The 52,481-nt window shown below is 44.9% G+C and overlaps 2 protein-coding genes across 2 annotated transcripts; one reads left to right on the forward strand and one right to left on the reverse strand.

Moving 5' to 3' along the window:
• Nucleotides 1–2,372: 2,372 nt before the first annotated feature.
• Nucleotides 2,373–40,393, forward strand: LOC121569501 (rho GTPase-activating protein 23; the record flags this gene model as incomplete). Its single annotated transcript, XM_045221253.1, is given in 24 exon segments — nucleotides 2,373–2,612; nucleotides 6,024–6,048; nucleotides 6,577–6,663; nucleotides 7,564–7,642; nucleotides 9,298–9,352; nucleotides 11,023–11,325; nucleotides 11,328–12,636; nucleotides 28,657–28,812; nucleotides 29,675–29,789; nucleotides 29,907–29,946; nucleotides 30,134–30,271; nucleotides 30,422–30,730; nucleotides 30,976–31,037; nucleotides 31,154–31,272; nucleotides 31,387–31,505; nucleotides 31,736–31,888; nucleotides 32,167–32,245; nucleotides 32,379–32,452; nucleotides 32,609–32,698; nucleotides 32,894–33,019; nucleotides 33,300–33,341; nucleotides 33,689–33,782; nucleotides 35,532–35,563; nucleotides 35,821–40,393. Coding segments are annotated over 24 exon segments (5,238 nt in total), but the record flags the coding sequence as incomplete, so codon positions are not given.
• A 3,118-nt stretch (nucleotides 40,394–43,511) lies between these two features.
• On the reverse strand, nucleotides 43,512–45,487 carry hexim1 (HEXIM P-TEFb complex subunit 1). The gene is given in 3 exon segments (XM_041881991.2): nucleotides 43,512–44,200; nucleotides 44,202–44,951; nucleotides 44,953–45,487. Coding segments are annotated over 3 exon segments (1,131 nt in total). The 5' UTR covers nucleotides 45,121–45,487; the 3' UTR covers nucleotides 43,512–43,987.
• Between the last annotated feature and the right edge of the window lie 6,994 nt (nucleotides 45,488–52,481).

Consider the following 52,481-nt stretch of genomic DNA (forward strand, 5'->3'; position numbering starts at 1 on the left):
TTGGCCCTGCGAGGTCAGAGTGTGTGGAGGGGGGAGGGGGCACAGGAAGTGAAATATAGGATTTGTGTTGGGGGTTAACCCTTTACACTCGTGGGAACTGACCTATATGAATAGGGCTAAATATATTTTTTTTACAGAAGAAATATGGAAATTGGTAGCAATTAAAAGGGAACAGTTTATGGGAAAATTATTAGACTAAAGGTGAGGACAGTTCATCTGACACAAGACTGAATCCAAACATTACACTGTTGATTTTATGTACATTTTACATTTACTGTACTTTTTCGTCACATTTGTTGATAACGAAATCTGATAATACTCTGGATACTTTCAGTAAAATGATAAGAACATTCTTGGAAAATGCGGGGTAGGTGCAACATAAGACAAAAACATTACAAGGGTTTGAGTGAGAGGACCAACTGGTGTCTCCAAGTGGCCGCACAACTCTCCAGTGTGCACAGTTCTTAAGTATTTTTTATGCACTTTATGACTCAAAGAGTCTTCAACTATAAGGTGCTTTTTTTTTTTTTAGCTCTCCTAGCTGTGCTGGTGAGAAACTAGAGCAAGTACACTTGTAGTTGTTTTGTTTGGAACACATCCCTGCATCCCCGCAATCACACAATTACCGTTGTTGTTTACGCAATCCAAAACGGTCCATAAATCGCAATATGGGTCAGGTGGGCATCATTTGAAAGCTTGTTCCATTGCCAACATGACTAGCTACATTTATAAAATACGATCTTACAGTCTTAGGCTTTCCCAAGGCAATTCAGAGAAGCAGATGGTAATTCTGGTGCGCATAGAAAGGAGTCACGAATGCATTCAAATGCGTGGTCCTTCTTCACAACAGACAAACATAGGCTCATTCTGTTCAGAACAACCCAGGGTATGACGCCATGTCGTCTTGTAACTGTATATCAAACATAGTGATCATAAACGTTGACACTGTAAATGACATGAGTTTTATGATTATGGAAATGTGAAGTGCACATTTGGACTCACAGGTGTTTGACTTGCTTGTATGACATCAAAGTGGTATTTATTATAATCCTCAATGCCTCATCTTTCAAAATACATCGAGTCCTCTTAATTTACAGCATTTCCCTCACACAGACAACAACACATTTGCAAAAGTTGCCCAATTAGCGGGAGAGATGGGGGCAACTTCTTCATGTGGTACTCAAGTTCAGAACGGCTGTAAGTCAAAACCCATAAAGCGCTGTGAAGCGGAGACCCTGACTTCATGTATAGCATGTGACGGTACTGCCACTGCGTTCCAAATTAGGCGCTTATCAGTGCCCAAATCTGACATTTTCAACCCGTATACGGGTACGAGTGTGAAGGGCTACTGCCAGCTGTGGGTCAGCCGTGCTCACCACTCACCTATTAGCATTCAAACATATGGATACACACACACACACACACACACACACACACACACACACACACACACACACACACCCTGGGAGTGGAGAGACACCGGTACAATTATGTAACTGGGCTTCCATAGAAAAGAGTCAATAGGTATTTTGACCAAACAGGCTCATCTACGTTTACGAAGGTTTGTGTCTCCCTCCTCCCTCCCTCCCATCCCTGTTTGGTCAGGTGGTTGTGTTTGAGTGACAGATGTGGGTTGTAGCAGCAGCACCAGGGTGTTAGTTTTCACGTGTATCTGTCATGTTTGGTATTTGCCCAGGCCCAGAACTATGATGCCTTCTTTGAGGAAAATTAGTGGAAATCTACTCCGAATCACCCTGACCCTTTCACACAACTCTGGTGCACTATGACATGACCAAGGTCAATCCTGATTGGTTACAGGCGTTCCTTAATTGTCTAGAGTTCCGTCCTGAGCATTCCTGAGTGTTTCTCCCAGGTGCCCCTCCCACTCCACTCCGTCTAGACCTGGGCTCTTCCTGACACGGACCCCCCAGGACCCACTAGTGTTTTATGGGACATTGTTGTGATGCTGGGTGCCATGTGGGGACTGCCTGCGTGCTCACCTCTCACCCACTACCATTAAAACATATGGATACACACACACACTCATTGTCCGCCAGTCTCCCAGGACAGAAACAGACACATTCCTATTCCTGCCTGCAGGGGAAGTCACTAATGAAGTAACCAGCAGCCCATTAGGTGGTGATGTCTCTCTGGGGTCTGTCTCTTGTTGTTATGGCTCCAAGTATAGCATGGATGTCGTTTGACCTTTGTTCCAGTTCCATAAAGTTATGAAACTTTTTCCTGAGAATACTTGGTGGAAGGAGGAACTGGTTGGGTACTGATGGAGTGTTGACCGTTGGAGTGACATAAGTGATTGTTTTAGGGATATGACCCTGAGTCTCACGTGTATTCATTCTCTCTCTGTTCAACAGGCAAAGGGGTGGAGAGATGGGCTCTCCTCGTCCGGTGACAACCCTCGGCCTGCGATGGCAGCGGGAGCGGGAGGCGAGGGGGTTGGCGTTGGCTGGCAGGGCCCCCGGACTCTACTACTCCAGAAGAACTCCCAGGGCTTCGGCTTCACACTGCGCCACTTCATCGTCTACCCACCAGAGTCTGCCCTGCACACCAGCCTCAAGGTACCACCACTGGACACAACAACTGGGGCTTTAAAGGAATAATCCACTCAAAACCACACATTCTGCAAATATGTGAGCACAACATATGTTGTGAAGAACAAATCGCATTTCAACGTTTATAATAAATTACAAGACAATAAAAATCATACTTGTAGAAATCTGCAGAGCTCAAGTCGACTACAAAACCCACAATGCAATGCTCTCTAGAAAGGCTGGCTGGCTGGCTAGCTAGGTAGCTAGCTAGAAGAAAATTGCTACACACCATAATACCAAAGTCAATATCATCATGTGAAGTAGTTACAGTAGCTAGTTGTAAAATCCCTGAAACGAACTGCACTATCAATTTTGGTATTTTATTAGGATCCCCATTAGCTGTTGCGAAAGCATCAGCTACTCTTCCTGGGCTTCACACAAAACATGAAACTTCACAGAATACAGAACATTAATAGACAAGAACAGCTCAAGGACAGAACTACATCAATTTAAAAAATCGCATACGTAGCCTACATATCAATACATACATACAAACTATCTAGGTCAAATAGGGGAGAGGCGTTGTGCCGTGAGGTGTTACAACATCACCATGTTCGACCTGGTAGAGATAACGTTTCTAGCTCAAAGCTGTGTGAGTCAAGTTGCTATGGCAACTCACAGGGAGACTAGAGGAGAAAGACAGGTTTGTGCCATGGTAGTTGAAGGAAGAAAGGATATTCATCTTTGAGGACGTTTGAACAAAATATATACTTTGTCGTGACGATATAGACTGATGGATGTGTTCTACACAAGTATGCCCATATCATCTATTGGCTTATTTGGCGATCTGGAGTGTTCAGGGAATTGTTTTAAAAGCGTTATGAAACTGATAGTTTGTTATCCCCATCTCCATTGACGAGAACCAGTATCACGTCACATTTCATTTCTAGGGTGGATTATATAACCCTTTAAGACTGACCCAATCATATCACATGGACCTTAAGGGGCAGTAAGACGGGACCAATCAGATCACAGGGCAAGAAGGTCGGAGGTCGATCAGAACACAGGAGCAGTAAGGTCAAGAGAATCAGGACACAATGGGGGACAAGCCAAGCATAGACAATTAAATGCAGGGATTGAACAAGCGTAGCCAATTAAAGTGTTGGGGTAGACTGGTATGAGTTAATCAGATTAGGGACATAGACAGATGGATGCCATAAGAAGAGCCCTGTCATTAGAGTAGAGATGGATAAACAAGCAAAGGACAGAAGGGGATGCAACTTAGGTGATACACAACCTCCATACTCCTGTATGACCAATTAAGGAGAGAGAGTCCCATTAAGTTATGTCTGTTTTACTGTCTATGGACAGACAATGCTACCACTGCCAGTGTACCTTTTGGAAGGAGGGCACTGCTGTAAGAAACCGTACAGGGACAACAACAGTGTTTTACTGAAAGATATGATATGTCTTAACCCTACAGCCATTCAGCATCATAGATAGCAATCTCCTCAGAAAAAGCATCATCCTTTGGGTGTTTTGTTTTGTTCTGTTCTCTGAGGTGTCGGGGCAGATGTGAAATAGAGGGGCGGAGGGGGGACGGGGGCGTTCAGCCAGCCGAAACAAGGTCCCTATTATGATGAGCCCCCTTCAGCCCCCAGCCCAGCAGCTGCAGTAAGGACAGGACACAGTGGCTGCGTCCAAAAATGTCACCCTATTCCCTATATAGTGTATTAATTTTGACCACAGCCCTATGGGCCCTGGTCAAAAGTAGTGCACTATAAAGGGAATAGGGTGCCATTTGGGACACAACCAGTGTCAATAGGCTCTGTTGTCCTGGCCTGCCTGGTACCACTCTCATATCACCCCCAGCCTGGACCGGCAGTACAATGCCCTCTACCAGGATCACTACGGACAATGGGCCCACTGCTGCCTGCACTGTCCTGTCCCCAGGGTCACATGCTGCTGTGAGGGGCAGCTAGTGGCACAGAGAACGCAGCCCTCTGTCCCTGCCCATCTGAAAGGGGCCTCAGGGGTGACTGCCCCTCATTAGGGCCCCATCAATTACCTGTATGATGTGTGACTCCCTTCATCATGGACAGATGCCTGATGATCTTCCTAATGGACTGATCTATATCCACAGAGAGAGAGAGAATCAGAGAGGGATGTGGAGATGAGGATAGTGCATCTCCATCTCTCGGTCCTCAGCCCCACCCCAGGCCCGCATGTGTCCAGACAGGGGTGGTCAGCTCAGCTGGGGAGCGTCCCTGGCTCCTGGCTCTATTCTGGGGCGGCAGCCCTCCTTTCTCTAGCCATAAACCCCCACTATTGTCTGTGGAGGCAGGAATGAGCCCACTCAGCTCTGCCTAAAGCCAGGCACCAGCCAGCCAGTCCACCCTGCCCCTCACTCACCCCAAACTGTCCACTCAGCTCAGTGTGTGTGTGTGTGCGCCTGCATCAGTCTATCACCCTATCAAACAGCACCCATGATAGACGACTGTTTGCTCAGTGCTGCCCTCGTCTGTCTGATCCAGACAACTACATGTGTTTGGCTCTGTGTATGACATCACCACCTGCAGACAGTCAAACCTGTTTGAGTGTCTCTGCTGTGTGTGTGCTGAACGTTAGGAGCTCATAAACCAGAACAGGTCTGTTTGTCTGAGAGTCCTGGCTGGGATACCAGTGAAGTCACTCCTCACATGCTAATCAGCTTGTAAAAAAAGATCTACATGATTCAAATGCCAGACACTGTGCATAAACACGAGCTTAGGGGACACTTTGAGTGTTTGGAAGCTTCCATTCACACGAACAACCACACATGTGCACACAACAAGTAGATACACTAGTGTACACTAGTCTTTTTTTATTATTTTTTTAACCCCTTTTTCGTGGTATCCAATTGGTAGTTACAGTCTTGTCCCATCGCTGCAACTCCCGTACCGACACAGGAGAGGCAAAGTTCGAGAGCCGTGCGTCCTCCTAAACACAACCCAACTGAGCCGCACTGCTTCTTGACACAGTGCCCGCTTAACCCGGAATCCAGCCGCACCAATGTGTTGGAGGAAACAACGTACACCTGGTGACTGTCAGCGTGCCCGGCCCGCCACAGGAGTCGCTAGTGCGTGATGGGACAAGAACATCCCTGCCGGCCAAACCCTACCCTAACCCGGACGATGCTGGGCCAATTGTGCGCCGCCCTATGGGACTCCAGAGCCTGGACTCGAACCAGGATCTCTAGTGGCACAGCCTTAGACCACTGCGCCACTCGGGTGTGTGTACACTAGTCTAAGGCGTCGTGGCTGTTTCCTCACCCAACTCCACCCTTCCTAATACCTGTGTCATTCTGGTTTCACGGAAAGAGGTGGACGTTGTGTGAACAGGTGTTTAGGTTGTCGTGGAGCTTTGTTCCCTGGGTAACATTGTCTGTATGGGCCTGGATATCAGTGTTGATGTTGTTTTTCATTGTCTTCACAGGACGAGGAGAACGGGAATGGAAAGGGTAAGTTGCCCCCCCTCTCCCTCAGTCAACACCATCACCACTAGACTCTGGTCTCTCGATGATGTCACCACCCCTCTAGCCAGGGTCCCCCTCTAGTCTGTAGCTACACTGCTCCCCCTGCAGGATCGAGCCTCCCTACTGCTGCCGATGGGCTGGTGGCCCCAAAACACTGGTCCTAGGACAGTTTGATTCTTTATCTTGTAATGCTCACAGTTAAGAAAAGGGGAGGAAACTGAACCTGGACCTGTGCATAGAGTTGTCCTTTTATTGAGTCTCAATTGGATTATTGGCAGTATTTATGTTCATGTCATGATATTGATGCATATAGTATATTCCCACTAGGCACACACTGGTTGAATCAATGTTGTTTCCACGTCATTTCAATGAAATTACGTTGAACCAACGTGGAATAGACGATGAATTGACAGTCTGTGCCCAGTAGGCAATGATTATTTAATAGTTATTATCAGGTTCTATTTAATCAATTGAAGAATGAACTGACAGTAACATACTGTATGTTCCATGTAGGGAGAAGTAGGTTGGAGCCAATGGACACCATATTTGTCAAGAATGTGAGAGAGAGAGGTCCTGCTCACCAGGCTGGCTTGTGTACAGGTAAGGACAATATGTGTGTGAATGAGAAAGAGCGGGACGGGAGATTGAGTGTGGGCAGAACAGTCAGATTTTTATGGAAATAACCTGAAGAGCATCAGACATGATCACACATAGATGATGAGATCAGAGCGAGAGGGAATCGGTGCTTCCAATGATTCAACAAGGGTACTAACCAGACCATGTTCAGCAAACACACACACATTAAAGTTGCATTACTGTCTTAGGAAATTAGTAATGATACTGATGAGAACAGAATTACACAGACTGACAAATACCCAGCAGTGTGAGTTAGAGCTAATTAGAGATATTTTCCTGTTGTGTCTTGCAGGCTAAGCTGGGTAGCATTCCTCTCCCTGCAGCCCAGCCAAGCTAAATCAGTACTCCTAACAAATATATAACACACACACACAAACGTGCACCACCAAAACACATCCACACACTAACACACAACGAATGACTCATCCCTTCTCCTGCCACACACAAACCTCAGGCTTATGATCCGGTATGTCAACACACAATATACCCCGAGGCGACACCTTGTCCTTCCTGACTTCACAGCACCTATTGCAAACACATAGTTCTATATTTCCATACACAAATCCTCAGTCCCTATCAAGCCCCCCTCTCAGCCATAAACCACCCATCCCCCAGCAGGATGTGTGTGTCTGGGTCTGGGGTCTCCCTGACCTTCCCTCCCCTGACCTGACCCACCAGGATATCCCTCTGCTGGAGGCCTGTGTCTGGGGGGGAGGTGGGTGTGACTGGGGTCAGTGATGGGGGTGGTGGAGGGGTTGCTCTATTTTTCTTTTGTAATTGAGAGAGAGTGCGTGTGTGTATCACTGAATATCTGTGCTGTGTTTGGTCCTACTGTGATTTAAGTATGTATGGTGTGTGTTGCAGGGGATCGGCTGGTGAAGGTGAATGGAGAGAGTGTCCTGGGGAAAACCTACTCCCAGGTGATCGCCCTCATACAGAACAGGTAAGAGCCACTGTACTGTGTGTGCCCACAGGATGTACAGTACCAGTCAAAAGTTTGGACACACCTACTCATTCCATGGTTTTTCTTTCTCTATACTATTTTCAACATTGTAGTAACCAAAAAAGTGTTCAACAAATCAAAATATATTTTAAATTTGAGATTCTTCAAAGTAGCCACCCTTTGCCTTGATGATAGCGTTGTACACTCTTGGCATTCTCTCAACCAGCTTCGTGAGGAATGCTTTTCCAACAGTCTTGAAGGAGTTCCCACATATGCTGAGCACTTATTGGCTGTTTTTCCTTCACTCTGCGGTCCAACTAATCCCAAACCATTTCAATTGAGTTGAGGTCGGGTGATTGTGGAGGCCAGGTCATCTGATGCAGCACCCTTACACAGCCTGGAGGTGTGTCCATTGCTCGTGTTTCTTGGCTCAAGCAGGTCTCTTCTTCTTATTGGTGTCCTTTAGTACTGGTTTCTTTGTAGCAATTCGACCACGAAGGCCTGATTCACGCAGTCTCCTCTGAACAGTTGATGTTGAGATGTGTCTGTTACTTGAACTCTGTGAAGTAGAGGTGCAGTTAACTCTAATGAACTTATCCTATGCAGCAGAGGTAACTCGGGTGTTGAGAGCCAGTTTCATCATAGAGCTTGATGGTTTTGCGACTGCACTTGAAGAAACTTTAGTCGACATTTTCCGGATTGATTGACCTTCATGTCTTAAAGTAATGATGGACTGTTGTTTCTCTTTGCTTATTTGAGCTGTTCTTGCCATAATATGGACTTGGTCTTTTACCAAATAGGGCTATCTTCTGTATACCACCCCTACCTTGTCACAACACGACTCATTGGCTCAAACGCATTAAGAAGAAAAGAAATTCCACAAATTAACTTTTAACAAGGCACACCTGTTAATTGAAATGCATTCCAGGTGACTAACTCATGAAGCTGGTTGAGAGAATGCCAAGAGTGTGCAAAGCTGTCATCATGGCAAAGGGTGGCTACTTTGAAGAATCGAAAATTGAAAGTATATTTTGATTTGTTGAACATGTTTTTGGTTACTACATGATTCCATATGTGTTATTTCATAGTTTTGATGTCTTCACTATTATTCTACAATGTAGAAAATAGTAAAAAATAAAGAAAAACCCTGGAATGAGTAGGTGTCCTAAAATTTTAACTGGTGCTGTATGTATGGGTGTTGTTTATGTATGAGATGTGTCTGTTTTACAATGCATGTTTTATGTATGTATAGCATCATTCTGGAATGTGGAACATAACATGTTCAGTTGTGTAAGTCTTCCTTGACTGTGTGAGTAATTCCTCCTAAAGAGAATAGCCTGGAGCAGTGAGTGTACAGAACACATCCACTGAGAGCAGTAGTGTCACCAGGGTCAGCAGCAACAGTGTCTCCTGTGACATGGTTGCTGATTAACTATTCCCAAACCAAAACAAACCCTTCGTCACAACTGGGGGAAAGTGTTATCTTACTGTAACATGATGAGTTTGGAAAAAATGTGGAATTATATTGTTTTTCTATCCTTCCATCTGTGTTCCCTTTTCCCTTCCTCTGTCCTTTTCTCCCCTCTCTTCGGTTCCCCCTCTCTTTGCCCTCTCTTCCTTGTCCCCCCTCTCTTTTCTTCTCGTTCCCTCCACAGTGAGAGTGTGTTGGAGCTCTGTATAATGCCAAAAGATGAAGACGTGCTGCAGCTGGTAAGTGTGAGTATGACAATTCTGCAACACTACACCCTAATAGAAATACATACTCTCTCCTGAATCATTGATTTACGAATACTAATACTACAGAGAGATAACATCTTGGATATAGTCATTCTTGTCATTCCTCCATTGCTTTGAGTTGAAATTCTCAAACTCTCATAAACTAGCTTGACTGTGACTAAGATGCTTTCTAGTCTGTAGTTAGATTACAACACACATTCATTCAAGCTATTATCCAAAGTTCTGTAGACGCGTCACATGAAAAGCAGCTACCTACATACTCACACACCCACACACATTTTGACTCTGTCCATAAATTGCTCCAGCACTTACTCACATGACCAGACATGCAGAGCAGAGCATGTCACCGCCTCTCCTCTGGACCAGGAGGAGCAACCCAGGGGCACAACACTGACACAACCTCCCAGACCTGGGCGCCCAACCTGGGCTTCTCTCTCACACACAACCCCCTACCCACCAAGCACCCTGTCTGATTCCCCTTCCCGAATACTGCCATCCTTCAACTCCACTACCACTACCCCACCCCTCCACCCTTCTCTCCTCTCACTCCGCCCCTCACTGCAGCACGTGCATCAGTTGCATTCCAATGGTGACATCACCAGCACTAGCTACGCCCCCTTCCACCCTCCCACAGGGTAGAGTGAGGGAGAGAGAGAGGGAAGAGGAGAGGGAGTTTGGAAGGGCTTGTCTGAGGACAGCATACTGAACGAAGCAAGTAGAAAACAAGAAGAAAGTTCGACAGATAGCTTAAAAAGAACAGCGAGAGAGACAAAAAAGGAGTGAAAAGAACACGGCGAGACATAACGAGAGAGAGAGAGAGAGGAGAGAGTGGTAAATCGTAGCAACGGGAGTGGTAGTGTCTGTGGGAAGCAAACAGACTAGAGCATTGAGGAGTCTTCCCCCTCTCCTCTTCCTCTGTGAGTGACTTCAAGCCAGTATTGAGTCTGAGAGACACTGCCAGACTGCCCTGCTCTCGGAGGTAAAGCCTGAACACCACTGAACACTTTATCTTTAAGTGTTGCCTTTTGATAGACAATATTTGGGGGCAAAGATGTTTGAAGTCTGTAGCTTTGTTGTTTCTTGTTCAGTGTTGTGGCTGTAGCTTCAGGGGCTGAACGCTGAACGATGCTTTAGATGTGTGTTGTTGTTGTGGGTGTATATTGGATCAAGCGAGCTATAGCAGTGGGATTCTGTGCTTGTTTTGATAGATACAGATTCTGCTCTAAGTCAGTGCTTTGTTGTTGTGGTGTATTTGGAACATTGCTGTGGGTCTGTGCGGCTGCAGATGGTTGCTGTGTTGTGGCTCTTGCTCAAGGCGTGTGCTGGAGCCTGTAACTAACTAGGTAGCTAGCTGTGTTTGTGTTGGAGGCTGAGTTGGGGCCTAAAGAGTCACTGTGGCTGAGCAGACTGAGGTGGTAGGAGGATGAACGTTGCTTGCTGTATAACATAATAGTTAACAAGGAGCTTTAGTGGAATACTGTGCCGGTCAAACCTGTGACTGTCAAAGCAATGCTATTGAATCATTGACAGAGTCCATCTACTGATCCTGCTCCTTCCTCCCCTCTGACCTCTGACCTCTGTTCGTCACCTGAACTCCTCCTGTTTGTGTCTCACCTCTCTCCCTCTATGTCTTCCCCCTACAGGCATACTCCCAGGATGCCTACCTGAGGGGCAACGAGCCTTACACAGGGGGAGCCCGGAACCTTCCGGTACCCCCGCCCCTCTGCTACGCTCCCCGCGCCAAGTCCCAGCCTCCCGCCGGTGCCCCGGCCCCCATGGGCCAGAACCAGCTGGACAACTGGAGCCGCTGGGCAGGCTCCTCCAGCCCTTCGTCCCCCTGGACAACCGCTCCGCCGTTGGCAGCCCGGCCAGCTGGCAGGAGGGGCGGGGCGGAGAGCCGGGGGGCATGGGCCACAGTAGCCCCCCCCACAGGACAGAGGAGATCCAGTACGGTGTGACCGGGCAGCAGCCTACGGGACAGACCAGGGGTCGCTCTTACTCCTCATCTTCCTCCTCAGGAGGGCCCCTCAGCAGCCCTCTGCATGTCCACTACGTCAACCACAATGCTGCCACCGCCACCACCGCCTCCTCTCAGCCACGGAAGGTCAGCCAGGCCTGGGCCAGCCCTCCCCAGCCCAGCCCCAGCCGCAGCCAGCACTGCCAACAGGCCCTGTCTGAGTGGTACTACAGCCAAGCTGCTGAGCAGCGCCAGGGCCGTAGTGGCAGCATGCACCAACGCCACCGCAGCTACTCTCAGGACAGGCTGTGTGAGACAGGCCCCGGGCGCCACCGCCGGGGTCCGAGTGGCTGGCCCCACAGCGCCTCCCAGGACACCCTGATGCTACTGCAGCAGTCGGGCCCCGGCCCCCACGGGGACCCCTCTTGGACCTACGGAGACTGGGAGGGGGCCCGGGACCGGAGTCACCCCTCCTCCTATGGCAGCAGAGCCCGGTCAGAGAACCTGCTGGTACAGTACGACCGCTATGGCCACTCACTGGAGATGCTGGAGTCGCCCGTTTTGAGAGGCCCGCCTGGCTGCAGCAGGCCCCACAGCAAGCTCCCAGGACTGAGGCCTACCAGAGGAAGGGGAACCAGTATGGTGTCGCACCGACCCCCTCTATGGGCCGACAAGCACAGCCGCACCACAAAAAGCCACTCCCAACCCCAACCCCACTCACAGTCCCACACACAGCCCCAGCCCCAACAGCCAGCCCCCCAGAGCAGACGTCTGCCTACCGGACAGAGCCTGGACGACCAGCCAGTAGGTTACCGCAGCTACAGCCCCTCCTTCTACCGCAAGACAGGCCGCATCATGCAGCAACCCTCCTTCAGGGACCCCTCCTACCTTGGCCCCCACCTCAGCTGGGCCCCCACCCCCAAAACCACCCCCCCAGAGGGTGTTATCCCCCCAGTTCCATCCCCCCTGGCCTCCACCACCCCCGAGCCCCTTGACAGGGCCTACCGCCCCACCAACCATGAGAGGGGGGCAGTGGAAGGGCAGGTGGAGGTGGAGGCTCAGACCCAGGAGGTCAAACTGAGACAGAAACCCCCCACGGGGCGAAGGAGCGCCCACGCCATGCGCCACCCCCACTACACCCTGCCTGTAGATGGAACGGAACCCCCTGTGTTCCCCCCTGACCCCCACGACGCTGTCCCTGCCCCTCGCCCCTCAGGAGAGGGTGCCCCGCGCCGTACCAATGGCAACCTGGCCCCTCTGTCTGTAGAGGATGACGCAATGGCCTCCATTCCCTTTATAGGTAAGCACCTCCACCACCACACACTCCTCCTCCTCTTCCTCTCCCTACCCCTCCATGTGACCTGCAGACCCAATCGCTCCCACTTCCGTTTAAGACACAAACATACTCCTCCTGATTGATCCTACTGGAATTTACTGGAAACTAACTGTTCGTAAAAACAAACAAGAAGCTTACCAGAAAGATTGACCAGAAAGAGCGGGGGACATAGACTATGACTTGGCCTGTATTTAGAGAATAGAACCCTTTCATTTCCTCTGTCCGTCTGCCTGTGTAATCAGGATACGGGCTTTTCTTCACTCTCTGTCTCCAGTCTGTGTCTATGTTCATGTTGGGTAATACTGGCACTTCCCACAGACATGATGACGGTATTAGTAGTGCTTGAGTTAATCATAATTTACGGGACTTCACTAATCCCCCCCCTCCTCACCCAGTCTCTCAGATTGCCTTTCCATTCACAGGAGATGAGGTGAAAGCTGACTTTATGTCTGGCGCTAGCGTGTGTCTGTGATCACAGAGTACGTCTGTCTGTCCACCTATCTGTCAGTCTGTCTGCTTTCACAACAGGGAGAATATCTTTCTCTCTCTACGTCATTGGCATGAATTCCATTTTTGGGCGGCAGGTAGCCTAGCGGTTAAGTGCGTTGGGCCAGTAACCAAAAGGTTGCTGGTTGGAATCCTCGAGCCGACTAGGTGAAAAATCTGCCGATGTGCCCTTGAGCAAGGCACTTAAACCTAATTGCTCCTGTAAGTCGCTCCGGATAAGAGCGTCTGCTAAATGACAAAAAACCTTTTGGCATTGTGCCTGGATTTTTTGAGATTGACCCTCTGGGCTTCGTAACTGTTTGAACGTTTGTGTGTTTGCGTACTACATGTGTGTTCTACTGTAATCACACATGTTTGTATGTGTGTGTATGTACAATGTGTGTGTTTGTGAGAACAGAACAGGAGGTATCTGGTCGTGTCTCAGCTTGTTGCCTCTGCTCTGCTGCTGAAAGAACACATGATGAACATAACAGGGCCTCACTACATACTGTACAGTACTCATCAACAGGCCAAGCCCCTAGCCCTACAGTCAAACCAACCAACCACAGCTAGGGCCAGGCCAGGGCAGGGCCATATACAGTGCCCCTTGAACCTTTTTCACATTTTGTTGCGTTACAAAGTGGGATTGAAATAGATGTAATTGTTTTTTGTCATTGACCCACACAAAATACTCCATAATGTCAAAGTAATAAGAAAATGTTAACAAATTAATAAAACATTTACTAAAATATAGTCGTTGCATAAGTATTCAACCCCCTTTGTTTAGGCCTAAATGTACATTTTGGATTAACAAATCACATACGTTAATAGAGGTTGACATGGTTTTTGAATGACTAACCCTTGCTCTGTCCGCCATACATACAACATCTGTAAGGTCCCTCTGTCAAGTATTGAATTTCAAGCACAGATTCAACTACAAAGACCAGGGAGCTTTTCTAAAGCCTCATAAAGAAGGGCAGTGATTGGTAGATGGGTATAAATAACAAATCAGACATTGAATATATCTTTAACCATGGTCAAGTTAATAATTATGCTGTGGATTATGTATTAAACCACCCAGACACATCAAAGATACAGTCATCCTTCTGAACTGAGCTGCAGGACAGGAAGGAAACTGCTTAGAGATGTCACCATGATGCTTTTGGTGATTTTAAAACAGCTACAGAGTTCAATGGCTGTTATGGGAGAAAACTGAGGATGGATCAACAACATTGTTACAGACCTATATCCATCCTGCCCTGCCTTTCGAAAGTATTTGAAAGCCAAGTTAACAAACAGATCACCGACCATTTTGAATCCCACCGTACCTTCTCCGCTATGCAATCTGGTTTCCGAGCTGGTCATGGGTGTACCTCAGCCACGCTCAAGGTCCTAAACGATATAATAACCGCGATCTATAAAAGACAGTACTGTGCAGCCGTCTTCATTGACCTGGCCAAGGCTTTTGACTAAAACCTACTGGCTTGACTAAATAGCCTTGGTTTCTCAAATGACTGCCTCGCCTGGTTCACCAACTACTTCTCAGATAGAGTTCAATGTGTCAAATCGGAGGGCCTGTTGTCTGGACCTCTGGCAGTCTCTATGGGGGTGCCACAGGGTTCAATTCTCGGGCCGACTCTATTCTCTGTGTATATCAATGATGTCGCTCTTGCTGCTGGTGACTCTCAGATCCACCTCTACGCAGACGACACCATTTTGTATACATCTGGCCCTTCATTGGACACTGTGTTAACAAACCTCCAAACGAGCTTCAATGCCATACCACACTCCTTCCTTGGCCTCCAACTGCTCTTAAACGCTAGTAAAACTAAATGCATGCTCTTCAATAGAACGCTGCTTACACCCGCCCGACTAGAATCACTAATCTCGGCGGGTCTGACTTAGAATACAGTGGGGGAAAAAAGTATTTAGTCAGCCACCAATTGTGCAAGTTCTCCCACTTAAAAAGATGAGAGAGGCCTGTAATTTTCATCATAGGTACGCGTCAACTATGACAGACAAAATGAGGAAAAAAAATCCAGAAAATCACATTGTAGGATTTTTTATGAATTTTTTTGCAAATTATGGTGGAAAATAAGTATTTGGTCAATAACAAAAGTTTCTCAATACTTTTACTTTTATATACCCTTTGTTGGCAATGACACAGGTCAAACGTTTTCTGTAAGTCTTCACAAGGTTTTCACACACTGTTGCTGGTATTTTGGCCCATTCCTCCATGCAGATCTCCTCTAGAGCAGTGATGTTTATGGGCTGTCGCTGGGCAACACAGACTTTCAACTCCCTCCAAAGATTTTCTATGGGGTTGAGATCTGGAGACTGGCTAGGCCACTCCAGGACCTTGAAATGCTTCTTACGAAGCCACTCCTTCATTGCCCGGGCGGTGTGTTTGGGATCATTGTCATGCTGAAAGACCCAGCCACGTTTCATCTTCAATGCCCTTGCTGATGGAAGGAGGTTTTCACTCAAAATCTCACGATACATGGCCCCATTCATTCTTTCCTTTACACGGATCAGTCGTCCTGGTCCCTTTGCAGAAAAACAGCCCCAAAGCATGATGTTTCCACCCCCATGCTTCACAGTAGGTATGGTGTTCTTTGGATGCAACTCAGCATTCTTTGTCCTCCAAACACGACGAGTTGAGTTTTTACCAAAAAGTTCTATTTTGGTTTCATCTGATCATATGACATTCTCCCAATCCTCTTCTGGATCATCCAAATGCACTCTAGCAAACTTAAGACGGGCCTGGACATGTACTGGCTTAAGCAGGGGGACACGTCTGGCACTGCAGGATTTGAGTCCCTGGCGGCGTAGTGTGTTACTGAGGGTAGGCTTTGTTACTTTGGTCCCAGCTCTCTGCAGGTCATTCACTAGGTCCCCCCGTGTGGTTCTGGGATTTATGCTCACCGTTCTTGTGATCATTTTGACCCCACGGGGTGAGATCTTGCGTGGAGCCCCAGATCGAGGGAGATTATCAGTGGTCTTACAGTGGGGGGAAAAAGTATTTAGTCAGCCACCAATTGTGCAAGTTCTCCCACTTAAAAAGATGAGAGAGGCCTGTAATTTTCATCATAGGTACACGTCAACTATGACAGACAAATTGAGGAAAAAAATCCAGAAAATCACATTGTAGGATTTTTTATGAATTTATTTGCAAATGATGGTGGAAAATAAGTATTTGGTCACCTACAAACAAGCAAGATTTCTGGCTCTCACAGACCTGTAACTTCTTCTTTAAGAGGCTCCTCTGTCCTCCACATGTTACCTGTATTAATGGCACCTGTTTGAACTTGTTATCAGTATAAAAGACACCTGTCCACAACCTCAAACAGTCACACTCCAAACTCCACTATGGCCAAGACCAAAGAGCTGTCAAAGGACACCAGAAACAAAATTGTAGACCTGCACCAGGCTGGGAAGACTGAATCTGCAATAGGTAAGCAGCTTGGTTTGAAGAAATCAACTGTGGGAGCAATTATTAGGAAATGGAAGACATACAAGACCACTGATAATCTCCCTCGATCTGGGGCTCCACGCAAGATCTCACCCCGTGGAGTCAAAATGATCACAAGAACGGTGAGAAAAAATCCCAGAACCACACGGGGGACCTAGTGAATGACCTGCAGAGAGCTGGGACCAAAGTAACAAAGCCTACCATCAGTAACACACTACGCCACCAGGGACTCAAATCCTGCAGTGCCAGACGTGTCCCCCTGCTTAAGCCAGTACATGTCCAGGCCCGTCTGAAGTTTGCTAGAGTGCATTTAGATGATCCAGAAGAGGATTGGGAGAATGTCATATGGTCAGATGAAACCAAAATATAACTTTTTGGTAAAAACTCAACTCGTCGTGTTTGGAGGACAAAGAATGCTGAGTTGCATCCAAAGAACACCATACCTACTGTGAAGCATGGGGGTGGAAACATCATGCTTTGGGGCTGTTTTTCTGCAAAGGGACCAGGACGATTGATCCGTGTAAAGGAAAGAATGAATGGGGCCATGTATCGTGAGATTTTGAGTGAAAACCTCCTTCCATCAGCAAGGGCATTGAAGATGAAACGTGGCTGGGTCTTTCAGCATGACAATGATCCCAAACACACCGCCCGGGCAACGAAGGAGTGGCTTCGTAAGAAGCATTTCAAGGTCCTGGAGTGGCCTAGCCAGTCTCCAGATCTCAAACCCATAGAAAATCTTTGGTGGGAGTTGAAAGTCTGTGTTGCCCAGCGACAGCCCCAAAACATCACTGCTCTAGAGGAGATCTGCATGGAGGAATGGGCCAAAATACCAGCAACAGTGTGTGAAAACCTTGTGAAGACTTACAGAAAACGTTTGACCTGTGTCATTGCCAACAAAGGGTATATAACAAACTATTGAGAAACTTTTGTTATTGACCAAATACTTATTTTCCACCATCATTTGCAAATAAATTCATTAAACATCCTACAATGTGATTTTCTGGATTTTATTTCTCATTTTGTCTGTCATAGTTGACGTGTACCTATGATGAAGATTACAGGCCTCTCTCATCTTTTTAAGTGGGAGAACTTGCACAATTGGTGGCTGACTAAATACTTTTTTTCCCCACTGTATATGTCTTCCATTTCCTAATAATTGCTCCCACAGTTGATTTCTTCAAACCAAGCTGCTTACCTATTGCAGATTCAGTCTTCCCAGCCTGGTGCAGGTCTACAATTTTGTTTCTGGTGTCCTTTGACAGCTCTTTGGTCTTGGCCATAGTGGAGTTAGGAGTGTGACTGTTTGAGGTTGTGGACAGGTGTCTTTTATACTGATAACAAGTTCAAACAGGTGCCATTAATACAGGTAACGAGTGGAGGACAGAGGAGCCTCTTAAAGAAGAAGTTACAGGTCTGTGAGAGCCAGAAATCTTGCTTGTTTGTAGGTGACCAAATACTTATTTTCCACCATAATTTGCAAATAAATTCATTAAAAATCCTACAATGTGATTTTCTGGAGAAAGACATTCTCAATTTGTCTGTCATAGTTGACGTGTACCTATGATGAAAATTACAGGCCTCTCTCATCTTTTTAAGTGGGAGAACTTGCACAATTGGTGGCTGACTAAATACTTTTTTTCCCCACTGTATGTGGACAACTACAAATACCTAAGTGTCTGGTTAGACCGTAAACTCTCCTTCCAGACTCACATTCAGCATATCCAATCCAAAGTTAAATCTAGAATCGGCTTCCTATTTCGCAACAAAGCCTCCTTCACTCATGCTGCTAAACATGCCCTCGTAAAACTGACCATCCTACCGATCCTTGATTTTGCCGATGTCATTTACAAAATAGCTTCCAACACTCTACTCAGCAAATTGGATGTAGTCTATCACAGTGCCATCCTTTTTGTCACCAAAGCCCCATATACTACCCACCATTGTGACCTGTACGCTCTCGTTGGCTGGCCCTCACTACATATTTGTCGCCAAACCCACTGGCTCCAGGTCATCTATAAATCACTTCTAGGCAAATCCCCGCCTTATCTTAGCTCATTGGTCACCATAGCAACACCCACCCGTAGTATGTGTTCCAGCGGGTATATCTCACTGGTCATCCCCAAAGCCAACACCTCCTTTGGTCGCCATTCCTTCCAGTTCTCTGCTGCAAATGACTGGAACGAACTGCAAAAATCTCTGAAGCTGGAGACACTTATCTCCCTCACTATCTTTAAGCATCAGTTGTCAGAGCAGCTTACCGATCACTGTACCTGTACACAGCCCATCTATAATTAGCCCACCCAACTATCTCATCCCCATATTGTTATTTACATTGTTATTTATTTTGCTCATTTGCACCCCAGGATCTCTATTTGCACATCATCTTCTGCACATCTATCACTCCAGTGTTAATACTAAATTATAATTGTATTATTATTATTATTATTATTTTGCACTATGGCCTATTTATTACCTTACCTCGATAACTTACTACATTTCCTATTGTGTTATTGACTGTACGTTTTGTTTATTCCATATGTAACTCTGTGTTTTTGTTGTTTTTACCGCACTGCTTTGCTTTATCTTGGCCAGGTCGCAGTTGTAAATGAGAACTTGTTCTCAACTGGCTTACCTGGTTAAATAAAGGTGAAATAAAATACAAAAATAAAAATTGTAGTGACTCCATAATAATGACTTAAATGACAGAGTGAAAAGAAGAATACAAATATACTGAATAAAAATATTACAAAACATGCATATGTATGCAATAAGGCACTAAAGTAATACTGCAAAGAAAACACGGCAAAGGAATACACTTTTTGGCCTAAATGCAAAGGCTTATGTTTGGAGCAAATCCAAGACATCACTAAGTAACAGCCTCCTTATTTTCAAGCATGGTGGTGGCTGCATCATGGTATGGGTATGCTTGACATCGGCAAAGAGTGGCCAAGTTACAGTTTTGACTTAAATCTGCTTTAAGATATATGGCAAGACTTGAACATTGCTGTCTAGCCATGATCCCCAACACCTTGACAGAGCTTGACAGACTTCACATTTGACAAATGTGCTTCTAACATGTATTGACTCAGGGGGGTGAGTACTTAACTAATCAATGTATATTAGTGTTTTATTAAATTGACATTTTCTTCCACTTTGACTTCAGAGTATTTTGTGTAGATCGTTTACATATATGACAATTCAATCCATTTTATTCCCACTTTGTAACACAATCAAATGTGAAGAAATCCAAGTGGGGTGTAGACCTTCTATAGGCACTCTAGGCTACTCCACTCCCTCAAATGGTCAGGACAACAACCGAGGTCAGTAAAGTGCAAAGCAGATTCAAATGAGCTGCGTCGGAAACTTGTACCTACGTTGAAATGGAGAGATACAGTTGAAGTCGGAAGTTTACATACACCTTAGCCAAATACATTTAAACTCAGTTTTTCACAATTCCTGACATTTAAACCTAGTAAAAATTCCCTGTCTTAGGTCAGTTAGGATCACCACTTTATTTTAAGAATGTGAAATGTCAGAATAATAGTAGAGATAATGATTTATTTCAGCTTTTATTTATTTCATCACATTCCCAGTGGGTCAGAAGTTTACATACAAATCAAATCAAATCAAAATCAAATCAAATTTTATTTGCCACATGCGCCGAATACAACAGGTGTAGGCATTACCGTGAAATATACAGGGGGGTACCGGTGCAGAGTCAATGTGCGGGGGCACCGGCTAGTTGAGGTAGTTGAAGTAATATGTACATGTGGGTAGTGTTAAAGTGACTATACATAAATAATTAACAGAGTAGCAGCAGCGTAAAAAGATGGGGTGGGGGTGCAAATAGTCCGGTTAGCCATGATTAGCTGTTCAGGAGTCTTATGGCTTGGGGGTAGAAGCTGTTGAGAAGCCTTTTGGACGTAGACTTGGCGCTCCGGTACCGCTTGCCGTGCGGTAGCAGAGAGAACAGTCTATGACTAGGGTGGCTGGAGTCTTTGACAATTTTGAGGGCCTTCCTCTGACACCGCCTGGTATAGAGGTCCTGGATGGCAGGAAGCTTGGCCCCAGTGATGTACTGGGCCGTACGCACTACCCTCTGTAGTGCCTTGCGGTTGGAGGCCGAGCAGTTGTCATACCAGGCGGTGATGCAACCAGTCAGGATGCTCTCAATGGTGCAGCTGTATAACTTTTTGAGGATCTGAGGACCCATGCCAAATCTTTTCAGTCTCCTGAGGGGGAATAGGCTTTGTCGTGCCCTCTTCACGACTGTCTTGGTGTGTTTGGACCATGATAGTTCGTTGGTGATGTGGACACCAAGGAACTTGAAGCTCTCAACCTGTTCCACTACAGCCCCGTCGATGAGAATGGGGGCGTGCTCAGTCCTCTTTTTTTTTCCTGTAGTCCACAATCATCTCCTTTGTCTTGATCACGTTGAGGAGAGGTTGTTATCCTGGCACCACACAGCCAGGTCTCTGACCTCCTCCCTATAGGCTGTCTCATCGTTGTCGGTGATCAGGCCTACCACTGTTGTGTCATCGGCAAACTTAATGATGGTGTTGGAGTCAATTAGTATTTGGTACCATTGCCTTTAAATTGTTTAACTTGGGTCAAATGTTTCGGGTAGCCTTCCACAAGCTTCCCACAATAAGTTGGGTGAATTTTGTCCCATTCCTCCTGACAGAGCTGGTGTAACTGAGTCAGGTTTGTAGGCCTCCTTGCTCACAAATGCTTTTTCAGTTCTGCCCACACATTTTCTATAGGATTGAGGTCAGGGCTTTGTAATGGTCACTCCAAATCCTTGACTTTGTTGTCCTTAAGCCAGTTTGCCACAACTTTGGAAGTATGCTTGGGGTCATTGTCCATTTGGAAGACCCATTTGCGACCAAGCTTTAACTTCCTGACTGATGTCTTGAGATGTTGCTTCAATATATCCACATAATTTTCCTTCCTCATGATGCCATCTATTTTGTGAAGTGCACCAGTCCCTCCTGCAGCAAAGCACCCCCACAGCATGATGCTGCCACCCCCTTGCTTCACGGTTGGGATGGTGTTCTTCGGCTTGCAAGCCTACGCCTTTTTCCTCCAAACATAACGGTGGTCATTATGGCCAAAGTTCAATTTTTGTTTCATCAGACCAGAGGACATTTCTCCAAAAAGTACGATCTTTGTCCCCATGTGCAGTTGCAAACCGTAGTCTGGCTTTTTTATGGCGGTTTTGGAGCAGTGGCTTCTTCCTTGCTGAGCAGCCTATCAGGTTATGTCGATATAGGACTCGTTTTACTGTGGATATAGATACTTTTGTACCTGTTTCCTCCAGCATCTTCACAAGGTCCTTTGCTGTTGTTCTGGGATTGATTTGCACTTTTCGCACCAAAGTACGTTAATCTCTAGGAGACAGAACACGTCTCCTTCCTGAGCGGTATGACATCTGCATGGTCCCATGGTGTTTATACTTGCGTACTATTGTTTGTACAGATGAACGTGGTACCTTCAGGCGTTTGGAAATTGCTCCCAAAGATGAACCAGACTTGTGGAGGTCTACAATTTCTTTTCTGAGGTCTTGGCTGATTTCTTTTGATTTTCACATGATTTCAAGCAAAGAGGCACTGAGTTTGAAGGTAGGCTGTGAAAAACATCCACAGGTACACCTCCAATTGACTCAAATGATGTCAATTAGCCTATCAGAAGCTTCTAAAGCCATGACATCATTTTCTGGAATTTTCCATTACATTTACATTTACATTTATGTCATTTAGCAGACGCTCTTATCCAGAGCGACTTACACAGTCAACTTAGTGTATGTAAACTTCTGACCCACTGGAATTGTGATACAGTGAATTATAAGTGAAATAATCTGTCTGTGAACAATTGTTGGAAAAATTACTTGTGTCATGCACAAAGTAGATGTCCTAACCGACTTGCCAAAACTATAGTTTGTTAAAAATAAATTTGTGGAGTGGTTGAAAAACAAGTTTTAATGACTCCAACCTAAGTGTATGTAAACTTCGGACTTCAACTGTAGATGCCCTCAATGTGGGGCCAAGCCATGAGGAACAGAGCGAGAGAGAGAGAGGGAGACCTATAAAGAAAGAGATTTAATCGGGAAGAGAACCAGGAAACAGAAAGTTCTTGCTGCTTCTCTTCCCTCCTGCTCAAAGCAGCTGAAAATGTACCGAAACTAGGCAGTCAGGGCTGCAAGCTGAGGCACGTTTAATGACCAAAGACTGAAATGTAAAACTTCTCTCTTGCTGTTTCTCTATATCTCCATCTTTTCCTCTCCCTGATAAGATCTGTGATCTGGTTGTTTGGGAACATAATTTAATAGGCTGTTGTTCTGTTGACTTTAGATGATGAGGCCGTGTAGTAGACAGAGACACAAAGCACACAGTCTGTGCTGTGCTGGATGGTGGTTGTATTCTCTTGCTCTCTAGTATAGGTAGTTTGACTTAGCGTTCCCTATATCGTGCTTTCACTCACTGTAGTCTCCTTTTGAATAGTGTTGGTAGCTTGCGGTAACAAAACCAATGAAAGGAATAGGAGCATTTTAACTGTAAATCCTAGGATTGGGTCTTATTAGGATGGCAGGTTACACTTAACCCCCTGAGCCTCCTTTTGGGGGAACCCAGTAGTGTAGATGGTTGGACAGGGGGCCTGGTCGTAGTGGGGACCCCCTGTGAGGCGCACAGTACAGTAGGGGTCCACACTGTCTCTGTCACACTGCCAGCCTCAGGCATTGCACTCTGTGCCCCCCGCCCTCAATGCTGCCTTTGTGCACCACAGCCCCTCCGCACTATACCCTCCCCACAACAGACACACATACACACACACACACACACACACTGAGCCGGCCAGAGCATGGCCTATGCTCTCAAAGACATCTCTCTTTCTCCCGTTCCCTCCCCTCTCTCTCTCTCTCTCTCTCTCTCTCACCCTCTCTCTGTGTCTCTGTGTGAGCCGGTGAGGTCATGGCGTCTCCTATAGAGAAGGGGAAGTGGTAGTAGGCTATAGGAGTGTGAATAGTTGTAGTAGTATAGAGCCCTGCTTCATTCTAAGGCCTGTAGTGTGGTGGCTGTGAGCTCCCTACCGCTCAGGGTTCCTCTCTCTACTGGCTCTACTCTGCTGCTGCTGGCTCTGTTAATGATGGCCTTTGTTAAACCCACAGGCAGCGAGAGCGGCTATTTCTGGGCTTGGCTGTAAACAGGCAGATTCCACATCCCAGATTGGGAATGTTTCCGCCTCTGCCCCTTCTCCTACTGCCTCTGTTGGGCTGGCCCTAGCACCAAGACGTGAAACGGACTGATACAGAGAGAAGAGGAGGGGTGAGGGAGACATCGAGAAACAGAGGAAAGCAGGTGGAAGGCAGTGAAAGTGGAAGCAGAGAGGAATAGAGGGGAGAATATGATGTCTGTGGAGAAGAGTGTATGGTCAGAGAAGAAACAGAGACATGGGGGAGAGAGGGACGAGTCTTGCATGACAAGTTATGTTTTGAGCACCTTGTAACAATACAAGAAAGCATAACATTCAGTTTCAAAAGTTCAAGTAAAGGCTATAGGGGGTGGGTTTCAAGTTGAGCCAAGGGTGGGTTTCAAGTTGAGCCAAGTAGTCTTTGAGCCATAGCATCCTTTTGAAACTGAAGATCTGCTGCCCTCTGCTGTTTAGTGAAGGTACTCACAGACAGGCGCAGAAGCTGTGGTTATTAGTGTGGCCAGCATTAGGACCTGAAGCTACAAGAGTTAAACATGGGCAAAAACCTCCCCTTCCCTCTCTACATGTAAACACTAGTCTGTGTCAATCAGAAAGTGTGTTGTGGCTCGCTGGTTTCACATCCCCTTGTGTGTGTTTTAGAATAGTTGAGGTGAACATTGTATGGTTATCTTGGACAGGGTTAGGTAGGTTACTTTCTAGTGGTGGAAAAAGTACCCAATTGTCATACTTGAGTAAAAGTAAAGATACCTTAATAGAAAAAGACTCAAGTAAAAGTGAAAGTCACACAGTAAAATACTACTTGAGTAAAAGTCTCTAAAAGTATTTGGTTTTAAATATACTTAAGTATCAAAAGTAAACGTAATTTCTCACAAAAGTATAAATAATTTCACAGGTCAAACGTTTTCTGTAAGTCTTCACAAGGTTTTCACACACTGTTGCTGGTATTTTGGCCCATTCCTCCATGCAGATCTCATCTAGAGCAGTGATGTTTTGGGGCTGTCGCTGGGCAACACGGGGTTGAGATCTGGAGACTGGCTAGGCCACTCCAGGACCTTGAAATGCTTCTTACGAAGCCACTCCTTCGTTGCCCGGGCGGTGTGTTTGGGATCATTGTCATGCTGAAAGACCCAGCCACGTTTCATCTTCAATGCCCTTGCTGATGGAAGGAGGTTTTCACTCAAAATCTCACGATACATGGCCCCATTTATTCTTTCCTTTACACGGATCAGTCGTCCTAGTCCCTTTGCAGAAAAACAGCCCCAAAGCATGATGTTTCCACCCCTATGCTTCACAGTAGGTATGGTGTTCTTTGGATGCAACTCAGCATTATTTGTCCTCCAAACACGACGAGTTGAGTTTTTACCAAAAAGTTCTATTTTGGTTTCATCTGACCATATGACATTCTCCCAATCCTCTTCTGGATCATCCAAATGCACTCTAGCAAACTTCAGACGGGCCTGGACATGTACTGGCTTAAGCAGGGGGACACGTCTGGCACTGCAGGATTTGAGTCCCTGGCGGCGTAGTGTGTTACTGATGGTAGGCTTTGTTACTTTGGTCCCAGCTCTCTGCAGGTCATTCACTAGGTCCCCCCGTGTGGTTCTGGGATTTATGCTCACCGTTCTTGTGATCATTTTGACCCCACGGGGTGAGATCTTGCGTGGAGCCCCAGATCGAGGGAGATTATCAGTGGTCTTATATGTCTTCCATTTCCTAATAATTGCTCCCACAGTTGATTTCTTCAAACCAAGCTGCTTACCTATTGCAGATTCAGTCTTCCCAGCCTGGTGCAGGTCTACAATTTTGTTTCTGGTGTCCTTTGACAGCTCTTTGGTCTTGGCCATAGTGGAGTTAGGAGTGTGACTGTTTGAGGTTGTGGACAGGTGTCTTTTATACTGATAACAAGTTCAAACAGGTGCCATTAATACAGGTAACGAGTGGAGGACAGAGGAGCCTTTTAAAGAAGAAGTTACAGGTCTGTGAGAGCCAGAAATCTTGCTTGTTTGTAGGTGACCAAATACTTATTTTCCACCATAATTTGCAAATAAATTCATTAAAAATCCTACAATGTGATTTTCTGGATTTTCTTTTCTCAATTTGTCTGTCATAGTTGACGTGTACCTATGATGAAAATTACAGGCCTCTCTCATCTTTTTAAGTGGGAGAACTTGCACAATTGGTGGCTGACTAAATACTTTTTTCCCCCACTGTATTTAGCAGTCCTATGGCTTGGGGATAGAAGCTGTTCAGGAGCATGTTGGTGTCAGACTTGATGCACCAGTACCGCTTGCAGTGCTCTACTGCCAGGTCACTGACCTCCTCCCTATAGGCTGTCTCGTCGTCACCGGTGATCAGGCTTACCACCGTCATGTCTTCAGCAAACTGGATGATGGTGTTAGAGTCCTGTGTGGCCAAGCAGTCATGGGTGAACAGGGAGTACAGGAGGGGACTAAGCACACACCCCTGTAATAGGATTAGGCTATATCTTTACATTAGAAACCAAAGTCTGTCAGATTTCCAGTCATTTCAATTAATTGAATACCCCTTGGTCTTCAGGAATTGGACTTGGAATGATGGAAATATAGATTAACCTAATTGTTTTACCTGAGCATAACCCAAAAATGAAGGATTTATTAGCCTACTCTGTTTTTTATTATTTGGTTGTCATTGAGGACTGATTGGGCTCATTGCTTCGAGCTGAAAAATAAATGCTGCTCTCATGCTTTGAGCACTGCCAAAAAGTGCTATTTGCATGTGAAAAATGAATGCCATATGCTGCATTTGCTATAGGGCTAATGTTTGCGTTTTTGTTGGGGACACTTTGATATCTCGATAATTTGCAGCTGTTTAAGTCTATCAAAATTGTGCACGTTTGAGCATGTGTCCGTTAGGCCCATGGATTTTTTTTTTTTATCAGCACAAATTAGATTGAGCAATAAAAGCCCCACTTGTGGTCTTCTTAAATTAATCTAGTTTTTGACAGTATGGAGCACAATACCACGGGGGAGTTTAGAAGGGATGAACTTTTATTCCATAGGCTGGGATCCACACTATGCAGCTGTTGCAAGAGTGAATTTTTCATGCACTACGCTGTCCACTAGTCGCAAAAACAATACATGATAGGCATCTTAAACTCCTTAAATTCAACCATTATTGGGTTAAAATACACAGTCATCCACAACAACCACAATCCGTAAGGCACAAATAGCTAGAGCAGCAGTGTGAGTCATATCAATGGTCTCTTACTTGTGGTCAGACTCGCTCCGGCGGAACAAACTTAAACTTCCGCCTTTTTTCAATGCTGATTTCTATGTCTTTGAGAAAACAGAAAGGTGTCATAACATCCTTTCTGAATTTAGAAGTAATCCTATAAGTAATCATCTAGTTTTCCAAAAGTATCTGTAATCTGATTACAATCTTTTTGCTGGTAATGTAACGGATTACAGTTCTTTTTTTTGTGTAATCAGTTATATGTAACAGATTGCATTCTATTCGTTACTCCCCAACACTGATCTTGGATATATTACTTATGGTTGTTTCATGTATTTCTGTCATTCAACCTTCAAATGACTGCTTTCATTTTGAAAATGCATAGCAGCTAACCAGGACATTATCACTGCAAGCAAGACATAGTTTCACACACACCCTTACACATACTTCCCAACCCGCTAGTTGATAAAGCAGTGAAACCTAGCGTTATTACATAGTACAAAAGCCTCTCCTGTTTCTATTTGAAGAACTCTTCTCATGGAGGCAGCAGACACAGGTACAGCATAGGGCATTGTTTTAATCTCTCTTTATGCCTTTTTACTTTCCACTTGATTATTTTGTCTATTGTCCATAAGTGTGTGTGGGGACGTGTTTAACTATACTTGTGGGGACTAGAAGTCCCCACAAGTATAGTAAACCAAGAAAAAGTTGACCAACTGGGGACATTTTGTTGGTCCCCACAAGGTCAAATGCTATTTCTAGGGGGTTTAGGTTTTTGGGTTAGGGTTAGGTTTGGGGTTAGGGGTTAGGGAAAATAGGATTTTGAATGGGACTGAATTGTATGTCCCCACAAGGTTAGCTGCACAAGACTGTGTATGTGTGTGTTTACACAATAGAGCTGTAATATTGCTCATTTAGAGTTACATTATTGGAGTTCTAAATTGCAGTTCTGCCTTGTGTTTCTTATTCTTTTCTGAGTATTATCTTCCACTTTCTCTTTGAGGATGCTTCATAGAACATGTTATAATCTGTGTGTATTGTGTTTGTGTGTTAGGAGGGCAAAGAAAGTGAGTAAGCCTCCAGAGTGGCGCAGTGGGCTAAGGATCTCTAGCTGTGCCACTAGAGATCCTGGTTCGAATCCAGGAGACCCATGGGGCGGTGCACAATTCGTCCAGTGTAGGGGAGGGAATGGCCGGCAGGGATGTAGCTCAGTTGGTAGAGCATGGTGTTTGCAACACCAGGGATGTGGGTTCGATTCCCACGGGGGGCCAGTATGAAAATACAAAATATAATGTATGCACTCTATGCACACACTAACTGTAAGTCGCTCTGGATAAGAGCGTCTGCTAAATGACTAAAATGTAAGTAGTAATGTGTCGTGTAATGGTTCTCAGAGAACCTGAGCTTTCCGTGTGAAAACAGTATCTCTTGTCCTTTATAGTAACCCTGTGGTGGTACCTCATCGCTCTCCCTTCCTTCAAATCCCCTCTCACCCTTGATTCTGCCCTCTAACCTTCCCTCTACCTCCCTTCTTCCTATCCTGTCTCCCACCTCTGCCCTTTCCCTCCTCTCCTCCCTCTATCCTTCCCTCTACCCCCACCCCACAGATGAGCCGACGAGCCCCAGCGTTGACCTCCGTGCCCGCCACGTGCCCGCCTCCTCCGTGGTGTCCGGCGGCATGAGCTCAGCGCCCGCCATCGTCACCAGCCCCGCCTCCCCTACCTTCACCTTCCCCCTAACCAGGCTCTTCTCACACGACTGCAGTGAGTGCCCTCCTTGAGCCGGACTACCCCGGACCGACCCCCCTGCATGCAGCCATACCAGAACCCACCCACCACCACCTCTCTAGGGTGTCTGGTACCATGCTAGCAGACATGCCACCTCCACATCTATGGAGAGAATGGCTTACTGTACACAGCATGTTCCTCTGTCTCTCTGCATGAGTTGATTGACAATATTTCCATGGTGAGGAGGTCAAATGGCCTCCAGTAAATAGGCCTTGTGTACTTCTTTGTGCCTGGTAAGATGCATGCGCGCCTGGCCCGGCTTTATGCATTATGAACGTACCCCTGATTCAGGCTGTTCCAACGGCCGTGATTGGAGAGGCGGGCCCACCGGAATATAACTGACTGACTTGCCTAGTTAAATAAAGGTTAAAAAAAAAAGCTAATGTAGTCACTCCTCGCTGGACTAACTGCCTAGGCAGATGCATGTGCGTCATTGAAGTGAATGTGGTTACTCTCTACCTTTTGTAGAAAGTGTGTTTTGTACCAATAGGGTCCACATTTCCTCTGTATAGACTGGAGCATGAAGTCCAGTGGTCCTCGTACACCCACCTTTAGCCCAGTCTGTCCAGTCTGACAGACAGACTCCCCTTGCATGACAGTAGTGAGCGAAGTGACCTGAGATTACCTAACGTGACTCCATCCTGCTAGCCCACCTCTACACCCTCTACCTCACCCCAACCACCTCACCCAACCACCCTCCACCTCTCTGTCAACTGCTCACCCCGTCTCTTAACACCACACTCCCTAACATCCTCTGACAAGCATTACATCTACATTCTTCTTTCTTTCTTTCTTTCCCTCTCTCTCTCTCCCCCTCGCTCCGTCTCTCACTGAGCAGGCAGTATTAAATCCAGTCGCCGTTCCTCCTATCTTCTAGCCATCACCACGGAGCGCTCCAAGTCATGTGACGAGGGACTCAACACCTTCAGAGGAGAAGAGGGCCGCGTCTTTTCGTGAGTACTGGAACACCGGGGGAGACATGGGAATCGTAGGATTCATAGGAAATTCATAGGAAATCTTGCAGTAGCCATTTTGAACTTAATCCTAACCCTCCATTTTATTCTCCATAGGAGGCTGCCAAAGAGAGTGAAGAGTTTCTTCACAGATGGGGTGAGTTTTTCCCTGTTTCACAATAACAGTATGCTGTACCCTACACGTAACTACAGTGCAGATTGCAGATGACCTACCATTTCTGGCAGCTTGGAGGGTGTGTCTGAAACCATTTGTTTTCAGTGTGTTTATCCTAAAACCTGTCGTGGAGTGGTGTGTAACCTTTGACCCTGTGTGCGTGTGTTAGTCCCTGGACAGTCTGGGGGCAGCGGAGGAAGCGCGCTCCAAACGCCACTCCACCTCAGAGCTGGGCAGCATCAGCTACAGTGACATATGGAGAGAGGGATGGCTTCACTACAAACAGATCCTCACGGAGAAGGGCAAGGTGGGTTAGAGAGAGAGAGAGAGAGAGAGAGAGAGAGAGGGAGGAAAAAGAAAGAAAGAACAAGTAGAGGAGTAGGACCTACTGTAGTTCAATGAACCATTTCTTCTCTGTCTCTTTCTCTCACTCTCTCCATTCCGTTCTGTGTTACAGAAGGTGGGCAGCGGCATGCGTCCGTGGAGGCGGGTCTTCTCGGTGTTGCGCTCCCATTCACTCTTCCTTTACAAGGACAAGCGGGAGGCAGTCCTGCGGGGCGCCACTCTGGGAGGTGATGCCGACGAGGAGCAGCCAATCAGCATCCGGGGCTGCCTGGTGGACATAGCGTACAGCGAGACCAAGCGTAAGCATGCGCTGCGGCTGACCACTCAGGACTTCTGTGAGTACCTGCTGCAGGCCGAGGACAGAGATGACATGCTGGACTGGATCAAGGTCATCAGGGAGAACAGCAAGACCGACAATGAGGTGGGTCAGAGGGCACCACTCTCACTTCTCAACTGACCTTTCCCCTCTCGACTCTGAACCTAGAACCCTCTGACCTCTCAGCTCTGAACTCAACTCTGACCCTAGAACCCTCGTATCTTATGTCACACACTGCCTCCTATTTATATATCTCCTGTAACGTTGTACATGTCACCTTTCTTCACTGGTGTTGCTACAGTGTAAGGCTGTATTAATGAGGTAGTGGTCTGTGTGTTTGTCTGTCTCAGGAGCTGGGATTCTCAAGACAGGCTCTAATCAGTAAGAAGCTCAATGACTACAGGAAACAGAGGTGAGGGACACCTACCTGTCACTAGACAGCATTAGTGTTTGGTACATCCATGTTGCTTGTCCTGGCTGGTAGAGTCAGTGTGTAACAATCTTCTCTCTGTCTCTCCCTGCCTGCAGTCCAACAGGCAACAAGCCAGACTCCTCTCCCAGGGTGCCCCGTGCCAAGCCTTCCTTCCTGCTGGCCAAGATGGAGAACGCTGCCGGGGCACCGCGCTCACCCAAACCTGAGGGCAAAGGTCAGTGGCAGTCAGAGACAGGAACCAACCAGCAGTGGTAATTTCAGATGGATGTTTGTTCTGACTCTGTGTCTGTCTGTCTGACTCACTGTCCCTCTGTCTGTCTGTCCCCAGATGAGAGCAGCCCCCCTAAGTCGCCATGGGGGATCAACATCATGAAGAAGTCCAAGAAGTCAGGGCCCAAGGCTTTTGGAGTGAGGCTAGAAGACTGCCAGCCAGCTGCCAACAACAAGGTCAGCCAGAGCCTCCCTTCCTCATATACTGTAAATGTATCATTTTGGGTGTGTTTATATGCACTGTTAAAGTATTTACTGAAAATGTATACAGTCTGACATACCACGGCTGTCAGCCAATCAGCATTCAGGGCTCGAACCACCCAGTTTATAATGTGGTGTATATGTGTGCTGGTAAGGTATATGTGTCCACTCCTGTCCGACCCTCCCCTGTCTGTCTGTCCTCCCAGTTCATCCCTATGATTGTGGAGATCTGCTGTGGGCTGGTGGAGGAGATGGGTCTGGAGTACACAGGCATCTACAGGGTCCCAGGGAACAATGCAGTGGTGTCCAGCCTTCAGGACCAGCTCAACAAGGGGTCGGACATCAACCCTGCAGAGGAGGTGAGCAGAGCAGGATCACATTCGCACGCACGGGCACACACACACTCTAACGTAGAGTAAGCAGTAAGCATAGTACACCATGGCTGGATTAGATGGACACAGTATATCTAGTCATCTGTGGGATGGTGTTAAACAGCTTCACTTGAAATCAGTTGGGGTATACAAGTGTTCAACAACGGGAAAGGATAATATGACCATCAACTATTCTATCCAACCATGTCTCTAAAGGTCCTTTTAGTATTGCCTTTGACCTCTCTCTCCTGTTTACCTCTTCACAGAAATGGCAGGACCTGAACGTGATCAGCAGCTTGCTCAAGTCTTTCTTCAGGAAACTTCCAGAGCCCCTCTTCACTGATGGTGAGTCCCATTTTATTAGATGAACCGTCAGTAAAGACATGAATAAACTCACATTCATCCTGCTTTTTACAGTTACAGTTGAATGTTAGTTTTTATTTAAATGTAACTATTCATATTACTCTTATCCTCACAGATAAGTACAATGACTTCATCGACGCTAACCGGATGGAGAATGCCGGGGACCGGCTAAAGACCATGAAAAAACTGGTATGTGAACGTTGTCTGAGCATGTTTTTCTATTTGCATATCCGGTTTAGTCTTTCCCTGGAAGGATGGGATGATATGTTCAAGGGCTAACAGATTACACAGGATACTCAGAAGTGTTGACATATTTCTCCTTATCTCTCTCTCTCTCTCTGTTAGATTCGTGACTTACCGGACCATTACTACCACACTCTCAAGTTCCTGGTTGGCCATCTGAAGACGGTAGCTGACCACTGTGAGAAAAACAAGGTCTGAATACTGTTTATCATAGTGTTTGAATGTGAATGTGTTATTATAGGCTGCCATCCTAAATGGCACCCTATTCCCTATATAAAGTGCCCTACTTTTTACAGTGTTACAGTTCAGATGTGTTAACATGTGGTCGTCATTGTAACAGATGATTAAGGAAGACTGATATAATGAGATAGTATTGTGTGTGTGTAGATGGAACCTCGTAACTTGGCCCTGGTGTTCGGGCCCACGCTGGTGCGGACGTCTGAAGACAACATGACAGACATGGTGACTCACATGCCTGACCGCTACAAGATAGTAGAGACGCTCATCCAACATGTGAGTGACCCTCTCCTCCCACACACCACCCAATAACCAATGACAAACCTGTTTACTGGCTTCATGTTAACTCTCCTCCAATGAGCTGTCACTACCCTGTAAGAATAGTCCCGTGTGGCTCAATTTGTAGAGAATGGCGCATTGCAACGTCAGGGTTGTGGGTTCGATTCCCACGGGGGACCAGTACAAAAATGTATGCAGTCGCTCTGGATAAGAGTGTCTGCTAAATGACTAAAATGTAAAATTTTTTGTCATTTCTCATCTCTGTTTCCTCCCACAGTATCTCTGGTTTTTCAGTGAGGACCTGGACAAGGATGAAAAGGTACAGTAGGTCTTACTGTGGAAACTGTGGGAAAAGCTGTTCAGTTCACACAGTCATGTTGGAGCTGACAGTGTAGTCTGCTACAGTAAACAGCCCAAATAGAATCCTGCAAGTCAGGGGATGTGATATGATACAGTATATCTTACCTATGTGTCATTGGCTGCGTCTCATATTGCACCCTATTCCCTTCGTAGTGCACTACTTTTTACCAGAGCCTTATGGGCCGTGAAAAAATAGTGCATTATATAGAGAATAGTGTGCCATTTGGGACAAAGTCACAGACTCTTATGTGGGACTTAAATCCAGTGTTCATGTTTTGTTTGACTCGATGCCTTTCTCCCCTTCAGACTCCAGTAGACACGAAGGACCTGGTGCCTGCCCCCAACATCGACCACTTGCTCTCCAACATCGGCAGGACCGCTCTGCTAGGGGAGGCCTCAGGTGAGGGTCCGCCCACCACTGCCCAAATGCACCAATCACAACCTGCACTGAGCTACTGACAGCCTGTGCAGACCAATCACGGTTCATACTGTGGCCGAACTGGCCAATCAGTGACTGTCAATTATTATTGGTGGCCACACAGTTGAACCAAATCCATACAATCAAGAAATAGGCATGACATACATTTGAAATGATTTGTACTTGCCGAGTTTCTCCCTTTCCTGATTTGATCAATCACTAGACTGTGCTTCTTTCCTCTCACCTAATTTTCTTTTCTTCTTTGTTACTCATCTGTCACTTTCTCTTCTACATCGCTGCCTCCCTCTCTTAGCTGAGCCTGTGGAGCAGCCACTGCGGTAGGATGGGATTTCCCCTGCCAATTCCTGTGTGTGTGTGTGTGTTTGAGAAATAGGGAGTCGTGGTGTGATGGTGTTTGTTAGTAAAAGGTGGGTGGGTGTGGGTGTGTTTGGTATGTGTCACCATCTTCAGAGGAAGTTGCTCTCTGCTCCCTCAGTGTCAGCTTGACTAAGGCAGGAGGTGTGTGTGAGGATGGCCCTGCACTGTCACCCAGTCTGACTAATGGATTAATGACTTTGTGTCCTCTACAGTGGTCTGTCCATCTGTATGTCCTGTCTACCTCACCTGCTCCACTCATTCTCTATAGGCCCTCTCATGTGTTACTCTGGGGTTTTAGTGTGTGTGTGTGTGTGTGTGTGTGTGTGTGCTTAACTATACTTGTGGGGGGCAGAAGTCCCCACAAGAATAGTAAACAAACAAAGATTTGACCAACTGGGGACATTTTGTTTGTCCCACAAGGACAAATGTATATTTCTAGGGGGTTTAGGGTTAAGGTTAGGAGCTAGGATTAGTTTTAGGGTTAGGAGCTAGGGTTAGGTTTAGGGTTAAGGTGTTCAGGATAAGGTTAGTGTTAAGGTAAGGGTTGGGTTTAGGATTAGGGGCTAGGGAAAATAGGATTTTGAATGGGACTGAATTGTGTGTCCCCACAAGGTTAGTTATACAAGTGTGTGTGTGTGAGCGTGTTTGTGTGTGTGAGCGTGTTTGTGTGTGTGAGCGTGTGTGTGTGTGTGCATGAGCGTGCGTGTGTGTGTGAGCGTGTGTGTGTGTGTGTGTGAGCGTGTGTGTGAGAGCTAGTGTGAGTGTGAGTGAGAGCGTGTGTGCGAGATGGTGTGACCAAAACTCTTTACTCAACCTTGATTTCTGCCTTCCCTCCTCCCGATGCTTCCTTCACCGGTTGATGTCATCAGTGTTTGCCGTAATGTCATCAGTGTGTGCTGTGATTCCTTAAAGCTGTCGTTTTTCCCCACCCTCGCCCCTCTCTCCAACGACCCTGGTCACATGCCATTCAGTTTGATCAACTCCATGACAATCAGTGGTTTGTGATGACATGTTGTTCTGTGCTGTGTGTTAATGGTGTGTGACCAGTGTCTGTATGATTCTGTTCCCCACGGGGAGGGTGAAAGGTAGAGGGTGGGCACAGAGGATGCACAACTCCCTACTAATTGGATTGGCGTTACAGTAGAGCAGTCATATTTCCTGTGTTATAACAGTGTTGAAATTGTGTGTTTAAAAGCTCTAGCTAGCTAGAGAACAGAAAGGTTGTTGTTTTCTGAGCAGCAGCTCTGTGCCCCCATCACTGCCATTCACGCTCCTCCTCCCCTCCCATGTAACACAGACCAGCTTTACAGTGTACCTTCTCCTCTGACCCTCTCTCTTTTTCCTGTCTCTTAGACTCAACCAACAGTGACTCAGCTAAATCTAAGGTAAGGCCTCAGATAGCCAACTATGCATGTTTTACACTAGTTATTGAACTTGTTATTGAACTTCTGGCCACTCATATCACACAGATAGCAGAAACTGAGCACAGTTTCACAGACACAAAACAATCTTCTTCCACTACCACAAAAATACTTTCAAAGAGCTGAAGCAAGTCACACAATGTTTCTTCACACCATCTAGTTATGGTTGAGGTTGTGTAAATCATCTGACCTTTGACCTATGTGACTTTGTTTTGCCTCAGGGGTCTTGGGGGTCAAAGCGAGACCTCAATGCCAAGGACTTCCTGACACTGTCCATCATGTCCGCTGTCACCGGACGCAAGCGCAGGAATCGCCACAACGGCCGCATGGTGGGCAGCAGCACGGACGACGACTCGGAGCACGAGCCAATCAAAGCCAGCCACCTGGGCGCGGAAGAGGCGGGGCTGGTGGTGGGAGGAGAAGACACCGCCCCACGAGCAGAGGGAGAGGAAGATGAGGAGGAGGAAGAAGTGGAGTCTGTAGTAGAGAGAGTGAGAGTGCAGGAGGAGGTGGAGGTAGAGGAGGTGGTAGTTCCCAGCATGCCGTGCGGTGGTGAGAAAGAAAAAGCAGGGCAGACTGTGATGCTGCTCCCTGAGGAAGAGGCGGTGACGGCGGAGGTGAAGGGCAGGGCGTGGCGGGGGCCAGAGGACGCTCGCTCTATCGTCTCCGGTTACTCCACCCTCTCCACACTGGGGCGGAGCCTGGCGTCTGAGGGCCGGTGCGATGAAGCTGACGACGAACGCAACGAGCTGGTGAGCGAGACGGACAATGAAAGTGGATTCGCCTCACGCTCCCTTACCCAGGAGAGACCTGAGAAACACCCCTCTACATCCACTTCACCCACCCTCACACCCACTATCCCCACACAGCCCCCCACAGCAGCACAACGAAGCTTCCTGTACACACACTACAAACCCCCCGCTGTCTCCCCCACTCCCCAGCACACCACCCCCACCCCCTCCACACACACTCAGGACCCTGGGGAGAGGAGCGAGGGTGGGGCACGATCCACCACCCCTTCCTCCTCCTCCTTCTCGTCCTCCTCCACCACCCACAGACTGCACCCCCGGCCCTCGTTCAACTCCCACAAGCTGATCCAGTGTGACACGCTGGCCAGGAAGAAGCTAAAGGACAGAGGGAAGACCAAGGCTTGTTCTCTGGACCTGCTGGACCTCCCTGGGCCTTCAGGAGAGGAGGAGGGAGCTGGGGCACCAGGGGCCCAGAGGGACCGATCCAGGACCAACCCTTCCTCAGGGAGCAGCCAGGAGAGCCTGCGTCCCCCCCAGCCCAAATCAGCCCTGCCGCCTAGCGAGGCTGCCTCCTTCACCCCCAGCGGGACAGGGCAGGGTCAGGGGCGAGGGTCTCTGGCTGACCAGGTGCGGGCGCGCCTGCTGGGCTCGGCTGATGACCTGCGTATCGTGGGGCTGAGGAAGCCACTCTCCCCAGAGACGAGGAGGAAGAGACGGGCCTGGAGAAGACACACTGTGGTGGTCTCACCTACCGAGACGGGCGACAAGAGGCCTGCGCTAGCCACCAACGAGTTCCCCATGTCCCTCGCCACTTCCAACCAGGACAAACCACAGGGGTCACCCCTCGAACCCCCAGGAGCTTGACCCAGGACATCCTCTTCCCCTGGGCCAGAATCCCCCCGTCACACGCCGAACACCAGCCTCCAGGTTCCATCAGTATCTGTAACAATGGACAGAGACTGATAGGCCTGTAAGTTACAAGGCCCCCCGGGCCTCCCTCTCAAAGTCTCCCTCCCCTGAGCTGCTGATCCAGGGCTGCTGTCTGAGGGTCAGATAGTGCTGACCCCAGGTCAGTTGCATGATGGCAGTGGGTAGTGGACAGCAGAGCCACAGACAGACACAAGGGGTCTTGTGACAGGTCTGAGAACAGTTTCTGGCCTCCAGTCTACTCACGCTCCCTTTTCATTTGAATCAGCTCCGTTTGCATGGCAAGGGGCATTCCAGTATTTGCCAAAGCTTTTTTTTGTGTGTTTTAAATAAAAAATAAAATAATGCTAATCTGCAATGGGACAGCAGAGAAACAGACAGACAGACCTCATCACAGTCAATGTTAAAGCCAAGAACTCTCCCTCATGCAGGCAGCAGACAGACAGTGTGTTACTGAATAATAGGATCCTTCCTGTCCTCTCTGTTGCTTCCTGTCTGACACAGGAAGTGGGTTGTCCTCTCCCAGTGCACAGGGAAAGCATGCCAAACCAAGCCTTCCCAGGGTTCCTCACAGAGTGACACTTTCAACAGGGCTGTGGGCTCTCTCTCTGTCTTTCTCACACACACACACACATTAGCTGAGAGATCAGCACGTACACTATAAGAAGAGTACAGGCAGTATTGGAATGTGAGTTTTGAGAAGGAGAACTCTGTCTAACTTTTGGCCCCAGCACTGACTTCTATATCACTCAGTCTTCGTTAATATTCTGTTACTATGACAACCACAGAACAACTGGCTCTAACACTCAACTAGTTGCCAACACACAGAAATAACATAACTCTCTACACACACACACACACACACACACACATAGCTCACACAGCAGTAGTGGTCTGAAACCAAGCTGCCTGTCTCTCTTTAATGTTTGTCTGTCTGTACATATGTGTGTTTGCCTGACAATGCCTGTGAGTATGTTTGAGTGTGCAGGTGTTTGTGTGTTGAACTATTTTGTAACATTTGTACAAAGCCTTGTTAAGTTAACCTTGTAAATATATATATATTACATTATCATTATTTGTTGTTGTTTTTTTTGTTTGTTTTTTAAGGTTTACATAAGTGCACATAGGTGCACCATCATTTCCTTCAAGATGTTACTTGAAATGTTTCCCTTAATATATTATTTTTTGTTTTATATACAGTATATATTATATATATTTTTTGTATGAAAAGAATAAGTACTTTTATTGTGATTTGACTTCTCGGGTGTACTTGTTTTTAAAACAATCAAAAAAGAAACAACCTAAACCTGACTAAAAGCCTGTTCCTTGTTTCCTCATAGATGGCCTTTCTCTGTGACTCACAGTACTATGCAGAAATACTTTCTCTCATTTCGCAAACATAGAATAACTAACACTTCCAACATTAACATTCTCCAGTCAATATCCTTAGTTCTGGCAGTTGAAATGCCTATCCGTTTCATGGCTGGATAGCATCCATTTCCGCATTTGAAGAAAGCAATGTACTCTCCCCTGGCTGACACTACTATCTACCTTGTGCTGACAATGCTTATCTTATTTTGCAGCAAACAGGGCTTTATCTACCATAATCTAATTTAAGTCAAAATAATGTTTGTATGCATCTCAGCTCTCTTATCAAAGAACGATCACATACTGTCCTTGCAACAACTCTATCATAACTGTCTTTTCAATTGGATTAAGTATTAGTTGGTAATAATTTGCTTGACCAAACCTGCCTATGTGTACCAGAGGAAACGTTTGCTTTCATTTTATGGGTGACAGAGAAAGCGCGAAATATTGACAACATGCCCTGTTACATTTTGTAAGGTCTGTCAATTATATTTTCTTTGTTATATTATCAGGAATATTTCGAGTATTAAACCATCTGCACATGGTTTTTCATGTCACATATTTCATTTCCGTAAGGTTAGACTCACTCAAGTGGATAACCACTGTGAGCAGGGGTGCTTCAGAATTCCGGGACACAAATGAATGATTGCAGAAATGTGGTTACCATAAGTCGGCATTTTGGGGTCTGCTGTGTTTCTAGACTTGCATACCATTCTCTTGGCCATGGTCCAAGATGAGTTTCCATTTCCCAAATACTCTTTATTAACTATCCCTCGACCAATGTCATATGGGACTTATTCTTTGGTTTTCCCCTTTGCTTGACCGGATTTTTGTCATGATTAAATGTAATTGACTTTTTGTTGTTGTCTTGTCTTGTCTTACCTCAAGAGTTGCCCTACAAGTGCCTGATTTCTGGAGTGTTTTTGTTCTGAAGTGCCATGGTCAGTCCTCACCTCCCCATTAACCCTCATTATTCCAGATTCTCAAAGCCAGAAACCTCAACCTTCACACCTAGTTATAAACCAGACTGAATCCATTATCTTCTCGTTGCTGCGCTTACATCTTAGCCGCTGACCCAAGGACGTGTATCATATACGAGCAGCCTCTCTGCGAGGCCATTAAAAGCACACTGTGTCTGGCCAAGGACTTGTCTATGCTGTCTGTTTGCATCTAACAAGCACTTACAAACAGCTGAATACCTGATGCTGCAAGGAGAGGGAAAGTATAGTGCTCTCACCTGCTTTTCTCGCACACTAGAGGTTATTTCATGTGGACAGAGTTTTGTATGGTACGCATAACAAGCCCTAATCAAGGGTAACCAAGACCTAGAACATGGGAATATGGTACCAACTCATTTGCATTCGATTTCGTTTGATGAACTAACTGTATAAATTCAAACAGTCAGTCAATAGGAGACATACAGCTGAACCAAACTGCTCATGCCTTCATCGAAAAGACAAATACATGAAATTGTAGAATATTCTGACAACACTCAATGTGTGTTTAGCTGTCTGTTTCTTGAAATGTGATATACCTTATGTTTGTTATTATGTCTGTTAATATTTTGTACATATTGTCTTGATATGTAACATATTGTATTGTGTAAAGTACATTTTGAATTGCTTTGAGTAGACGATCTTATAAGAAAATGGCTTGACTAAAGGTTATCAACCTGGAACCATTTCATTCGATGGCTTTTTGCTTCAAAGCAAGGTTTTATTATGTAAATAAACAGAATTACGTTATAAAAATATATTTTTGCAGTTGCTTGGAAGTTTTGTGAATGTTTAATGTCAATTGTATTCTGTGATCATTGCTGGCATGCGTCATTCCAGGCAACAGTTTCAGATATTTCATTGAAATGGGGAGGGATGTCATTCCACATGAAAAAAATTAATTCACAAACCAAAAAAGTGGAACCAGATTTGTGACACCACTGATTGGCATCCACCCAATGCATCCTGCACCACAATAAAAATACAGTACTTATTTTTCAAAAAAAGTATCCCTCTAGCGGAGCACATCACGGATGAATCTTGGAACTACATTACCCATAATTATTCTGCTGTAGAGCACTCACGGTCTTGCGCAACACTTCCCTGCATCCAGAGAGGACCTGACAACTCGAAATCGGTGCAAATTAGATTAGTACATTCAATTAAGATTCCTGAAGTCTTGTATACGTTTGTTTCAGTGTATTGTATGTCGGGAAACCTCGCTTGATTGGGGAAATGTAAGTGCGTAAATCTGCCTAAAACCTAGCTAGCTAACAAGTTAGCAAAGTCCTGCTAAAAACAAGGAATCGTTAGCTTGCTAGCTGGCCTAGCTTGGTAAATAAATGCCTATTTTGACCAGCCATATAGCTAGTTACCTAACCTGCGTTTTAAACAGAGGGACGTTAAGAATTAGCTAGCAATCTAAGCACCAACAGCTCTAGCTGGGTAAGCAATTTCATGTGCTCTGCCCACAGCCCACTTTGAACCACGGCTATATTTGTCAAATGCATACACGGTTGCAAACTAAGCATGAAAAGGAAATAAACGTCCTAATCCTTATTATCTTGTAGCCATCACTGAAATCAAAATTCTTAGCAGCAGCCAAATGGCTGCCAGTATGAGCTCGAGACATTAGGAACAAGACAGAACGTCGAAAGTGGAGCTCAGGAAAATCCGTGGATTCCAAGTAGGCCACGAGAAACGCTTGAGTGAAATAATTTCTTAATCATAGAACAATTTATCACTGCAATCTTGGCATTTAATTATAGTTTAAACATACATGAAAAGGTATCATTTTTGGAATAAATATATTGACACAGTAGCTTTATTTGCAACTTTGTGTCAATGTTCTTGACAACATTTTATATCTCAGTCTGGAACCAGGCTAAATGGGGCAGCGTTACTTATCTTTCATTCTTAGCTTTTCTCTCTTTAAAGGAATAGGTAATCCAAATTACATATTGGTTTCCTTACCCTGTAAGTCTATGGACAAGGTATGGCAGCAATCCATGCATTGGTTTGTTTTACATGGCCACTGTTTCATATATGTAACTTAATTGAGCAACACTCAATGTTGGATACTTTAGGAGGATTTGGACCTGAAGAACAAAAAATGCTAATATCATTGACTTGCATTGGATTTTTGCCACAAATGCTAAAAAGTTAGTTTGATAACAGTGGCCAGGTAAACAAACAAAGCATGGATTTATGTCATACCTTGTCCATAAACTTCTTACAGGGTAGGGAAACCAATGTAATTTTGTAATTTGGGTGAACTATCCCTTTAAGATGGCCACGACTCCTCTTTTCACACTATATAGCCATATACTATTCTATAAGAACAGTATGAAGGGTAAGGCTTAACATTCACATTGAATTCAATCTCATTTTATGAGTAATTGCAAAATAATGACAAATGAAAAAGTGACAGAGTTCTCCCCTGACATTCATTGATCACCCTTGGCCCAATAAATTTCATACCCCAAATTATACCATGGAAGTAGGGCAATGCAACTCCAATAGGAACCCTTGCCTTGTTTAGAAATACTATTTTAGCAAGTTGGAGTCATCTGCTCGATGAGCTTTAGCCTACTACATTAGGTCCATCCATACCACTGAGACAGGTCAAGAGGTGAGCTTTGGAGTACAAAATAGCTTTTGCAATTTGTGAGACCTCACAAAACCATCAGCTACAGCTAGAGTCATATATCCAGGGTTGGGTAGGTTACTTTCTAAATGTAATCCGTTACTAGTTACCTGTCCAACATAATAACGTAACTTTTCGGATTACCCAAACTCAGTAACTTAATCTGATTACTTTCCCCTCAATTAGAATAAGACTAAAAGGATCTATCGAATGCATTTGGTGTGATCATCATAGTGGTCTCTGACTTTTTTCAATGCTGAATTTTTAATGTTGAAGTTCACAAATATCCTTTATTTAAAAGTAAATCAAGAAGTAGACATCTCATCTGATTCAGTTAGTTTTTTGTAATCAGATTATATGTAATCAGTTACTCCCCTACCCTGAATATATCTAAATATATGGCTGTGTACAGGCTACTGTAGATTCTAGCCAGTTTTTGTTTAACAAGGGTTGCATTATGCAATGCATATATGATTTCTATAGTGGCCATCGGTAATGAGTGAAGCAGTCACAACTTACCTGATTTGGTAGTGGCTCATCTAAGAGTAGAGTAGGATAGTAAGGGCACATCTGAAATGAATCTGAAAAACTAGGCTATTGAGCAGTGGTGTAAAGTACTAAGTAAAAAATACTTCAAGTACTACTTAAGTAGTTATTTTGGGTATCTTTACTTTACTATTTATATTTTTGACAACTTTTACTTCACGACATTCCTAAAGAAAATAATGTACTTTTTACTCCATACATTTTCCCTGACACCCAAAAGTGCTTAGTATGACAGGAAAATGGTCCAATTCACACACTTATCAAGATGTTCCCTGGTCATCCCTACTGCCTCTGATCTGGTGGACTCAATAAACACAAATGCTTCCTTTGTAAAATATGTCTGAGTGTTGGAGTGTGCCCCTGGCTATACGTCAAAAATAAAATTGTGCCATCTGGTTTGCGTAATATAAGGAATTTGAAATGGTTTATACTTTTACTTTTGATACTTAAGTACATTTTAGCAATTCCATTTACTTTTGTATACATAAGTATATTTAAAACCAAATACTTTTAGACTTTTACTCAAGTAGTATTTTACTGGGTCACTTTCTATTAAAGGTATCTTTTTACTTTTACTCAAGTATGACAATTGAGTACTTTTCCCCACCAATTGCTATTGAGCATATTCCATCACTCTATTCTGCCTAAATAGTGAAAATAAAATGATCTAAGTCGATAGCTGTAAAATGGCTTGCAGATAACAGCCAAATACTTTAATGTATTGATATCAGGCAAAATCTTTATTTACCCACTATGAAAAAAACAAAATAATGTTTGTGTATATGTTAATTTGCACATTTAATTGTGGGAAAGTTATTTGAAATTCTCGAAAGAATCTTTTTGACAAATGTTAAATTTGGACAAACACTTCCTGCTGATTTAACAAATTGTGGGATAGTGTATTTTAATGCATGCATACCAGGGAAACAAAAACATAACGTATTTCCAAATACATTCTCTTTATAAAAAAGAAAATTATTTTAAATATATACATTACTTATTGAAAAACTTTAAACAGGCGACTTACAGTCCAGATAGAAAAGAAAGATCAAGTATTGCAATGCAATTTACGGACTGTCAATGAAACTTCCAGAGTTAACAACCGATTTCATAAAACTGTCCCCTCATTTCCATATTTACCTGGTTCTATCAATTTCTAGTCACCTAATGTGACAATCTTCTCCCGCTCCTTGCTCTGCTGGTTATGCGGACGTTGCTCACTGTTCTGCGCCCTCAGTCTCTCCAATTCACCCTCTAATTCTCTGATCCGCGCCGAATCCGACTGGGGCACCTGGCTCTCATCTGTGATGTCCGGGTTGGCTGCGCGTCGCAACCGGGTGTTCTCTTCCTCCAGACGGGACATGCACTTTCTCCAGCTCCAGGTATTCTTGAACCAGCTCTTGCTTGGACATGTTTTGAAGACTCTCGATGTGGTATTTCTCGTAGGTCTCGGAAAAGTCTCTCTGAAGAAACTCCCCACCTGCGTTTCCAGGCCTCCCGATGCCGTCGCTGCCACCACCGCTGCCATAGTCCTCCTCATCCTCGACATCGAATAGCTCGTCCTCACTTGCGGTGTCCTCTGGGCGAGCACCAGTCCCCAACAGACGTCGGGGCCCACTTTCGGTATTCAGATCCGGTTCCTCTCGGTCGTGTTCATCCATAAGGAACTGCGTTGTATTGTAGGGGGCAACGGGCAACCCCTTCGCGAACATCTCTGCTCTCACTCGGGACGCTCGTTCTGTCTCTCGCTCGTCAAGCTTTTTCTTTTCTTCCCAAGAGAGTTTAAAATAGGGCTTCCATTGACGCTTCTTTTTGGATGGTCGACGCCTGTGTTTCTTCTTGCCCTGACGCGCATCTGCAGCTGCCCCGGCGCCCGGAGAGCCACAGCCGCTTCTCTTCCCACACTCGCCTTGCACTTGACTCAAGGTCTCCTCGTGCGGTCCATCTCCACTATTTCCGTGGGCTACGAGGCCAGCCTCTCCGGCTGCATCTGCTCCGGGTTCCTGGCAAGGCTGTGTTGCTGCTGGGCACTTAGGAAGTGCATTTCCGGCAACGAACCTAGGGCACACCTCCCTCTGTCCGCCTTGCATTTGCCACAACTTGTCTGAAGGGATAATCCCCGCCGTCGCTCTCTGCTTGCTGCTGTTTATCACCATATCGCCCCCTATCGTCAGTCTCCAGTCCACGGCTCTTATTGGTTTGGGGATGCTCCACAACTCTTCCTCTCCCACCTGATGGGGTATCTGAAGTTTTCAGGTGATGGGTCTTCTCAATGCTCGGTTCTGTCATCCTGGTGTATGCGGGTGGGCTGTTCGCCTTACCACATGTCAACCGTTGTCTCTGTGCGAATTAAGCTAAATGTTAATTAAAATATATTTTTCTAACTTTTGTTAAGTATACTGTTTCTATGTCTTAATATGAGCAACATTTACTTGACAATAAATGTTTAGCTAAATTTCGAAACGTTCACTATCGCTACTCTTAAAAACAAAGTTATGAATGGTAACACTTGTTACTTGTCGAATGATTCGTCAGAGCTACTGTAGCTAGCTAGCGAACTAACGTTAACTATTTCGGTGCCGTTAGCACTCCCAGCCCTTCTCAAGTTCGTATTTCAGCTCCACAACAGTGACTGTCCAGTATGCTACTACAGAAGGAGTTCGCGGCTTTTATATCAACTCTACCACTGCCAGTGCGCATGCTGCTTTTCTTGACTGCACTTGTTTTGTGGGATATGTAGTTCCAATGTAGGTAAATTACTAGCGAGACCGTCCATGATCAACTACCTGACCCACAATTCTAGGGCATCTATTGAAAGTTTAAGCCAATCAGATTTTGGGACATAGGACCACCCTCTCATTGCTGCTATTGGACAAAATGGCATATTCACTGTTGCTAAGCTTAAACCATATTTTTATTGGTTATCCCGAGAGTCAATCAAGTGCACATTGGTCCCATGAGGAAAGCGGTCCGGGTTATTCTTTCAGACGCTACCATGTATAAAAAGAGGGAGGAATTGTGAACGTTTTGAAGAGTTTGTGAATTGATCGTCATTAATCGACTTCCCACTCATATTGTATACTAGTAGTAAATTATGACATATGAGTATGTCGTAGCTTTTATCTATTTCGGATTGTTTTGCTCAGTATCCCACAATCATTGAGACAATCCTTTCTTTGTAACGATAATGAAACCGTCATCCTGAACAAACTAGTCCTTTTTTACGGACCGTGTAGAAAAACGGTTAACTATCGGCTACGCGCTATGTTCATTTTGTTATTGCTTTAACAATTACACAATTATTTATGTGGTTTCAAATAGTTTAAGGTTTTTCTAGCATTTGTGAAAAAGTATTTCTCTCTGGTGCGGAGCGATATTTCTCTCGCCTCCCACTAATGCGCAAGGATAGGAGTGTAGAACGACGCGTAAAGAAAATACATTTTATTTAGCTAGCTAGCTAGTAGCAACACACACTCAATAGAACGGAACAACGAAACGTTGGTGAAATGTTAAAAATAACACAATTGCCCACTTTTGAGAGTTAGCCTTAAGCTTATTGTCGACGGTTAGTTACCAGTTGATTAAACGTGCCTCTCTTTGACCCAGTTTCTATATTAAAAACTACCTAAAGGCTTGCCGACTGAGCTGGCTAGTTACTAGCATTTCTAGCTAGGTTAGCTGGCTAGCTAATGTGTTAGCTAGCGTCGCACATCATGCATGTGCAGTGAAATATACAACTTTAGATCCAAATACTGTATGGTCTTGGCAAACGCCTTGATAATCGTATAAATTAGCATATTATAAAACATACGCTTCTCATTGCAAGCTGGTAACCTGGAAATCATAAATTAGCATGTGAGCTAGCTCGACCAGTAGCTAGGTACCAAGACCAGTTAACGAATCTTGCCAAATAATAATACACTAGCTAGCCAATGCCCTATTTGCATGGATGTTACCATAACCAGGTTCTAACTAAGCAAACATGCTGCACTAAAGTGGGAGTATCGGTGGAAACATGGTATTGTAATATAGCTAGCTAGCTAACAACATTCAAAACATGCAATCAAACTAAATGTTGAGCGTAGCGCTGATTAGCTAGCTAGTTAGTAGCATGCAGCTACAAGCTAGGATAGCTGGTGGTTAGGTCTCTTTACTGTGGTTGAAATTGCTAGTCTGTGAAGTTACCTAATTATATCTCTGCATTAATGTAAGCAGCATAGATAACTTCAAACTGTCATAATTGAGTAATTACCTCTTCAAACACAGCATACTTTTTGCTTTACAAATACACAGTTTAATGCATTATTTGCACATCTCACCGAAAGTATGCACACAAGACAACAGAAATGACAGTGTATGTATATTTTGACTGATATGCAATGTCCTTATCCCTGCAGGCAAGAGATTCCTCCCACATGGAGAGGGCACATCTCAGTGGCATTTCACATGGTGCCTACTTGGTGTGTGATTGCTGCTGTAGGCTATATGCATGTAGGGCCTACTTTTCAGTGGGTAGGCATCCCCTCCCCCTCATACCATAGACCTTTCTCTCAATCACGTTCACTCTTATCCTGATTTTATCCTAATTGTCATCTTCAATCATTCCCCCTCTCACACCCCCTTGCTCTCTCTTACAGTCTTTTGTCCTCTCTTTAATCTATTATTTTTGCTCTGTAGCTTTCTCTTACTAGGCATCTCTTCCTCCTGTCCTCTTTTTTCTTGGTCCTTTCATCATCATTTTTCTTGGAGCAGTTGATGCAAGAGTAGGCTATGCCCGAATGTATAGGCCCAAATGAGGAGGAACTTTCTCTTATGAGGTGCTATTCCTGTAATGTGTTCTCTCAGTCAACCTACCTGGTTAAATAAGGGTTAATAGTCTAACTAGTTTGGTGTGAGGTGCTTGATAGCTATAACTCTCAGAGTTAAAGAGACTAATATACATTAAATAAGCCATTGTAAGTCGTACTAAATACATTTCTACATTTGTTAGCAAGCTCACAAATACAAAAATGTACCACACACACTCAAAGTGGGCTGACCAGATGTTCTTCAGTCCAAGCAAACTTTTGGCAATTGACAGATACCAGCCAAACCTGTGTATCTATTGGCCGCCATATTACCAATTGTTTACTGAATGGGGAGTGATTGCTGGGGGGACAAGGAGGGAGGGTAGGGTTTGTCAAATGGGTGAGTGGGTGTTTACAGAGCCAGTGGTGTTCAGTGGAAGCTCTAGATGCCTGGGCAGGAGTACAGCAGCTCCTGGATCAGAGCCTCTGAGAGGATTATTGGACATGAGTTAATCTCTCACCCTATGTATACTGCAACACGGCTGGGCACAATTGAGAATGGGTCAAAAGATCTATTCTATATCCATTTGGGATTTTTCCCATAACATTATATCAGAGCAATATACTGTATTTAGATAAATATATGGATCTGCATTATATTGTTCTATCCTTTGTCTCTGTTTTGATATTACACATCAAAGCTTACAGAGCCTGAATGATTGTTCTAAAATGGAGGCCTTTGGATCATGTGTCATTAGTTATTAGGAGACCCAGTGCCGTTCTGTGTGAGAGAGAGAGAGAGAGAGAGAGAGAGAGAAGGAGCTTGCATCTATGCTGTAGGGAATAGGTCTGTAGATGGCCTGTGAAACATGCCTCTCTCCCCTAGGCCTGGAACCTACAGCTGAGCTCGCTCCTTCTCCTAATTATCCTCTTTATACCCTTATCGAAACCTAATTAAGTCCCAACCCCACGGGTTTGCCACTGCAGCATCGCAGACCAAGACCTATTAATCTAATCCACAGTTAGTATTTCCCCCCGGCTTACTTACAAATGACATACAGCACCTATTAAGTGGAGTCCCCTTCAAAAGCATTTCACTTTGCACAAATTGACGTTGTATGTTAAACATATATGGATGTAGAAGAAGTAATAAATCATAACTTGGGCCCAGAGCTATTTGATCATGTTTATCACCACTGTAGCCTGGTTTTGAAGAGAACATCAGGATAGGCTATAGAAATAGCTTTATCTTCAGAAGTAGGCCAGGCTACTTGCAGCCTCTGCGATATTAAGAAACCGTTTAATCAATGTGTTAGAGGCATATTCAATGTATAAAGTGTATGCGTTTTGGCACTTTGCTTGAATGATTTAACTGAATTTGGTTGTAATAAAGCGATAGCCAGATGATCCATTATTCTCATTACATCGGCTTTCATACATTAGTATTTCCTGCCTACACCCCACCCACCCATAATGGATTTGAGATAAAAGATTTTTACAACCACATATAACCGCTAGGTGGCGCCCAGTGATAAGACTTTGAACGTGGGCTGGAGTGTAGCCGGTGTTTGGATTGCGAAACACTGCTTTTTTCATTAGGAACTGCAGTAAAAAAACTAAATAAATGCAGATTGTAGGCTATATAGGATTAATTGAAAACTCTGTCGGCGGAACTGTAGGCTACGCAATTATTCATGAATCATGAAGTGTAGGCTAGGCTATTAGATCGATTCAAATACCATAAGAATATGTCAGTGAGATTGTGAAACTTTCCTTTGGCCATGACCAAATTGCCCAGTGGTGTAAAGTACTTAAGTAAAAATATAAGTAAAAATACTTGAAAGTACTACTTAAGTCGTTTTTTGGGGTATCTGTACTTTACTATTTATATTTTTAACTACTTTATTTTTTTAATTTAGTATTTAGCAGGCTCCCAGGAACTTACAGTAGCAACATTTTTCATACTTCACTACATTCCTTAAGAAAATAATGTACTTTTTACTCCATACATTTTCCTTGACACCCAAAAGTACTCTTTACATCTTGAATGCTTAGCAGGACAGGAAAATGGTCCAATTCACGTATTTATCAACAGAACAACCATGGTCATCCCTACTGCCTCTGATCTGGCGGACTCACTAAACACACATAATTCGTTTGTAAATTATGTATAAATGTTGAGTGTGCCCCTGGCTATCCGTTAAAAAAAGAAAATGGTGCCGTCTGGTTATCTTAATATAAGGAATTTGAAATGATTTATACTTTTACTTTTGATACTTAAGTATATTTTAAACTTGTACTTTTACTTGAGTAATTTTTTCTATGAATGTATCTTTACTTTTACTCAAGTATGACAATTTGGTACTTTTTTCACCACTGAAATTGCTCCTGATAGGCTGCTATGTTCAAAGAAAGTAGGCTATAGCCAGGCAGGCTATATGAGCATGTGTCTGCCGGTACAAGTAATTTGATTTGTGTTTGTGTCAGTGGGTATAGTTTTCAAGCGTTTCTGCGCCCTTGGCTGGCCTCAGATTACGCACTGCTATTAAATCACGCTGGGAGGGACTTCGCATGGAAAGGGAATTAATTACTGTACCGCGCTCTCCTGGTGACGCAACTGAGAAACACAAAACTCAAGACTTGCGGTAGTGTTAAAAAACGGCACATGCACCGGGAATTTGCGCTCCCGAATACATACCCCTGACTTTTTCATATCAGTCAAGAGAGCCACAGGCAGAAAACTACAACGAGGACGACATTGGAACTTGCATCATGTTGGGCAGGAGCAAGAAACCTCCTATCGCCGTGCATCATGAACCCAAGGCAGTGGAATCCCAACCCAAGGCGCATGACCCACTTAGGAAGCTGGGTAAGAGAATAGTGCCTCTCGTTGGTTAAAAAGTTTCTTCTTCTGTCAATATTACTCTAATTTGTTTCCTTGAATCTTGATTAACCGGTCAAACCAACATTATTTTGCTACAACAGATATAAGAGCAAATAGTTCAGCTTTGCCTTTAAAAAAAAGTTACATTTTACAACTGTTGATTGTTTGACAAGTTATTGCTATTATTGTGCTGTGTATTTGTGTGTTGCCCTGGTCCATAAGGGGAAATAAATCAGTGCAGGGTAAGGTTAATGACAGTTAGGCTATTGCGTTCCACATCCATTGGCATCTGTGCTTATTTTTCCAAGTTATCAGGAGGCATTGAATGTTTAAATATGGAAATTAAGACTTCTTCTCATTGACAACTTTATAATGCTAGGAAGATAAATGGTGAACAATATGCCTTGGTGTTGGCGGTAATCCGTTTTGCTAAACGAAATTAAACTATGCTTGAAATCCACTTATGCAATTGTACTTTGTAAACACACACACAAACACAGAGAGGGGGAGAGAGAGTGCGTGTGTATGGTAGTGAGAAAGTGTGTGTGTGTGTGTGTGTGTGTGATATAGAAGAGAGAGCTCAACTCAAGTGGAGATTGTGTGTGGGTGCTGACAAGTGTTCATGTGTTTGTGAGGTGTCCACTTATGATTCAGGCTCTCCACCCCACTCCCACAGATCCTCACTCACCAATGAACATCTCTGACCCAGTGCCTAGCTCTCCCACCACCCTCTCTCCATGGCCACCACACCCCCCTTATTCATCCAAAACCCGCTCAACTCACGGTCACACCTCGCCTAAAATAGAGAACTGCTGAGGATGGACAGAGCACATCTCAATGTCCCTGTAAAGCCCCTGGATATCTGCCAATCTAGACGACAGAACCATGTCATACTATGTGTGTGTGTGTGTATTTACATGTCACATGCAAGCTCCCTCTTCTTGTTTTGTGTATATACTGTATGTATTTATTAGCATGTGTAAGTACAATTTCACCATAATGCATGATACAATTAATTAAATAATACACGTTTTTCATTCCCCCCCATGTGTTGCATACACACAGGTACTCGCATGTACTGTACCTAAAAAGATACAGCAGTGCATACAATCAGACAAACAAAAAACAAATCCATCAACACAATTATAAAAAGAATAAACATGTCACTCATTATTTATTAGCTCTTATTGCCATAAATTGGATGTGGGAATGCCAGATATGTGGTTATATAAAATATTGTCCAAAGGGATGTAGCTAGATATTTAATTTAGCCAGTGTGTTAAAATAGGGGGACTATCTGATTTCAAGAATAATGTTATGTATTTCTTTGCCACGAGCACAGACAGATCAATATATATTTTTCTGATTCTTGTTCCATGGATCTAGTTCACTAGTCCCAAACAGACACAAACGAGGCGTGACGTGAGAGGGATAGAAATCTGTAAACGTTCTGAAATTGTGTTGATTACTGATTCCCAAAACATTGAAATAAGATTGCATGTCCAAAACACTTGATAAAAAGTACCCTTTTGCCTCTTACAGCGGCAACAAAGGAAATACATTTCAGCATTCTTTTTGTGAAGTTTTCCTGGTGCATAGTAAACTCTGTGAATGGTTTTAAACTGAGAGAGCTTGTGTCTGAGGCTGTAGGAAGATTTGTGTGAGACCATTCTTCTTCTCTGCTTATCAACCAGGAAATCTTGTTCCCATTTCAATCTAGTAACATCTGTGTCGACTGGCATATGATCTAACAACAATTTATAAACCTTAGAAATAAACTTTTTTCATTATTATTCAGTAAGACATCAAGTTGAGATGGGTTCCACAGGAGAACCCTGTTTCAATTTAAACATATGTCAGACTTGGTTCTTTGACCAAGGGGTTCTATGACCTCTTTTGTTGTGAAAGCCTCTGAGATTAGCACACTGACCTGTGCTATCACAGAATGTGACTACACTAACCTGAGAAACACTTTTTAA

The sequence above is a fragment of the Coregonus clupeaformis genome, chromosome 7 (assembly GCF_020615455.1).
Source record: "Coregonus clupeaformis isolate EN_2021a chromosome 7, ASM2061545v1, whole genome shotgun sequence".
NCBI classification, from domain to species: Eukaryota; Metazoa; Chordata; class Actinopteri; order Salmoniformes; family Salmonidae; genus Coregonus; species Coregonus clupeaformis.